Below are 70,921 nucleotides of genomic sequence, written 5' to 3' on the forward strand. Positions count from 1 at the left end.
AATAAATCTGTTATAAAATTTTTGAAAATTATATTTATTTGATTTAAAAGATAATGTTTATAGTGTAAAATTATATATATATATTAGAATATTTTTATTACAAAAAAAAAAAAGAATATTCATACTAGTTACCTTCACACTATGATATATGTGTACATTTATGAGTTTTTTGAGGTAACCAGTTACCTATGCTACTAAAATAATAAATTCTTTTTCATTTTTTGATAAAGTATTCTTATTTTTCTTCAATATATATATATTAGTTTTAGCAATTGCTTTAAGATCATATCAGGTGTATTTTTTTCTTCAAATTTGTTTTTTTTTTCATATCTGAGATAAGTAACCTTTACCATCACCTTCTGATATATGTATAATTTTAGATTTTTAGGTAATTGGTTACCATTTTTTATGGTAATAGGTTGCCTCTCTCACGGTAGTTGGTTACCCCTCATGATAGTATGTTATTTAATCTAGCTCTAGACAAAAAAAATCTGGAAACGTGAAAGGTAATCAATCAAGTAATCAGTTACCTTACTCGGTCTTGGAAAAAAAACGTGCATTAAAAGTCTAAAAAGAAAGAGAAATAAACTGATACAATAAATAATAAAAACAATTTATATTACAAAAAAAAAATTGTGAAACAATCACAATAAAATTTAATATAAAAATGATTATATCATATAAATAAAATCAGTTAAGCTAAAAAATAATAATTAAAGTACAAAAATACCATTCAAATATAACAAAACTTGATTAAAAATAAAACTATGGCACAAACAAGTTTTTGTACAAAAAAAATAGGAAAATATACAAATAAAATTAAGAATTCTTAAAAAAAAAACTACAAAATAAGTTTTTTTTAAAAAAAAAGTCATATTTTTGTAAACTTGTTAAAAAATGTCATATAAAATGTAATTTCCTCTAAACATGGAAGTTTTATTTTATTTTATGGATACTATAAAAAAATATATGGTATTTCCAGGTTTTTTAGTATAATCTAAATTTAAATACTAAAATAATAATAATAATAAGTGATAACTATAAGGATAAGTATTTGTAAAAAAAAAAATTCCATATGATTAGCATTTGGGGATTTTGGCTTAATGCATATGGAAGAGGTTAAAGCAACATCTTTTTATTAAAAAAATTGAGAGCATTCTTTCTTTTAAGAATAATACTAAGTTAAATATTTTCTCTATTGTGTGTTAGTTATGCTTGTGTTGTGTTTAGTTTTTATATGTTTGTTAGGTATTTTTTTGTCTCATTTTAGATTCATCACTCGATGACAAACAATGACTTAAGTTTGGAAGTTTGATTATTCTACGAAATAAATATATTTATTACACTTTTAAGCTTAATTTTTTATGAAAAATAGTAATGATTTGTATTATTAATTGTTTAATTTCAAGTTAATTCCAATCTTTCTTACAAGTGAAATCAAAGCTTGATAATTAATATTAAAAAAATAATTAAAATACCATAATTTTGTGTTGAAGGTTCCAATGCAAGTAGAAATTTAATGGTTGAAATTGTAGAATTGCTACAAAATTGTTGCAACAACCTAGAAAAATGAATAAAAAGAGAAGTACAAGCAACTCTCATAGACTCAATAACTCTAGACAAATACATGAAAATGAACTTGGACATTCCAAACACTACACCATATTTTCAAGATTTTTTTCCCCATATAATACAAAATATGTTATGTTGAACTCCCGAGTCCACCATAACACTCCTCAAGTCGAGCATTGTCCACCAGCACATATACTTTAGAGAGTGCGTAATTGATTATGTTTTGTTCTTCTTTAATGCTAACAACACATCTCCCGATACATAACTAAAAAGAAAATAGTGTCAAACAACTCACACAGAAAGAAGATTGATATACCACCATAAAATGGACAACAGTATCGTCATAAAGGGGATAAATTAATCTATATATAATATAATATAATGTATCTTATATATACTTAATTAGGATTAGGGTAATTTGAAACCCCAACTTTGGCAAAGAATGCAGACCACCCAAGGGTGATGGGGCTTTTTTCACTTTGTTGTTGGGTAATATTACTTGCCCATATTTCCAGTTTTACCCCAGTCTCAATCAAGTTTCTATACTAATATATAAAAGAGAACCAACTTTAGTTTTCCTTTTCACATTTTTTTGTTATAATACAACATAATTTATATCATTTTAGTAGGGTTATATAAGTAGTTTCAGTGTTTGTTTTTTACTACTAGACTTTTTTTTTTGGTAAGCTTTTGGTACTTTATTTTTTGTTTATCCCACACGATCATATATAATCTTGATGTTTATTATATGGATTTTTTGGCAAAATGATCTATTTTTTAAAGTTATTTTGCACTTTAATTTAGTTTTAATAATTCTTTGCAAAATGACTTCTTATAATTTACACAGCTAAATAAAAATTAAGATAGGTGGTCGAAAAATTTAGACAACTGATCGAATTTTAGACAAATGTCATTTTGCAAAAAATTATCAAAAGTAAACCAGAGTACAAAACCACCTTAAAAAAAACTATTTTCACCAATTTCTCTTATTATATATATATAAAACTAATTAACACATACATCAAATCTTCTACAATTTGTCACATAATTTAGTGTTAGAGAATAATAAGATTCAATGAAAATATGAAACCAACAATACAATTCAATAACAAGAATACAATATGACTAGAGATTTTAAATGGAAATTACAACTCAAAACACAAAGTACAAGTAAATAGAGAAGAAGGGATTACAACACAAGACAATAATGATACAAGTAAGGAACTTGAAAAATAATAGTTTAATTAATTAATTTTTGTTTAAGTTTATGTATGTTCTAGTTTTTAAATTTGACAGTTACAACAAAAGATTATATATTTAATATAATATTAAGTTTAATTAAATTTTATTTAAGTTATAAAATGTATGATTTTATTATTTTTAAATAATTACTATTGTAAAATATTTAAAAAAAATCCTATTTTAATTTATTTAATTAATTTTATTTAAGTTTAAGTCATTTTTACAATTTACTGTTAAATATAAAAATATTCCGTTAAAGTTGACTGAAAAAAAATAAAAAAATGTTAAAATAAAAAAATTTCGTTATCTACACACTTTTTATATAGAAGAGATGTTTAAATCTCAAATTTGTGTTAAGAAAAAATCTGTGAGGGAAAATAATTGAGAAAAAAAGGGAAAATATTTTCTTAAAATGTTATGATAAATTTTTTAATTTTTTTAATATATTTACAATTTTTTAATTTTATAAAATTTTAACACTTACCTTTTCTGAAAGTATATTCTCTCTCTCTCTCTCTTTTTTTTTTTTTTTTTAATATACTAAACAAAAGATGATAAAATCTTTTTTTTTTTTAAGAAAGAAAATTATCATTAAAAGGCTCAAAGCCATAAACAAGGCCACACCATGGTCACAGAAAGCTTTGTCAATGAATGGGAAATAACATTTGAGATTAATAACTTATTTTTAAAAAAATTAGTTTTACTGAGGGATTTATTTAAAAGTGAGTGAGAAGATAAAAGAAAAATATATTTGACTAATGTCTTATATGTTACTATAAGACATTGCATTAATTTTATTTAGAGAACTATTTATATTGAAAGACGACACGAGGTTACAATTTAACCTTATTAATGCCTCGAAAAATTAGACAATAAAAGTTAAAAAATAAAACAACGAAAGCCCGCAAACTTAGTCACATTCAAAACTCCGAAAGACACGAGATTTCATCATGAAAATCAAATAAGATTCATAAATTATCAAGACACACTTTATATAAATATGTATATATATTTGACGGGTTACAAAACACTCCATTAATTACTAATATCTTTTACTTAGAAAAAGATGAAATGTGTGTAGTGTTAAAACTAAAGATAAGAGTTTCATAATATTAAATTTACATGTATAATTACACTAAAATAATGTTTGGTATGTCTCATAACAATAATGTAAATTAACTGCTCACTTTTCATATCCACAGCATGATTCATGAAATTATTTTTGGATTCTTCAAGAGATTTTCATGAAAGTTTCATGTGATCATATTCTATTCTTGGCCTCTCTCCCATCTATTTTTCATAACAATTTTTGTTTTTTTTTTGGCTACTTTCTTCCAAAGTTATACTCATTCTACTACTTTGGCTAAATTATTGGCTTTCCTTAATGATAAACAAAATCTTGCGTAAACGGTTGAAAACAAGAAAGGTTCAACAACCTCACCACATATATATATATATATATATACATATATTTGGCCAAATGACCAATTTTATTAGACTACTTCACTTGTGGAAAATTTTGTCTCAAACTCAACTTAATTTCATGAGGTTGTTGTCCAAACTTGGTTAGCTACTAAACCCAAATCTAGTTTACCTAACCCTAATCACATCTATTATATATATATAGAAAGAAAAAAAAAAGATTCTGCTTTTGAGATTTTACTTTCACCACTTTTATAATGAAAAGTGATAGTAGCATACTTTCTTTCCAATGAGCTAGGCTCTTTATTATTTTGGTAACTTTCAATATTTTTGTAGACTTTGGGTGAGGGGAATTAGAACTTAGAAATATTTGTTAATATGGAGAAAAAGTGTGGTATCATCAAACTATGATTATGAGTTTATGACTAGGTAAATTTTAAAATGTTATTATATAGAATATTGGGTTTATACTTTTTTGGACCTAAGCATGGCAAAATGAGACGGTGAGGCGGGGCATCTTTGCCCCGGTAAAAACGGGGCAGAATTCGGGGCGGGGCAACCTTGCCTCGCTTCGATTTTTTTTTTTCTATACTCTAATTCAATTCTCTCATACTACTTATATACATAGAACGTAAAATTGACATTTTATACGTGATTTAGAATATTTTTAATTCTATATAGACTAAAAAGAATTATAAATATTGAAAAATATGTTTTATATAATTCATCCTTATTCTTGTATTTATTTTGTAAATTTTAAAATAAAAAAACAAAATATAATATTTGATGATGTAGTTAATACAAAGTGTAAAATATAAATATTACAATAAAAAATAATATTTAGGCTTAGGGAAAATTCTAAAATTATAATTTAATGTTTATACAAAAAAAAGTTAAATGAGGCAAATGGGGCGGGGCAGACCCACCCCGATTAAGCTGGGGCGGGGCGACCTGCCCCACTCTAAGAAACTAATCGGGGCGGGGCAAAATGTTTGCGGGGTGGGGCAAACCCGCCCTATTTACATGCCTATTTGGACCCTGTGTTGGACCCTGTGTTTTGACAAATTACTTTTTGGACCCTGTGTTTTGTAAAATGGTTAAAATAGAACACTAAACTCAATTTTGATGAAGAAAAAATTGAATATAACAACACAGTTTTTAAGCAGAATGATTTTATTTTTGTTCTAAATTGTTAGTTTGGTAAATTATTTGTGATTTTAGTTGAGAAAATATTGACCAAAATCGAGTTTAGGATTCTATTTTAACAATTTTACAAAACACATGGTCCAAAAAGTAATTTGTCAAAATACAAAGTCCAAATAAGTAATGAGACAAAACACATGATCGAAAAAGTATAAACCCTCGAATATTGTTGTATTGAGTATTGATTTAAATAGGATTTATACTAATAAATTGTGTTGGATATTATTGGTGCCTTTTAACATTTCTCTAATAAGTAATATATGTGCACATATTTTTATACCGAAACATTACATATAATTAGTGGGACTTATCTAAATAAACATGATTAGTTAAAAAAAATTCGAGACAAAAGTATGTATAATATTTAGGTGTGAAAATTATATGGAACATGTCATTACTCTACTCTAATTATATTATTCTCGTTGAACAAAAATATTCTGTTGCCATTAATTTGTCTCACTTTTGTTTCTCCAATAAATAGCCGCCACGTGTTTTTTTTTTTTTAAAGTATGTCAGTATAATGTGTCTTATATTATATTTAAATTCAATTTAAAATAAATAAAATATTTAAAAAATATTTAAATTCAATTTTAATAGTGTTTAAATATTTTCTTACAAAATAAATAAAATGGGATGACATCAAAACAGTATGATTCCGAACAAAAAATCTTTATTATCATCACCACCTTACAAAAGCTGATTGTATTATATATGTTTTCACACATAGATAATATTATATATTAATTTTTTTTATGTAATAAAATCAAATGGGATGATATTATAGTTCTATATTATCACTATAGTTAGGGCAAGTTTAACTATGAATATTAAAATAATATTGAACTAACATCAAATTGAAGTAATTTTAACATTATATTTTTTTTCCAATCCAACTACAGCATTAAAAATTATACCAAAAAATATATCATATATTATTATATTCCCCACAAATACACATTATATTATTTTATAAATTATTTAATTGTCAGTAATGAATAGTGTCACATCAATAATGTCGTGACACTGTTCATTCCCACTATTTTGTCGTATCATTTGCAGTCTCATTGGACTCATATATGATGGATGATTAACATCAAATTGGTGTTTTGCAGTCCCTTGGACTTGGCCTTACAAAATCTAATAATTTTGCATTATACATGTTATTACATTTACATAGTACTATTGATAATGTATATAAAGTTTTTCTCATTCTATTTTGTTATATTATATGTATATAGTGGAGTACTTCAGTTCATCCAATAGGGTATTTCGGTATCTAAATAATTTGTTTTCCAAATTTTTTTGCTAACAGCGTATATTGTAATTATTTAGACATCCTGCAAATTTTCAAGAAATTTCGAATAGTTTACAGTACTGAAAACAAGGTTGTTGCACGCATGTTTATTTTTTTGTATGCGAATGTAAAATTCAACTGTTTTAACATTTTTTTCGGCATTGTAAACTATTCAGAATTTATTGAAAATTTGTAGGGTGTCTTAAATAGCTACAATATATACCGTCATAAAAAAAAATTATTTAAGTGTCGAAATAGCCAAATAAGTACACCAATGTAGTGCCCTGTGTATATATACTAATAAAAAATTAATATATAATACAACTAGTTTTTGTAAGGGTTTATATTTTTGTAGATAACGTGTTTTATTTCATTACCTGTTTGGATTCTGTATTTTGACAAATTATTTTTTGAACCCTGTGTTTTGTACAATAGTTCAAGTATGCCTCTAAACTTGATTTTGATAAACAAATAATTGAATATAACAACACAGTTCTTAAGCATAATGACTGTATTTTTATTCTGAGTTGTTAGTTTGATAAATTATTTGTAATTTTAGTTCAAAAAACTTTGATCAAAATCGAATTTATGAGTCTATTTAAACTATTTTAGAATATACAAGGTCCAAAAAGTGATTTGTCAAAAAACAGGGTTCAAACAAATAATGAGAAAAAATACATGGCCTAAAAATGTATAAATCATTTTTGTGACGTAGTGATAGTATTGAGCTTTTTTTATTTTATTTTTTTCTGAAATATTGTAGAGTTTGATGCCATCCCATTTGCAAAAAAAAAAATATATGTACATATAATATTTTATTAAAAAGTTATTTAAATAATTAATAACTTTATTTATACTATATATGTAAGAGTTGTTTGTTTATTTAAAAGAGCTAGTATATTGATTAAGGAAGCTATGCTTAGAAAACTGAGTCGGCTAAGTGGGGAAAAGAGAAGGACACGTGGCGATCATTTATTGAAGGGACAGAGATGTGACCGATAAACGGGGACAGAGGATTTTCCTTCATTTTCACTAGCTTCATGGATTATCTGATTATAGGCTCATTTATTGGTGGTGGTATATGAGATTTATTAAATGAACCAATAGAACTTAGTGCACTTTTTATTATTATTATTATTATTATATTTTTTTTTTTGTGGAAACCCAAGTTTCGTACTCGATAAAAGGGAATAATTAATACAAAGGTAGGACACACATAATAAATTGATTGGAAAATAATGGATTCTCTCCTATGTTAAGGTGCCTAATCACATGATATGTTTTTTTTTTCTTTTGATGATTAGTCATCTCAATATTAATTATTAAATTAATAAAAATTAGTGAAAATAATTATTTTTTAAAGTAATTTTGTTCATTTATTTAATTTTAATAATTTTTTGTAAAATTACATATGTTTAAAAATTTGATCGGTAAACTAAATTTTTCGATTAGCTATTTGAATTGTTAGATATTATTTTGCAAAGAATTATCAAAATTACGGTACAATGTAAAATGACATAAAATTATAAGATATTTCACCAAGGGATACTTAAACCAAATTATATAAATCCTAATATTGAATTGCACCAATAATAATATCCTACTTTTATATCGTTGTAGAATAAGACTATTTCACAATTTTAAGGAATATATATATATATAGGGGAAGGGAGCACTTCGGTGTAGCCACTAGGGTATTTTGATACCTAAATAATTTTTTTATGATGGTGTACATTGTAGTCATTTAAGATATCCACTAAATTTTCAAGAAATTCCGAATAATTTATACTGTCGAAAACAAGGTTGTTGCACGCATGTCTTTTTTTTTTGGATGCCCGTGTAAAATTCAACAATTTGAACTTTGTTTCCAGCACGATAAACTATTTGAAATTTCTTAAAAAATTTACGGAGTGTCTTAAATGACAATAATGTACACTATCATAAAAAAATTATTTAAGTACTGAAATAGTCGAATAGCTCCATCGAGGTGGTACCTTATATATATTGGGGAATTCTCCAATAAAGGCTTCACTTTAAGCTCTACTGGTAGGACTCTCATTGTTCTCGATCCGTGAACAGTTTTCGACGCACTTTTTTTTATGATCGTGTATATTGTAACTATTTAGAGTATCCTGTAAATTTTCATAAAACTTCGAATAGTTTACAGTACCGAAAATTAAGTTCAAACATGTTGTTGCACACGTGACTAACTTTTTTTTATGCGAGTGGAAAGCAACATGTTTGAACTTAGTTTTCGGTATTGTAAACTATTCGGAATTTTCTGAAAATTTGCAGGATACTCTAAATAGTTACAATATACACGGTCTTAAAAAAAATCACACCGAAAACTGTTCACGAGTTGAGAAACACAGAGAATCCCACCAGTAGGACTTAAAGTGGAGCCCCTATAGGAGAATTGTGCTGTATATTTAAAAAATATATGAGATCTCTTATTTTAACAAAAATACCACTTGCTCCTAATCCTTACAAAAATATGAATTTGGATGACAAACTTTTTTTTTTCAAATAAAAACACTTTGCTATCTTAACCCACGCTCATGTCATGTTTGGTTAGAAAATTTGCTCATGAGGCCCACTTTTTCGAGGATAAATACTGAGCAGACCCAAATAAATTGGTGAGAATCGAAATGGAAATGAAATGGGAGACGGAGACGGAGACCGAGTAATCCCAATGGCTATTCTTTCACTTTCTCCCAAACCCAAAAAATCCCTTCTCTGATCTGCCATCGTCGCCGGTCGTCGACCTCCATCATCATCATCGTCTCCGGTCATCTATTTCCATCGTCGTCTCCGGTCATCTCTTTCTCTGGTATTCTTCACTATCTTCTCCCAATCTAGGTTTCGAACTTTACTTTTGGTAATGATTTCTATAGCTACTCTGTTAATTTTTTTTTCTGAAACTTGTTTTCCTTTTCCAGATTTAAAAAAAAAATTATGTATATATATATTATGGAGTGATTGTTTGTTTGGGATTGAAAGCTGATTGTTTCGATTCTTAGCTTGTTTTTTCTTTTTCTTTTGCATTTGATTTGATTGTGTGTTCTGCATAACTTTGAAAAGAACACCAGCATAATTATATAATATATATATTTATATATAATATATAAGAATAAGATATGAACCAGACCCACAGCTTAGTATAATACAAATATTTATTTTGATTCAGACGTTTTAACTTAAAGCCACCATCACTTTCTAAAGAATACAATTTATATGTGATGATCTAGGAAATGATCTAGAAAGTGACAGCAGCTGAATGAATAACTGGAAATAGTTTGTTGTTGTTGTTGCAGTAATTTTATTGCTTTTCAGAAAAATCTCATACTGTGATCTTGATGTGAAATTCTTTGCTGGTTGGTTAAACTAAAGTGTATCAAGAAGAATTTGATGTGTGTAAAACTTATAATTTTCACTTCAAAAGCTCCAAAACTATGGCATGTATATCCTGATTTTGGTGTTTAATGGTATTGTTGGGAGGGATTAAGATACAACAATATATATGTTGGTGTATACATATATGTATACATTTTTTTATTATTTATTTATAGTTTTTTTAAAAAATTATCTTACAACGTTAGTTTGCTAATTTTAATCACATTTATTTAATTTTATTGCTAATTTAGAAAGTGGGTATATAATATTTTCTTGATTTGGCCGTTTTTTATTACAACAAATATATATTTAAAATCAATTAAAAAAAATAATAGACTTGATATTTAATAATTATATTAATTAGTTAATTTAGAAATAGATACTTTTTACATGTTTGAGGAAAACGTAATGTGCTATATAGCATAGATATATGTGGCCATAATAAGTAATAAAAACTCTAAGAAATATAAATTAAAAAAAATAGATTTATTTTTAAGTAATTACATTGTAAACCATTCATGTGGTGCCATGTGTTATTTGATTAGTCAACTTTAACTCTCATACTTCTAGTAAATTTAACATTTGGGGTACCTTTGCCAAAAAGATCAATTTGGGTAATTAAGTGTTAGTAATTTGTAAATTTAAGTATGCCCTTCGAAATATATAATATTATTTATTTATTTAAAATTTATATAAAAATTAAAAAAACATAATAAAAATTTCCTTTTACCAAGAATATATATAAATATTATAATTATATGTACATTGTTAATACTATGTTGTTGTCTCATTAATTGAATTGGTTGGTGGTGTTTATTGATTTGCTTGCTTTTGGATTAAATTAATTTTTCATAATAGATATATATATTGAAAAAATAAATGTATAGTTTAATTAATGTTTAAACTTATTTTTAGAAAAAAAATCATTTAGTTCCGTCTGTATAGTTATGTACCAAATACAATATTATTTATTCAGTATTTATTCTGATAGTTTACCAAACACAGTTCAGGGTCGAGCTTGAGTGGAAAGGGCCTATACAAAATTTATTACTTTTAAAAAATTTTATATATAAAATGATATTTTTCAAAATTTTTGGAACTTTTTTTACAGGTAAAAAAATAGTATTTTTTCAAAAAAATTAGACACGGCTCACCGTGCCCCCAATTCGCTGCACTCAACTCCACCATTAAAACCCCCAATTCTCACAATATTTATTGTGCGACCAATCAACACTTAGCACGTGGCATAACTATGTAGCATGGCACGTATTAGAACCTTTCAAAAAACAAAAATAAAGAGCGAAATCTTTTTTTATTAATTAGAGAGAATTATAAGACACTTTTTTGCATGTATAAATACGGAAAGAGAATGAAAATGAAAGTTGAACAATTCAGTCTGAGGAGAGGGAGAGAGAGCTGATGATCTCAAGCTTCGATGTACAGATTATTCGACAACTGGAGAATTTCATCGGCGGTGTACAAAATCTATTATTCGATGATGATCAAACATTAGAATGGTAAAAACCCTAAAGTTCAGAAAAATTGAGCTGAATCTGGGAAGATGAAGATGAAGATGAAGACGAAGACGAGGACGAAGAGTCAGAAACCTCAATTGGTAAGGTACCAAGACTTGCCCGAGTATTTAAAGGACAATGAGTATATTTTGGACCATTATAGGTGCGAATGGCCATTGAAGGACATGTTCTTCAGCCTCTTTTCTTGGCACAACGAGACATTGAACGTTTGGACGTAAGTGTAGATCAATCTATATAAATATATAGTTTATTGATGACTTTTATTTTTTCATATTTGATTTGTTTGCTCTGGACACAGACATTTGTTAGGGTTTTTGATTTTTATGGGATTAATGACGGTGAGCTTCACGGGAAAGACGAAGCTAGGAGGTGTGCTTGGAAATTTCTCTAGGTATTTTGAGATTTAAGAAGATTGTACTTGATTAGAGTTCTTCCATTGCTATATTATTTCTATTTTTGGAGTTTTGACAAAACAACTTAATCTTTCTTCTCCAGTGATAGAACTTCGGTTTTAGTACCGTGGACGATGGTAATGACGGAATTCAACTTTTCAAACGAAAATATTCCGGTGCGTTTTTTCGTTTTTAATTTTAATTATAATAATTTTTAGGAAAATTATTATTTTAGTCTCTCATTTAAGGTCATCAATTTTAATGACAGTTTTTAAAAACTTAATAAAATAAGTTTGTATTATTTTGAGAAATTTACATTTATACTGTGGGTTACGTGGGTATTATATTTTTACGGCCTATGGAATCTTGCACTTATGATTTGAGAGCCAGTCTTACTTTAATGCCCACATTTTTTGGACTTTCTTGCCCTTTATATAGTTTTCCATTACACCATGAAGTGCCATGGATTCGAACAAAACTTCCTTGTTGTAAGATTTATATAGGCTTATTTGTGTTTATGGTCCCTAAATTATACATGTTTTGACGAAGGATTTATATATTTTTGGATTTTGTATTTTTTTTAATTATTTGTTTATACTTTGTGTTCTAAAAAATTAAATTTTTTTTACTCAAATATATTCTTAAATTTAATTTCGATAAATAAAAAAATTGAATATAACAATATAGATTTTAAGCAGAATGATTTTATTTTTGTTCTGAATTGTTAATTTTGTGAATTATTTGTGATTTCAGCTGAGAAAATTTTAACCAAAAACGAGTTTAGGATTCTATTTGAATCATTTTACAAAACATAGGATCCAAAAAGTAATTTGTCAAAATACAGGGTTCAAACAGTTAATGAGATAAAATATAGGGTCCAAAAATGTATAAACCCTTTGGTAAATTAGTCCCCTAATTTTTTTTGACAAATTGATCCCCGAACTTTGATTTTTTGCGTAGTTAATCTTCAACCGTTAATTCACTAACGGTGGAGGACTAACACTAAAAAAAAATCAAAGTTAGTAGACTAATTTGCCAAAAAAAAATTGGGAACCAAATTGCATTAGTTAAAAAACTAAAATTATATTAATTTTTAATAATAAACAGGGTGTTATAATTTAATAAAATTATAGAGTATTGACATAATGTTTTTTTTGATAGGGTGAAAGTTGAGAGGTCTGCTTAATCAAAAAGTTTCGTCACTATTAATATTTTAAAATCTTTTTGGCATGATTTGAACAGTGGTGATTATGCCAATTGTTCAAACAAGGCTGCTCAGCTGTCAGATCTGACGGTTTTTTAGGATATTTTTTTTTCCACTGAAGACTCACGGAGTCAAAAAGAAATGCTCATTGGTAATGATATGGCTCTATCCAGTATATTTGTTGTCGTGGAAATCTTTTCTAATTATTCTATTATTAATATTCCTTGAGCTCAAGTTATTGGAGAATCATTTTAATTCTAATTATTTTTGCTATGGTGACGTAAAAGAGTGTATTTTAACACGAAGTTGCACATAAATTTCCTAGCTATTAACATTGTGGTTGAGACATTTTACATCATCATAGTATCATACCAAGTTGAAACGAAAGCTCATTGCAATTGATTTGTTGATTTGTTGTGTGGTGCAGGACTCAGATTTGAGACAAATCCCAAACCTTTCAACTCCAACTGATCTCCACCACTACCAGGAACCATATAGCTCAGACCCCATTCCCATATGGCCTTGGTTCATCTTTTTAGCAGGGTCAATGGCCTGCTTAATCTGCAGCTCTCTCTCCCACCTCCTAGCCTCCCACTCCAAACGCTTCAGCTTCTTCTTCTGGCGCCTTGACTACGCCGGAATCTCAATCATGATAGTCTCTTCCTTCTTCGCCCCAATCTACTACGGCTTCTCCTGCCACCCCATCGCAAGACTCCTCTATCTCAGCTCCATTTCGGTCCTTGGAGTCGTGGCCATCGTCACGCTCCTCTCCCCTGCTCTTTCCACTCCCCAATTCCGCACCTTCAGAGCCACTCTTTTCCTCGCAATGGGGTTCTCGGGAGTGATTCCGGCAGTGCACACCGTCGTCCTCCATTGGGGTTCTCGGCATATAATGGTGGCCCTTTCATACGAGTTGGCAATGGCCCTTTTCTATGGCTTGGGAGCTGCCTTCTATGTTAGTCGGGTGCCTGAGAAATGGAAGCCAGGTAAGTTCGATATAGCTGGCCATAGTCATCAGATTTTCCATGTCTTTGTCGTTTTAGGAGCCTTGGCTCATAGCATGGCCACATTAGTTGTCTTGGATTTTCGCCGTGGATCACCCACCTGCCTCCCACTAAATACTTAGCCCTCCTAAGCTTTACTATATATATATATATGTAATCTATAATTATAGTATTGTTTTAGTATTTAGTAGTTGAGACTGAGAGAGGTCAAGCTTCTTGCTCAAAGTGGCTTCCAAGGCCGTCCTTGAAGAGTTTTGAGCCTTAGAAAAATTGGGGATTAGGGACTTTTTTGTAAAAAAATTCTAAAAAATTACGGTATTTTAAAAGAAAATGTTAAAAAAATGGGCATTTCGGCTAAGGGGCCCTAGGCGTTGGTCTAGCCAGCCTTAGGCTAGGGCCAGCCCTGGACACCTCCTCAACTAATATATATTAGGCAGAACAAAAAAGAAAAAGAAAAAAATCTAGACGTGTTCTCCAATTATTGTATCTTTCATTTATTAATGAAATATTTATAAATTATAAATCCCCATGCTGTGTCTTTCTTGTTACTAGGGTAATTGACTTATTTCTACTCTTGTTTGTTACTTGGTCTCATTTCTGGAACTTTAGTAATTTATTCATCGACATGATAAAAAAGATAAAATTGTGATAGTGATTGTTCATAAAGGACTGCGTTTGATTGTTTCAACAACGTTTGCGTCACATAAATGGTATAAGACATGCTTTTGTATTGACAAGTAATTAATTGAGGTTTTATATGTGAAAGAGGAAAGAAAAAAAAGTGAGGCCTTTAGAATGAAAATTGAAATTTTATTGCAGTAGTAGTAGGAGACCTTCCAAGCTGTCAAACAACATTTCTAAGAGTTTGATATGCTATGGAAAACACTAAACCTGAAAAAGGTTATTTTGAATTCTCACATGACAATAACAAATTAGATCATAAACAAGAACAAATAAGAAGATAGAATTAGAAAGTAGTCACTAAAGACCCACGTCAAAAATGACTTATTCTTATTTTTAATTGAAGAACATAAATGCAAAAATATAATGGAAAGAATAAACTAAAGCTGATGCACAAAATACGTTTTTTTTTAAGCAGATTTGTTCCCCTTTACCTGAATGATGTTAGGATACAACAATTATCATGCAAGACGAAAGTACACTCAAGACAAAAGAGAAAAAGAGACTAAGACTATTGTGTGTGATACTCTGAATCTGTGTGTCTTAGAATGAGAGGAGAAGCCTCATTTTATATGCTTCATGAATAGTTTAAAATGTGTGAAATCAAGTGTATTAATGCCCAAGTATCCCACAAATATGAGATCTTAATTTATAAAAATCAATTAGAATTAATCACACTTATTCGGGTACTATCAGCAATTATCTAAAGTGGTTTTATAAAAAACAGTCAGAATTAATCATACAATATTCTGATGTCTAAATTTTAACCAAAATAATTTGCTAAAATTAATCAAAATAAATCAGCGAGGGCTTGTAAGCACCAAGCCAAGGTGTTGAGTGAGTCTACTCAACTTTGGACCCGTGTGGAGCAGCCAAGGTACTATACCAATTAAGCTGTGGTGACTTGTTTTACTTATTTATTTTTTTCACAGGAAGTAGTCTAAATTGAATCAATTAGAATGAAACAACTAAAAAAAAATCAACTGGGTATTGTCAAGTAACTTTCAAAACTAAACCAAAGCATAAGAGTTTATCAATTACATGAAATTTTACTGTCTACACACATGATATTTGATTAATATTTGACATTTCATCATGATTATTACACTATATATATAAATATATATATATTTAATCTCAGATAATCTACAGAACTAACTAACTATCATCTGTAGTTATGGCTCATCAAATTAATCCAAAGTTCTAGTGTTGTTTGAAATTTGCTTCAATTCATCTACTCTTCCTCTATCTCTTGTAGGAATCTAGATCCAATATTATCCATAACTTGCCTAGTACATTATCACAGTACTCCTCATACACAACCTGAACACAAAGCTCACAATGAAGGAACAGATAATGGTTTTTTAGTGAAGCATTGCCTTAGGTCATCTCCAACCCATAACACCATATATGGTGTTCCACCAAAACTAAGAGCATCTGCAATGTAACAGCAAAATATTGTATTTGTTGTAGATATCTCTCCAAGGTAACATTATAATCTACTGCATTTTGCTGTGTTTGCTACAGTACACAGCATATATGCCGTGTACTGCAGCACACGGTATTAATTTTTTTTTCCTTTTATTATTTTATTATATATATAATTTAGAATTTAGTTTATTATGTGGAGATTAAATTGTATATACCACAAATTATTTTTTTAATTATAATTTAAATAAAACATTATTAAATATTTGTATTTTTTTTTAATATTACACAATACAAAAATTAAAAATTTAAAGACACATTAAAAAAAATCAAAATTGAACACATTAAACATCACATTCTCATTATAATCAATAGTACACATTCTTAACATTCACAATCACATTACAATTTTTTTTAATATTAATCATAGTAATGCATACGAAACATACTCAAAATTATACAATAAAACATTATAAACTTAAATCATAGTCAATGTTACATAATAAAACTATTACAAACTTAAACATACATTGAAAAATTAAAATTAAACATGCCAAAATCAAACGGAAAGCAATAACATAGAAATAATTATTTATATAGTATTATTGTCATGTAATTAATGAGTAGTTTTATTTAAAACATTAATTATATATAATAATTGTGATGATTTTGATAAATTAATATAATAATAAAAATAATATTCAATTTATTTAAAAAAATAATATAATAATAAAGAATTTTTTTTTTTTTTTGTAATTTTTAGTGTTGTGGTTGGAGTGAAAATAGTTTTTGACACCAAATTTAATGTTGGTGTGACACCAAATTTGGTGTCAAGGTTGGAGATGCTCTAAAACTAAGAAATCTTAGCACTATATTTTTTTACATTCCAACTACAATACCAAAAAGTATATTATTTATTATTTTATTATTTTATCTTATATATAAAATAATATACATATATATTATTAAATACTAATATAAAAAGCAAAATAATCCTGTCTTTTTTTTGCCATTGCTACAATACTCTACCATATTTGGTGGGGTATTGTAACTTGACAGCATAATGATAGTATAAATGAAGTTGGGTTGGATTTGATTTTGTACCTTTTTAACACTATATTTGTTGTTTTGCAGGTCCGATTGGGGCTGCCCTTAGGGTAACATTCTCCCGAGTAGCACTTTACGAGGCAAAGAAATCCTTGCGAGCTCGAAAACTTCGATGTCTTCTAGGAATGGTACCATTGTGTCCAGCTTCTTCACATTGTTGGCCTCTTCTTCCATGGAAATGTAATGAATAATGAGGTTGTTCAGCTTCTTCAGATTGTTTCTAAAATGAAGACTATTTTTTTTTTACCATTTTCAGTTGCCACTGATCTAGTTCTTGGAAGCTATATTGATTTTCCCATGATTCCTTTATTTCAACACATACTACTTTATTTGACATCAATGACGGCCATAAAACAAATCTCTTGATAGCATTGTAATCTGAATTGAGATTATTACAATAAAACAACAACAAAAATCCCCATCTTGGTATGTCAAAGTAATTTCTAAAACTAAATCAATACATCAAAATTCACAAAATTCACTAAAACACTTTTATTGTCGTTAGTACCAAACAATTTTTCTTTGCACAAAGTACTTGTAATTTAAGGTAAATTAAAGTTAAAATTTAGAACAATAACTAATAAATTCAAAATAGTAAATGTTTCAAAATCTATATATTTCACTTTAATTGAAAGTATCATAATATAGTGATAATATAGATGTAAATTGGAGCAAAATTTAGTATCAAAACAATGTGGGATTTTGTATTTCTCTTTTATTTTAGTAAGAATTTGTGTTTATTTACTATTAAATATTAATTTAAAGTCGTTAGCTCGGGTGGTGTATTTGTCTCATATATGTTTTACCCTATATTTGGTAGAGGAAAAAAATGGGAGGAAATAAAGATTTGGACAAAAAGTGGAAAGAAGAAGAAAAAATATTTGTTTGGTTGAAAAGACAAGTGAGGAAAAAGAATGAGGTGTCCCACAAATTTCTTTCTCTCCAATTCTGGAGAGAAAAGTGGGGAGAAATGTTTTTATAATATGCATTTACGTAAATTACTTATTTGCCTTTGTATTAATTCAAAATAATTGATATAAAATTGTAATTTCACTTTTATAGCGACATATTGGCTTTTTAGACTTTTAAGTTATGCTTTTTTAGCCCGAAAGATGTCATGTGGAGCATGCTGGGATTTTGCCATAGTCAGTAGCTCTTCGTGGACTTCTGAGATTCTGTAGACGAGTCTGCTCATAGTTGTGTCTACCCTTGAGATTTCGTCACTGAGTTTGGTCACCTTGTGGCTTACGTGCGAGAGTTTTTTATCGATCTGTGCTAGAGTTTTGTTTTGAGCTAGCATGTTCTCCGTTTGCCAATTCAAGACGGCCTCTGCAGGCGAGATCTTTTTTAGGGATCCATCAGGCTCTCGAACTTTTGGATTTGTGATCTTTGGTTGGTGGGTTGTTGTACCATCTTCATCAGTAAACGGAGTAGGTAGTGGAAAATCGCGTTTGTGGGTATTTATCATGAAGTGGTGAGAGATTTCTGGGTTGGGCCTTTTCTGCTTGTAACATGGTAGGATCTTCTCTTGTTTTGGTTGAGGGAAGGTTTTATGGTGGTTGTCGTCTTCATCCCATCTGGTAGGTGGGGGAAGGGGTGAGGATGGTGGATCGAAGGAGTACTTGACTAAGTAATCAAATTTTCTAGAAGGTTGCCCAAGGGGAGCAATATTCGGGTGTCTTTCTGCCCATTTTTCTTTTAGGACTTTGCCAGCACTAGGCTTCTTGGGGATTCCTTCCAGATCGTCGATGTTAATGCAATCTGAGCAGTTGCATACGTCCCAATAAATATGCCCGGAGGATGACTTGTAGGCATAAATGGGGACCCCATCTTTGTTGAACGAGGTGATTTCTGCATTTGTCGGTATGACGGAGGACATCATGTAATCCATGAGGAAATTTAATCCATGACGGAGGAAAGTTAATTTCAATAGACCCATCTTTATTTGTAGAGTACGCTGGATCTGCCGAATGGATTGTAGGAGGTGGTCGGTGGATTCTTTCATAATTAGTAATCCATGAGGTCGGAAGGATTTTTTGTAGTTCCTCTATAGTGATTTGCCTGGGTATGTGGGTGCAGCTTTGCTGTTGATTTGTGTCAACAGTGATCATTAGTGCGTCTGAGCTTCCCGGAAGTGCAATGTCAATGGCATGGTTTTGGACTCGGTAAGCCATTTGGTAGTGTAGTGTAGCGCCAATAGATTCTGGATCTTGGTCTAAACCCACTATTTGCAGTTGAACCTTTAAAGCATCGAGAAGTCTTTTATCTTTCAAAGACATGCAGAAGTTTAGGTAGAATGTGACAATTACTGTACCCGCATTAAGCGTTGTTTCAAGAGTACCGATGGAGGCATGTTGAAACCTTCGCATTCGCGTATCCAGCAAGGTGATCCTAGCACAACACAGGTAAGCCTTTTCGTCCATGATGGGTGAGAGCGAGTCGAATAGCCCCGAAATGGATGTGTGTTAGCCCTTGGTCTATCCATTGTTGAGGGAATTCCGACGGGATCTCTAGTGTAACTAGCTGTTCTTGTTCGGTGGCAGGGAGGTTACATTGGTCAAACTTCGTTGATTGGATGTATTCTTTGACTGACTTTGGTTGTTGGCGAATGAGTGTTTTTATGGATCGAGTGAGAATGCCTTGTGGTTTTGAGAAGGCATGGTAAGGATTTATGAGAGGTAGGTCGGAAGGGACGATCTTATCATCATCGGAGATGTAAGAGAGTTCATACAATAGAGGCATGCCTTTTGTCCTCACCAGTAGGGACATTTGTGTTTTTAGGGACGTTTGTATTTTTAATATGTGAATAAATTATAATTAATTTTTTTATATGACAGTCTACATTGTAGTTATAGTATGCATTCTACTAATTTTTAAGAAATTCTAAATAATTTATGGTGCCGAAAGACTTCAAAATAATTTGTTTCACACGTGTATAAAACAACCTGTTTTCGAGTTTTCAATATATGGATAGATTACAATTCAAATTTTTTTTATATGGAGATGTACAATGTAATTATTTAGAATCCCCACAAATTTTTGGAAAATTGTAAATAATTTATAGTGCTGAAAATAAGAAATAGGTTGTTTTAAAGCTTGTTTTATACGTGCATGAAACATGTCATATTGAAGCTTCTTTTTAGTATCGTAATTATTCTGAATTTTTTAAAAACGGGTGGAAGTTCCTAAATAACTATAATGTTCACGACCATATAAAAAAATTGGATTATAATTTTTTCACAAGGCAAAAACAGATGCCCGTACTGGTGGGTGCAAAAGACATGCCCCACTGTAATGTCATATTTGTAAGCTCGTATTGTCCGACGACAAAGAAGAAGCCTCCACCTTATTCTCCTCTAAAGACAACAAAAGCTCGCCGAGGACCACAAGCAACCCATACTTGGTTTCTTTCCTCTTCTCCTTCTCTCTCTGTGGCTTTTCTTTGGTTCAATCTGTAAGTATTTCTTGCCTTGTTTCATTTGAAAATTTATTCATCTTGATTGAGTTTGGTTTGTGGTCAAATTTGTTTCTCTCTCTCTAGCTATTTCTCTAATCAGAGAAAGGATGTGTTGATTAATTGAGAAGGCGAGTAATGTGGCTGAGATTATTGTAGCAAATCAAGGAATTGAATCGTCGACCACGGTGGTTGAGGTTGTTGATGGTAATGCATGCCAGATTCTGGTTCTGATCATCTTAATATGGTATTAGTGAAGTGTTCTTTTTTCTGTTCTTTGATGATTTCTTGAAATTAGCACTGAAATTTTTCACTCCCAATCATTCTTATAATTTGTATTATATTTTAATATAATGTTTGATTGATTAAATAAATATTACAAAAAAGTAATTATTTAATATAAGTGGGAGAATGTTATATTATTTTATAAAATATAATGTTATATTAAATAATATGACAAAATATTTTGTTGTCACACATTGTAACATAGTATTGAGAGTTACAAAAATTAGACACGTGTGTATTCAAATGTAACATATTTTGGAATTACAAATAAGTTACAAATTTGTAACTCCAAAATATTACACAATAATATGTAAAATGAGAGTTACACATTTAATTTGAATTTCACAAAACCACAATGTGATATGGATGTTGGAGATATGATTTTAACTCTCATTATGTGTATGAAAATTACAAAATCATGTGCAAGGAGCATGAGATGTTTTGGAAATTTGTGAGAATTTGGGAGGTTGAAAAGCAGCAGTGGCCGGCCACTAACATCCTTGGCCGCGGCCTTGGGGATAGCGGCCACTTCACTCTATGGAGTATATCAGTATACTCTGTTTTACAATTTATTCAAAAACTCATAAGAAGAAGCATCAGTTGAACAACTACCAATTTGACAACTTCTTAGGGCATTTCCTCAAATGAAATCGAAAAGAAAGAAAGAAAAAAATCCTCTTCTTGGTGCAAAAACCAAATGATAACTCGTTATGTCTGCAAAGGATGACTTGTAAGGACCATAAATTAGTTGAAATTTAGTTTATAGAAAATCCAAAAACTATTTCTTTCCCCTACTGAGCCTCTGCATGTGGTAATTAATGCTTCCCCATGGCTTCCTGTTGTTGTTCTGCAAGAAAAACAAAACTCTCAAGCTTTAAAAATGGCTGTCCTAAAATGAAATTTCGCCATATATCAAAAGAAATCTAATACAAAGAGAACCAACCTGAGCATCCATACAAGTATTTAGAAGTTCCTTATTTTTTACACACTTCTCATCACTGTTGTGGTTAAGTGCCAAGCAGTTGAGAAATGTCATCATCTCCTTCATACATGGTTTGTGAAGAGAGCCAAATTTCTTGGGATTAATGCGAAGAGTACCAACTTTCCGACCCATTATTGTGTTCTTCTTCTAATCTAAACTCTACACATCCAAGTCCAAGCAGGCATTGTTCAATTCAACATCAAACAGAAATGAACAATACTTAGTCATTACTCCAAAATCACAAGATTTCCAATCAGATACAAAAGGTGAGAAAGTAAAGTATAACAATTTCATGGCAAATGGTTGTTGACAAACTAAAACTTGATCGTATCACAAAATTTCAGAATACAGAAAAACAAAAACCTGGATTAAAACTATTCATCTGGGCATAAGTGGTCTGAGATAAAATTGCCATTGTTAAATGATAATACAAGATTTCCATCAGATACAAAAGGTGAGAAAGTAAAATATAACAATTTCATGGCAAATGGTTGTTGACAAACCAACACTTGATCCTATCACCAAATTTCAGAATACAGGAAAACAAAAACCTGGATTAAAATTATTCATCTGGGCATAAGTGGTCTGAGATAAAATTGCAATTGTTAGATGATAATACAAGATTTCCAATCAGATACAAATGGTGAGAAAGTAAAATATAACAATTTCATGGCAAATGGTTGTTAACAAACCAAAACTTGATCCTATCACCAAATTTCAGAATACAGAAAAACAAAAACCTGGATTAAAATTATTCATCTGGGCATAAGTGGTCTGAGATCAAATTGCAATTGTTAAATGATACATATACATATGGTTTGTATGTACTAAGGTCAGCAACATTCTTTGGCTGAGAAATTGCAATGGATGCACACAATGGGTTAAGCAAAGGCAATTCATTTCAAACAATAGAAGCAATTCAAAAACATTTTTTTTTTCCTTGAGTCGGAGATTAACAATTATGAAAAGTAATTCTCAGTAAAGCTATTTTAGAAAAATCTGGATCTTTAAGGCAAATCAACAAAGCACAAGAACTAAGACTAAATCTGGATCTCAACTTCTCACTGATGTACCTGTCGGAGTCGGTGACGAAGGAGGGGAAGACCTCCTACTGTCTCGGCGCCTCGAGAGAGACCAGTTTTGCGTCGCTGAAAGAGGACAAAGATTTGGGGCTTTGGCGGGATATTAGGGTTTACTGAACTCAGCAGTATCACCACTTTTCTTATTTCAATTCCAAAAAAAAAAAGAAAATAGATTGTAGAGAAGATTTTCTATTTATAAATGATTTTTTTATAAAACCTCAAAAAAATGATTTTTTTTTATTTTTATTTTTAATTTTAATGGAATTGAAAAAAGATTTGAGATAAGGGTAAAAATTTTGTAATAAAAAAAATAAATGATTTTTTATTTTAATGTTATAGGTGTTAATTTTGTATTAATTAAATTTAGAGTTTAATTTTTTATCTATTTTAGAAATAGTTTTTTTGTATTGCTTATTTTTGTGTAATAGTTGCGTAAACTTAGGTATGGATGCTGCTATTATTTTATAATTTTATGTTATCTAACGATAACAACTAACTACAGGTACCTAGATGCAACTAAAAATTGACGGAATGTATTTATACCGCTAAAATTAAAAATTAGTTATTTAAGTACAACACTTGCATAAATTTACATATTTATGTCACCAATATCTCAAATTTTATTTTCTTAAAGGTTTTACATACCAATTTCATTAGGCAAACATTATTTGTTATTGGATAGTTTAATATGTATATGTATATATATATATTTATTTGTTTTTATATTATAAGCTTCAAAAATAAAATAAGTTATTGACTAAGATTTTTTTTTATTTATGCAACAAATAAAATTATCTAAGAAAATAATAGTAATTTTGTAGTATTTTGCATTCTTGTGTATTTGAAAATCTATTGTACAAGTGGGTTTCACTTAAACACATAATCGAAAAAGTTAAACCCCAATATTCACTTTTCTAAGTTGAAGAAATTCAACTCAATACCAAATATTGAAAAGTATTCACATTCTCGTTCTTGTCTCAAGATTCTATAATACAAACAATCTTTTATACAAATAATATTAGTAGCATTTGTGTGTACACTTTTTTTTGTCTATTTCCACTAATTTCTCTAAAATCAAAAGAAATTGAGATGAAACTAACCCACATGAACTCTTACTTAAAATAAAAATGGTATGTAATGAAGCAAAATAAGTTGATATGGTCATGCAATGCCTTCTTGACATTAAAGCCATTGACTCATGTATTGGTTAATAGTAAGTGCCCTTTATATAAATATATCTCTTCTATATAATAAATGTGTAGATAACGGAAATTTTTTGTTTTAACAGTTTTTTATTTTTTTTCCGTTAACTTTAACAGAATATTCTTATATTTAACATAATATTCATTTATTTAATGGTAGATTGTAAACATGACTTAAATCTAAATAAAATTAAATAAATAAATAATTAAACAAATTGAAATATGATATTTTTGAGATATTTTACAATAATGATTATTTAAAAATAATAAAACCATATATTTTATAACTAATAAAATTTAATTAAACTTAAATTTAACATTATATTAAACATATAATATATAATCTTTTGTTGTCACTGCTAAATTAAAAAACTAGAACAAATATAAACTTAAACAAAAATTAATTAATTAATTAAAAGATGATATTTTAAAGATATTTTATGATAATTTAAATATTTAAATTATATTTATTTAAAAATAATAAAGGCATACATAATTTTTTTATCTTATAAATTTGTATGATACTTTATTTTTTATCAAGTGATTGGAGCTCTTTTTCTTTATCAAATTCATCAAAGGACATTGTGATATACATTAGAAACTAAAAATAGTTGACGCATGTATACTACTGTCTACACTATGACTTTTTCTATTCTTATTTTATTCCTATTATTAATTTCTTTTTAAATATTATTGTATTTTATATATATATCACGTAGACATGTAAATATATATCTATGTCAACATTGTGTTTAGATGTCATATATGTAGAAATTATTGATATAAATATTTATATATACTATAGAATTATAATTCATTTTATTATATATATACTTTAAAAAAAATATTGAACTAGTTTTTATTAAAATTATAGACAATGTTTACAATTTTAAAATTAAGCAAACGCGTTGGTTGTATCTAGTATATATATATAACCTATATAAGAAATGGATACTAGTGATGAAGCCATGGATTAGTCAAATTAAATGAACATGTAGTAAATTTGTATTCTAGTTAGAAAAACAAGATCCTCATTCTTGTTGAAATGGATACATATTACAATCTCCAAAACATAGAAATAGGTAATGTAATCTATACAAATAATAATACCCTAATTTACAGAAATACATTCTTAACCCCCCACCATAAGCTGTCCCATACAAAATCCATGTTTGAGTTTTATCAACTGTTCTATGTCTGAGGTAATTTAAAGTATAGCTGGAAAGAAAGAATCAAACAAGCTGTTCTCCAATTTTTTCCAGCAATTAGTTTATTGAAGCCGGAGATTATTTCAGTATTAGTACTTGGTTTCACAAAGAACCCTTTAGAAGATTGATCAATTTGTAGATATTTGATCAGATCAGTATCAAACCTGCAAAGTATGAACTACACATGTTCATGAACATATTTGCACTGCGAAAGACGCTGTTCGACATCATGCCAGCCTGCAGAGAAGAGGGTACTTTAGATTAAATTATGTCACACCATTTATATTTCAAAAAAATGAAGTTTTCTACCTGGAAAGTTATGATAATCAGGTTCTATTCCATTGCCATTTATGTCTTTATGATTTGGTGTGACATACTTCCCAACAGTGACAACTACACCAGATCCATCGTGAAGTTCAAATACTGATTGAATCAAACCCTATAAAAAAGCAATGAGCAGAACTTCAGAATCAAATAAAAATGACCCATGTTCTAAGTATGGGATGCTGCAAGTGCACTCCATTGACGCAAGACCTTCAAACTAAGGGGCGAACCCCAAACATAACTAGAATTTTCATTCTAATCTCAACCATGAAAGCGTATGTTTATACCCATCGTGAACAAAAATTACCACCCCAAAGTTTCAAAATGGAAACAGAAGCATCTGTAACAGTTATATGAAAACAACGATGAAGCAGTAGAAAAACTCTGTGCTAGAAGGAATGAATGATCAACAATTGGACCTTGCCGAATGTCTTTTCACCCACAAGAACAGCTCTGCAGTTGTCATGCAATGCGGAAGCAACCTGCAAAAAGACCACGACTACTTGAAATACTACACATAGACGCCACGCAATGTAGCTTTGTCAGTAAATCAAGCTGCTTACAATTTCACTAGCACTGGCAGTATTCTTGTTCACTAATACCTGCATTACAATTGAGGTGCAAGATTTGTCATAAACTAAAAAGGTAAAATCTGCAAAGGAATGCTTCCTAATTAGTTAGCGCAGAAGAGTTACGAAATCAATGCTGTAAAAATTATATGCTTCAGATATATATTGAGGTTGCAAAGAAGTTAAAAAGGTTCTCCCATTGATTTTTTTTTTTTGTTTTCTTAAATAACAACAAGAGACAAGGTTGGTTTCTTAGATGTTTATGCATACAATTAGAGGAGCTTCAGTCAACGGCTCCGTGTCAGCAACAGCAGTTTGTTGGTACTGGGGATCCTTTCCAACAGTATAGATTACCTGTTATGAGCATCATAGAAAAATAAACATTGACAGAGTTAGTGTACTTTGAACAAGAGGCCTTTCACAATTAACATAATAAAAAGAGATGCTTATCTTGTCCAAACTATTATGGAATTCAATTAATTTCAACGTTATCATTGACAAGAAACAAGCAAGCATTGTGCGTTGGAAAAAAAAGGGGGGAGTTACAGAATTGAATTAGAGAAGTTACTCGTTGAATGAAAGACCCAACAAATCTGGAAAACAAAAAACAAAGTTTGTTTCATTGTGATCATTGCTTATTTGTTTAATTTTGCTTGCATACATTGAAGTAATCAAGAACAGAAGTTTGCCAACATTACAATTTACAAGTAAACAATCTGCTTATGACTAATAAATGAATGACCTCAGTGCGAAAGCCTCTTAAGTTACAAGCCAAGTACCAGGTCCACCAACAGATAAAATGAATCACAATTAATTATAAATTTTATCAAGCTTCAAGTTAATGAAGGCAACCACACCAATATGCTTTTACAAAAAGGATAAAATCATGTTATTATTACATGCTGCCTTCCGCATCCATATAGAATGTACAGATTGTCAAAATGCAAGGATCCATATCCTTTTACAATTGAGAGTTGTAATGGGGAAGAGTAAACCTTTAAACAATGAGTCTTTAGTAGAAGCATATTTGTCAATTATCATTACTACAAGGCTTCTTATATTATATCAGTTCATGATAAAGAACTTAAGACGAGGCAAGCATTCTGGATGTAGGGAGAAAACATAGCATATTATTGTCTGTACATGAGAAGCAGAAACAGAACTAATGTATCTTAAAGTTTTAAATATCCTACATCAAACTTACAGTATCGCCTTGATTGAGAAAGAGCTTGGCAATTTCTATTCCAGCCTGAAATATTCCAAGATATAGAATCAGACACACTAAATTACACATTCAATTGTAAAAACGTACAACATTATCATGCATATGTAATTGAGTTCCATGCATTATTTTTCCCAGAGATGATCCAAATTCGTCATAAAATTTAAGTAAATGGTGTCTCTTATGTCATTAATTAATCATGCATATCAAAAAGGAACAGATAAAATCCATCTAAGACTCTTAGTTAATCTTTCTCAATGTTGCAAAAAGTCAATACAAACTTCTTCAATAAAGGAATTACTGAGCTTTTAAACCCGAGGTTCAGGAAAAGTTAATCATAACAAGTGGGTTTATCATACAAACCTGTACAAGTCCACCAAGATTATCTCTAAGATCCAAAATGAAATACGATGCACCCATCTTTTGAAGTCGTTTCATGGCTGCAAATGCAATAGACCATTACTTTAATCTAAACATAAATGAAACTGACACCAATAACTCTAGATCCAGCATAATTATTAGAACGATGAAGATTCCTCTTCTTAATTTCATTGAGATAAAATAGCAAAGCATAAGCACCCAAGCAAAAATCTACTAAATATTCAAACAAACAAATAAGCAGTAAAAAATATATATTTCAATACAGAATCTGCCAAAAAGTGCTCGTTTGGCTCTTCTATATTTGCAAGTGACATTAAGTGAAGTTTGAGATGATGATTTGAATAATAAGATGCGAGAAGTGCAGATATTGTAATGAATAACTAAGAAAAAATAGGTGGCAAGGGTTTTCTTTTTTAACTTTTTCGAGTATTGGAACATCTCATGTTATTCCTGATAGCCCTTGGGAGAGGGGAAGCCAATAATGAAGGGCTCCTTAATTTTAGCTGACAACTATTTAATGTAAGATAAAGTATAGAAGTTCAAATTTACCAGCAACAGAGTTTTTTTCCCCCACACAGGGTACAAGTTCATAAGTTACATTATTGTCATTTAAGAGCATACATACTATGCTATTAATTTGGTCCTTCCATCTACAAAGAAGTCTAGATACCAGAACATGGTTAGGGAAAAGAAAAAAAAATCTCAGAAGGTAGCAGAGCAGTAAGTCAAACAATTCAACATTTTAGAAAAAAAATATACAAGAATCATTCAGTTGTGTTACCAATGGCCAAATCTTTTCTTGCCAATGCATTAAACTCTTTTAAGCGCATGTACCCAACTGATGTGCTGCCATTTTCCATTTGTTCAATCCGATAAAACACTGGAGTCCGAGCAACAACTTGTCTTTCAATTGCTACAGATTGAATAGGCCCACAATTCCCATGCTTCACCTAAATCAAGAAGGATTATTCAAAAGGAGCAACAAAAAGATAACACAACAATACTCTGAAACAAGATTAATTTAGAATGAAAACTCTCTTCTTTTGGCACATAAAGCAAAGAATCGCACCAAATAGAATCAAAACCTTGAGGGTTACAGATGTCTCATTAGGACCTTGTATAGAAGATAACACTTCAAATGCTGATTTTCCTGCCACATCCATTCCATTAACAGCTAATACTTCATCCCCCTACCAACAAAAAGAAATAGAGGAGCAACCTCTTAGATAAACTAATTTATACAAACACACACAAACAAATAATACTTGCACAATATGGCATTGGAATTAGCATAATTTTGATAAGTCATTAAATCCAACACGTTTGTAAATTGAGAAAGTGCTAGTCTAGTCAGGAAAATATAAATCCATCTATCTATAAATATATTGAAGTGGAAGGGGATTTGAAAGGGAAAAATAAAGAAGAAGACAAATAGCTGTTTTGTCAAAAGCATCTCGATTGTAAAATTTATGCATGATTTCACCACATACTAATGAGAATTCCAAATTTAACCTATTAGAATAACCAAATATAAACATTCTCCAACTCAATCAAACCAAATCAAAGTGTTGTAAAACAGAGCTTAAACGCTAAATCATAAGAATAAAAGTCATAAACGGTAATTGAAAGTGAAAGCACAAAGAGGAAAGAAAAAAAAAAGGGAACGCATCCACATTTTTTTATTCTTGTTTTACATTTACCTGTCTCACGCCAGCTAAGTGGGCAGGACCATCCAATACGAGTCCTAGCACCCTCAATTTCGTGCCACCATTTTCATCCGGGAGTTCCTTGATGTTCACCCCAATACCACTCACGTCATACCTTGCCATTTTGGAGAACTTACAACAACAACAAAATAAAGATATGTTATGAAAAGACGAACACCATAAAGCTTGTAAATGAAAATGGCAGCTGGTTTATGAAATGAATACGAATAACCAGCAATGTTGTTATAAACAAACCAATAAAAAGAACAGAAAGATAAGAATAATAATCGATACCTGATCAGGTGATAGAAATCGTGTGTAAGGATCACCCAAGCTAGCCAACATACGCTTAATTACATCATGAGCTTTTGACCTTGACTGGATTGAAGAACTCCTAATATCTTCCTTCTTCCTCTGAAACAAAAGAAACCAACCACACAAAACTTGGGCAAGTCAAACAAAACAAAACCCAATACACTAAACATTCCAAATGTGAGATTACAAGCTTATCTTCCAAAGCAAGAGATAAAGTATGGATTTACCTGCCAAGTTTCAGGGGACCATCGATGCTGGCGACTGGTATCGAGAAAGCTGTCATTAACGATTTCCCAAGCTTCCTCGACAATGCCCTCATTGGTGACGAAGGCCTCTTCCGGTTCAGAGCCCAAATCTTCGACCAAGTCAAGTTCTCGGCAATACTCGGAAGGAGAAGATGATTGAAGCGGAGGAGATGATTCAAGAGCAAGAAAAGGAGAAGGAGAAGAGGCGATTAGGGTGACGGAGAGAGCACCGGAGAGAAGGCCCACTAGGGTTTTGCGAGGATTGAAATTGGGGATTAAAAATGGGAACTTTGAGGAATGAGAGTGAAATGGAATTGAGGTATCGCAGCAGAGTAACCTCATCTCATCTTAGCGGGTCTTTCAATTTTTGAGGTTTAAATATGGCCATATCATTCTATATATATATTATTATTTTTTAATTATAAAATAATATTAAATTTAGAAAAAATGAAATTTAAATTGAATAATTTTTTACATATAATTTTATGTAAAACATTAATATTTAAGGAGTATTCTATGGGAGGAGGGGCTTCAAAAAGAGTAGAGTGGACTCTCTTTTGTATTTCTAACCTGTGAATAAATTTTTGTGCGATTTTTTTTATGATCGTGTATAATGTAGTTATTTAGAGCATCCGACAAATTTTTAAAAAATTCCGAATAATTTACAGTGTCAAAAACTAGGTTCAAACATGTTATTTTCCACGCGCATAAAAAAATTAGTCCCGCGTGCAGCAACCTGTTTTTAAACTACTTTTCGGCACTGTAAATTATTCAGAATTTTCTGAAAATTTGCATGATGCTCTAAATAACTACAATATACACGCCGAAAATATTTACGAGTCGGAAATACAAAAGAACATTATTGGTGAGCTCTTTTTGAAGCCCCTACCATAAAATACTCAAATATTTAATACATTAATAATAAAAGAAATTATAAATAGTATAAATTACAATTAATGGAAAAAAGGTAAGGCTTTATTTATTTTTATTTTCTTGTTATTATAAAATATTAGAAATAGTTAAGGAAAAACAAAATTGGGGTGACATGATTGACTAAGAAATTTTGAAAACTTTGAGTAGTGTGAATCTTAATCTTAAAATGTGCTTGAGCTTCCATATTTTGTGGAAAATAAGATCTTATGAAATATTTTGATAAAGATGTCATAACTTTGTCATTAGAGTTTATGATAATTGCAGCAATGCCTATAACTTGTGAGATAGATGTAATGATTTGTTCTTGAAATACCAAATTAGATTAATCTTGACAATTTTTCCATCATAATAAAATTGTAATTAATGAATCTGGACTTGAGATCCCTATATTTGAGTCTAATCGGCCTTAACTTAGAGTTGGCCCTATCTATAATATAATTTAAAGATCTTTAAAGTAAAATAACATATGATTCAGATCTTCAGTAATAAATCTCTCAATTATACTTTCCATATATATGGCACATTATATATTTGTCACAAGACATTCTATTTATAACTTGAAATTAGAAATACATCAAACTAAACAAGCTAACTTACATTATGTGAAAATGGCATATTCCATGGGTTCCCATGATAATGAGCACAAAGAAAATTGTGTGTGTTAGGAGTTGATATCTTATCCATTAGCTACAAGTAAGGCATAATGATCTTTCTCCCTATAAAGGGCAATAGCCTATTTTTTGCAGTATGATGGCTTGTCTTCATAGGGATAGAGACTTGAATAGAGAGCAAAAAATGTGAGATTTTTCATAGTTAAAGAAAAATCTTGAATCCAATCAATGCACTATTGTCAATTGTCATGAAAGGAAGATCAAATCTCATATGAGAATTCATAACATAATCAATTATTCTCTTATGAGAACTCATATATATATATATATATATGTGAATTATTCTATAGGAGCTTCACTTTAAGCCCTACCGGTGGGGTTCTCAGTGTTCTCGACCTTTGAACAGTTTTTTGTGCGAATTTTTTTTATGACTGTGTATATTGTAGCTATTTAGAGCATCAGCGCGATTTTCAGAAAATTTCAAAAAGTTTACGGTACTGAAAACTTGGTTCAAATATGTTGCATACGTGACTAATTTTTTTTATGCCCGTGGAAATCAACACGTTTGAACATAATTTTCGGTGCTGTAAACTATTCGGAATTTTCTAAAAATTTGCAGGATACTCTAAATGGTTACAATATACACGGTCATAAAAAAAATCGCGCCGAAAACTATTCACAGGTCAAAAAACACTGAGAGCCTTACCAATAAACTTAAAGTAAAGCCCCTATAAAATAATTGTACTCCATATATATATATCATCGATGTATATAATTCATATCCTCTTTCTCTCTTGCATTTCTTATCAAACATAATCAATTATATAAATATATAATTAATGAGCATTCTAATACTTTGATAAATTATTATTTAACAATATGATTGGTGATGACTCACATTCACATTCGTTGTGATTCTTCTTTTCATAGCATATCTTGCTTTTGTTGTCATCATTATCGAAAGTTTATTCAAAATATCTATCAAACTGTGAGTTCTGACAATTATGCTTTTCTTTTTTTTGGTGCGTAGATTGAGTATTATAATATTATATTTATTAAAATAAGAAGAAAAAAAACATGAGTGAATTAATTTAGTAATAATTTAAATCATGAAGGAAAAAAATTGAGTTTAATTATACTTTTTAAACATGGCCTAAGAATTTTTAATAAAAATATAAAATTTGAATTCTAAATTACTCAATAATTAAACATGGTTCTCCTATCCTAAACACTTGAACAGGAAACGTTGGCTTGAAATTAATTAGATGTGAAGATCAAATATTTTCTAATTGAGAATATTGTGGTTTATAATCTTCTTATTTTGCTGAAAGTTTCCAAACACCTCAAAATTATTGGCAATTTTCTACTTAATTTGTTATCCTTTTTCTTTTTCAAAATTTATTATTTTCTTAATTGTTTGGATGCTTATGCCTCTACTTCACTCAAATCCATAAGAGGGAACTTCACTCCTTTTACACTAGATTTGGTATTATGAGATATTTTTCTTTTATGTGCAATTTAAGTACAATTGCATGTTAATACTTGTACTTTCTCATAATTTAATTATGTGATTAGTAATGTATTTGATTTTATGAGTTAAAAAGCACTATTTTTCTTAAGCATGATTGAGAATAGATGTTGTGAATATGAATTTCCCTAATATCTGGTCAAAGTTAAAAAATAATTATATTTTTACTAACAGGTTATTTAAAAAGAAAATGAAAAATTAGAAGAAGATAAAGTGTGGACAGGAATAGGCATGTCAAATTGGGGCGGTGAGGCGCCCTGACCCGAAACAGGGTAGAATTCGGGGCAGGGCTGCCCCGCCCCACTATTAATTCAAGTGGGGTGGGATTGTCCTGCCCTGAATTTTTTTTTTTCTATACTCAAACTCAATATAAAAAAAAAAGATTATTTTGAGATATATACAACTATTATATATTTCTTAACATTTTTATTTATAGATGTCTTAGTGTTGGTTCTAAAATAGTGAGATTTCTTTATATGTATTTATGGTACCATTTTATAATAATATTATTTTTTTCTATTTAGTCAAGAAAAATATATTACAAATATTCAGGTTGAGATAATATATATTTGAATCTTTTTTTATTGAAATGGGACCATATAATGTATACTGTATATACTATATAGAATTTTATTTCTTACTTTTAATTTAATTTAATTATAATTCAAATTTTCTTAAAAAAAAAGTTAAACAAGTCAAAGTAGACCCGTCCTGATTCAGCCGGGCGGGTCAAGTCGACCCACCCCATTTACATGCATAGACAAAAGCGAACTTAAGATCTAATCTAACTATAAAGAGGGCATACATGTAATATAAAAAAAAACTAGGACACAAGTGAAATTTTAAAATTTTAATAAATAAATAAAATTTTAGAAGAAAAATATGTATACAAATCACAAAAATTATTCTTTTAGAGGGGGCAAAGTGTGAGTAGGTGATCTCACTGTCAATATTAAAAAAATATATTTCCATTTCATTAAAGTTATCAAATGGACAAAAAGTATGATGTAAAATAAAGTAATACAATAACACTTAATGAAAGAATATATGAGGTGTTTAATTTGTAAGAGAATGTTGTACAAGTACAACCTTAAGCCATGGTGCAGCCATTGTGGAAACTCAACTACTTTACAAAAGGAAATAAATAAAGAATAAAAACCAACAAAAACATTAGTCATGAATACTTAAGTTTGTTGTTACAATCTTTTTTTTTTCCTTCTTTTTAATTTTTTTTTCCTATATTAAAAAATTCTATACCTTATTTGATCAGACTCTATTGTATATACTAACAACAAAAATTAAAGCAATAAAAAATGTTGATATATAATACTAGTTTGGTATTTATTATTTAAATTATTCCTCTCTTATGTTGTTGATCCCTTTTTCTTTTAAATTTATGAGAAGATTGTTGTTTGGTTTGGTTCCTTAATCTCATATTAAAGGTTAAAAAGCATGACTTAGGCTAATTTGAACTCAAAGCATAAAATCAGAGAATCCAATACATATATATATATATGCCTTTATAAACCATGTTGGATTTAATATTATATTATTGTACTTCATTTTAATTCTAATAAAACAACCAAGTATTAATTTATTTTTCTTTTTTTTTTCTTTTTTTTTTCCAAATTATTGTGATGAAATTATTGACAATAGGGATTTTTTAGATATATATAATGTCCTTAACAAAATATGGGGACAAATCCTCTCATATATTATTTTTTGTTTTATATGTGTTTGGATTTAAATTTTATGTTTTTTTATGATAATATATATATAAAAAAAAATTAAATAGAATTTGTCTGGTCTAAACCCTACACATAAACACATTGGCAGATCCTATGAAGTGAGAGCCTGCTCCCTCACAGGCTTTTTAACTTTTAAATTTGTTTATATTTTTTTTTACATTTTTTTTTATTCTTTCATAATATTCTTCACTAACTACCTGGTACTTCTAGAGTGCACCCCTTTAAAATAGATATATTAGGGCACCCTTTTTTGTTTTCTTGATACGGGATGATTTTTGAAGAATTTTTTTTATAATTATGTATATTACAATTATTTAGAGTTGAATTTTTAAATAATTTAAAGTTTTGAAAATAATGTCGAATAGTTTGTTATATGCGTGACTGTTTTTTTTATGCACGTAGAAGATAACCTGATTGAAATTTGAACCATATTTTTTATATTGTAAATTATTCGATTTTTTTTGAATAATTTGCAAGGAGCTCTAAATCACTACAATGTACACGATCATAAAAAATTATGCCGAAAATCATTTCAGTACCAAAAATAGGAAAAGGGTGCACCGATACTCCCAAAAACATCGAGTGCACTCTAGAATTTTCCCTAACTATACATTTTTATAGGGCTGAGCATTGGGCGGGTTGGTCGGGTTACAAGGCATTTTTACCCGTCCAATGTCATAATCGGGTTAGAAAAAGTGACCCGTAACTTGCCCAATTAAGAATTTTTTTTTTTAACCCGTCCAATAATTTGGGCGGGTTAATCAGGTTAACCCGCCCAAACCAAAATAGTATTTTTTTTTAAACAAATGTGGTATTTTTTTTTTTAACATTTTTGTAATTTTTTTTCTTTTAAATACTAGTACTAATAGTGTGAAGTTTATATTTTTAAGCTTAAAACAATATTTTAAATTTATAGTAAAAAATTAAAACAAAACTTAATTAATTTATATATTTATTTGAATCTATAAAAAATAATAAATTCTTAATTGGGTGGGTTGGGTTATATTGGGCGGTTTAAATTTTGGTCGGTTTATTCGGGTTGCGTTTTTTGGCGGGTTTTTTGGGTTGGTTTGGGCGGTTTATTCGGGTTGTAAAATTTTTTCCACAACCCTACATTTTTATACATGTCAGAATTTCTTATAACTAAAATAAACTCATTATGAAGTGCATGCTCACTATTAGTTTATTATAAATACATATATTTCACTTAATCAAATATAAATGTATCATTCTCCAAAGTATAAATAAATATATAAATAAAGCTAAAATTTTGGGTGTAAGATCCAACATGTGCACATTACGCAAGCAAGTTTGATCAGAAAGTGATATTCTTCCTTTATTGATAAGTAAATTGTTACTATTTCAGGTTACTGAAAAAACTTTTATGGTTTCACTCATACATATGTACACTCAGCTACTTAGATGCATTTCTATTTTTTTACCTACAAGGAATCATCTTCTTTTACTGTTTGGTAGTTGTCAAAGTATTAAAAGCTTAAGGAAATTTTATTTAGAGATACTTACGGTGAAAGTACCCAAGTTATTACGTTGGTAGCGCTTAAGTACCCAAGTTATTTTTTTAGCGACAAAAGTACATTATGTCCATATTTTGGTACAGTTTGTTAAAGTTGTCAATACTCACCGTTAAGTTCGATTGTGACACGTAGACGAAAGTACCTAATTAAATGGATATTTGCGGTGAAAGTAAGCAATTTAAGAAATGTTTACGACAAAAATACTTAAGTTACAAGTAAATTTCACGACATGTAGGTGGACTTAACGGCGAAATAAATAGTTGCACTAAACTGTACCAAAATATGGACAGAATGTATTTTCGCCGCCAAAAAAATTACTGAGGTACTCAAGTACTACAAATACAATAATTTAAGTATTTTCGTGGTAAATGTCTCTTTTATTTATTTGTTAATAAAAAAACCTAATGGGACAGACAATATTCTTGAGTACTACAAACTCAGAGATTTAGCCACCATCTTCACCTTTTTGATTCAGTACCATAATAAAAACAGAGAAAGAGGATCAAACCCTATATTTTTTTTTTTTAAAATAAGTAGCAAAATAATATAATTGATTGATTACATTCCCAAACAAACAGATGACTGTTTAGCATATGCCTTTTCATGCAATGCTTTTTCCTCTTGCTTGCACTTCCAAACTATCTAATTCCTCCTTTCTCAAGTTTTCTCATATTCTCAGCTTCTTCTTCTCCTCTTCTCTATCTCTCTCTAACATCCAAGAAAGCTATGATTCCTTATGATTTTATTATATTAATAATTGGGGGTTTGTAACTTAAATATTTAAAAATAAAACAAAAAAAACTCCTCATTGAAATAACACCCCCCCATTGGTGCTTCTCTTATTTAGTATATTGTCTTAGCTTCTCCATCATCTATCCAAACTCTCTCTCCCACCAAGAAAATCAAGAAAGGAACTAAAATCTCAGCACTAAGTTATTGAGGAAGAAACCATCTTCAAGAGATGGGCGGTTGCGGCAGAAGCAGTGGCGGTGTCGTTTTCCCTATATTTTTCTTCTCTTTTTTCTTCTTATTCTTCTTCTTCTTCACTTCAGGTGATTTTGCAGTTGCATTATTAGTTTTTCTTACAAAGATTTTGGTTCTTGCTTTGAGTTTTTTAATCTTTGTTTTTTTTTTTCAATATAGTTTTTATAGTTTTCACTCTTTTGGTTCCATGTCTTGGATGGAAAATAAATGTTTCATCTTTTTAAGCTAAATTAAGAGGTGTCATCACAATTTGGAAGTTCATAATAGGATAAACATATTATGAATTTTTACAATGTTTGAATTTCTATATCTATCCATATATATATGTATAGAAGTTTATAGAGAAAACAAAGGAAAAAGAACCAAGTATAGGCAGCATAACGATAAATTCATGCAAAAGGATTTTATACACTATTATGATTGTAGCATATGTTATATATATATATATGTATACTCTAATATAGTCATGCATGCATGTATAGAATTATTGGTTGTTCATTTCAAGTGTTCTAGTTCCATTCATTTGTGGTCTTACCAACTTTTCTTTCCATTATCAATCTAAAGAGAACTAACTAGTCATCATAATTATTTGGTTTCTTCAGGTTTAAGTTTGGAAGAGAAACCTCACTTGAAAGCAATCCAGAGAAATGAAATTAAAGGGAATCAAGAAAACGAGATACCTTTCTCAACTTCAGGGTTCACTGAAGAGTTGGACTCCATTCCTGTTGTCAACCCAACTCCAACATTTACTCCTACACCTTCCTTCAATCAGCCTTCCCAGACACCACCAACACTGACACAGCCAACCCTGGCAACGCCAACCACCACAGCGCCAACCACCACAACGCCAACCACCACAACACCGACTACAACACCGACCACAACGCCGACCACAACTCCGACCACAACACCAACATCATCATCAGGTGGCAACTGGTGTGTTGCGAGCCAATCAGCTTCAGAGACTGCTATACAGGTAGCTCTCGATTATGCTTGTGGCTATGGAGGTGCAGACTGTTCAGCAATTCAACCAGGTGGAAGCTGTTATAACCCGAACACTCTCCGTGACCATGCTTCTTACGCCTTTAACGATTACTACGCGAAGAATCCCGCCCCTACTAGCTGTGTCTTCGGAGGAGCAGCTCAAATTTCCAACACTGACCCAAGTAAGGCTTTATCCTGAAAACTTAACTCATCAACCAGATAAGTCAATCAAAATCATCTGTCCAGAACATGAATTCAAAACTCACCCTAGTAAGTTTAGTGATTGCTAGAAGTGAGTTAAACTTAAAATTACTTATAAAGACAGCATAGGCTTTACATGGCATACTATGAAAAAAGAAAGTTGTCTATAAGTATGTTGTTAGCCACCTTTTAGAGTTCTAAACTTTACAGAACTTTTGATAGATTTCCTACTTTTCAACATCCCACCACTATACGATCTCAGATCTCGAAACTTTTTGCACACTCAATATCTAGAACTAGAAAGATATGGTTTAGATTAATCTCTAAACAACTAAATGTGCTTCTCATTGCAGGTAACGGCAACTGTCACTACACATCAGCTAAAGCATCATCCAGGTAAACTTTCTAAACTTCTTTTAGAATATATTTCCCTTGTCCAAATATAGACATAGGAAAATCAAATTAAGTTCTTGGTTGCAAATGCAGCATGCCTCCACCAGCCCCAATGAATCCGAGTCCAATGAATCCGAGCCCAATGAATCCAAGTCCAATGGTTCCAACTAGCATGGACGCACCTGCCATGGATACACCACCAGGATCATCTATCTTCGGTACAGAGCCAGTAGCATCTCCCAACTCAGCCATCTCAGTTTCATACTCCAGAACACTTTTATTCATCACCACCGGTCTCTTTGGCGCGACCATTGCAGCAACCTATCAGTAAACAGAATAAAACCATGTCCAAGGTATTTTCTGCAAGGAGGAGGCAGTTATTACGCTTGCCGCCACCAACGCCAGAAGAAATTCAAGGAGGCAAAGAGAATCTTGAGCTATAGTATTCTCTCGAGGCCCCATTCTTAGCATTTGAGTTATTGTTATACTTTATATATGCATACCTGTTAGTAGACTAAGAAGCAATAGGGAGAAAACAGAAGAGGAAAGAAATTTAGGTTCTTGTACTTGTAGGCACATCGTTGTTCTCTCTATAGCAACAGAACAAATAAATTATTATACAATCTCATCAGGTACTTCAAACCCAATTTCACACTGAACAAGCACTAAACATTGACTGGCTAATTTATTATTAACATAAAACTGAGCAAAAACTCAAAGAATTAACATAATTGAAAGGACCTATTTCTGGAAGTACAGGAATCATAAACTTTCCTTCTAAAGCAAATTTTTAATGTCTTCTAAATTCACAATTGAATAAGGCATTTCACAACTAACTAGAGATAACAATTTTAAGAAAATGATGACCAACACAGTCTCTCACATAATGAAATTAGCTTGGCTCAAGGGATTTGCTGTCTTAACATAATGGCAGAGTTAATTAATATATTTTTAAGATCACAAGATGGAATTATACAGCCATCTAGATATTATCGGTAAAAAAAGTGGCACGATTTTATAACCGAAATGAAATTAAAAAACTCGTATCACTTATCTGTTAACTTTTTAAAATTTTTTCTTAAATATACCTAGTATTCAACATGAATTCTGGTGGACAGTAAATCTTAGACTGAGACACTGAAAATGGTAGCACAATGCACTAGTTAATTTATTGGCTTATATAAAAAAAAAGTACAAGATATTGTAAGTTGACATTTATTATGCACAACAGCAGTTATCTCTTATTGCATTGCTGAAAAAGTTATTCACACACCTAATCTAACAAGTAAAAAACAAAAACAAAAAAAATCTATGACAGCACTCACATACTTATTTAAAACAGCTTGCTATTATCACCCTTTGCGGATTACAAAAGATTATATTAGCAGCAACAATGACACAGCAGTGATACAAATGATGCCAATGGTGGCAACAATTGAACCTTGGTCAAATGATTTCTGCAAGCTTCCCGTACGGGTAAAATGCTGGAAAGCCAAATATCCCGCAATCACCAATGATATTATAGCCCCTTCTTGTGTTCCCCTGCCAATGAAGAAAATGAGAATGAGAATGGGAATGATAAATAAAATAAACAATGCAAACTAAAAGTATGGTGAACTGGTATGTTACCTAAGCCTCATAACTTGATGAGGAGCCACAATCACCAACAATAACGCCAGAAATGGCAGCTCAAGCTCACCTAAAAGTATGACAAGTCCAATACAAGATTATCGAGAAGGAAAGTAAAATTCAGAGCTATTGAGAAGGAAAGTAAAATTCAGAGCAAGCTACACAAAATGCAAGTATATAGAAAAAGTAAATAAAGAGAACTTACCAGGAATAGAGAAAAAGAGGCGAACAATTAGAGCTAAGAATGCAGCCCAAATACCATACTCACCCCTGTAGTAGAATTAACCGAAATTTAATAGGCATAAATCCATTGAAAATTGGCTCAGTACTTGTTGGTGCTTTACGGTATAGCATTTTAGAGAGAATATCTGAAAGACTTACTTAATCCATGAGATGATACTTGCTGGTGCTTGAATGGCAAACAATGGAATGAGAAAAGATTTATGAATACCAGTTCCCTTAGCAACCATTAATATCCTGGCATAGTGATTGGACATTCATCAATGCATATTTTACTAATCGAATATTTCTTGAAAAAGAGACTACAGTGTTCATTCAATAATATCAGTAAAAAATAATATTGCAAAGGAACTATCCAATAACCATTAGTGATTGCAAAAATGAATGAGCAAAAAAGTTGATTAATCTAATCTTAAAGAGCATGGCTCTTAAGGCATGTTTACTAATCCATAACTAAAAAAACTTAAAAGAGAAAGGGTTTGGAAAGGAAGAGGAAGTAATAAAAAATTGTCATATTTTCAAATCTTTATGTGTGATATAAGCTTTTTGTTTCAAATAAGTAAGCAAGCACAAGAAAAGATAAGAAAGGAAAACACTTTTCTAATTTTCATTCCCATTACGGTAATGATCAGAAAACAAGGCCTTAATTTTACAAGAATAGGATAGTTTATACTATCTCAACCCATTATTTGATAGTTTTAGGCCATACAAGATTCAGAATTCTAACTTGAGGCATCTAACGCAGATATTCAAAGAAGATAAACAGTACATTTCCAAGACAAATCACTAGCTAAGTAAGTACATTTAATTAAGGTTTCTACTATTTTTATCAAATTCCTCAATAAATCAAACTGAAAAATAATCATTTTTAGAAACTTAGCTGAAAAGTAATAAACTCAGAAGACAAAGATATCGAGCTGACACGTGCCATTGTATATACGTATGCATACATATACATCATAGAGAGAGAAAGAGAGAGAGAGAGAGAAGATTACACAGAAAAAACTGTGGAGATCCATTGGAGGTTGCGAACAGAGAGTGGCGCAGCATAACACACAGCACCGGATCTCCTCCCATTCTTCTTCCTGTCCATCAACGCCATTCCCTCGTATCCAAACGACAATCTGAACCAAACCAAAAAAAAAAATAACAATTGATGCGAATCGAGAGAACAGAGAGGTTCAAAATTTCAGATACCAACCTGAGAGGATTATACAGCCTGAGCGAGCTCGAGCTCGAGCTGGAATTCAAGTTCAAACTCTGAGCTTTAGGAACGAAATTGACTCGCTTGGCCGGCTGCTGCTGCTGCTTCTGCTGAGTTCGAAGTGAGAAGAAGCCATAGCTCTGGCTTTTGTAGAGAGAGAAAGTAGTCTGAGCTGACGGTTTACACGAGAGAGAAAGCGACGCCATTTTTCAGTTTATTTTTTTGCAGCGATGGAAAACGAAAGCCACTATATAGATGAGTTAGGGCACACTAATCTTATCATGGGCAGTAGCTGTAGCTGATTCTTACCTCTGGACAAGACTCAGTGACCGTTCACTTGGCAGATTCTTATTGGTTGGAATACACACCTTATGTTGGGTAGCAGAAGTAGAGGATTATTGTCTGGCGTTGCTCTGCTTTGCGTGTGATTTAATTCCGGCTAATGCTCCACCTGACCTGTTCAGATCATCGGATCTCGAAATAAATAATTAAAATCTTGAAATAGCTGACGTGTACATATTTGCCACGTGTACGTACTGTAATAATGCCACTTGGAATGCTTTTTTTCCAATTATTTTGTTCTAGTTGTATAAAGTATAAAGGTTTATACTATTTTAGACATTGTGTTTTATCTCATTATCTATTTGGATTTTGTGTTTTGAGAAATTATTTTTTGGACCTTGTGTTTTTTAAAATAGTTCAAATAAACTCCTAAACCCAATTTTCATCAAAAATTTTTGAACTAAAATCACAAATAATTCATCAAACTAACAACTCAGAACAAAAATACAGTCATTCTGCCTAAGAACTATATAGCTATACTCAACTTTTTGTTTATCAAAATCAGGTTTAGGGGCTTATTTGAACCATTTTACAAAATACAAAGTCTAAAAAATAATTTGTCAAAACACAGAGTCCAAACAAGTAATAAGACAAAACACAAAGCCTAAAAGTGTATAAAACCAAACTATAAAGATTATTAGATTTGGTTTGGACCGTCCATTTTTAGTTAGTGCACAAAATGATTGTCCTACTTTTTTAGTCTTTGATTTTTTTTAATATTTTAGTATTAAATTTAAAATAATTAATTTTTTCTTAGAATGTATTGACACAAGTGTATCCAAAGATTAATGAATGCAACAAAATTGGAAATTTGAATTCAACTTTTGTATTTTTTTTTAAAAAAAGTAATACAACTTTTGTCTTAATTATAGATTTTTGCCATTAATATCTCTTTTGTTTTTTATTGTAAATTTTGTCTTGATCATTAACATACAACTTATCAAAAAAAAAGTCAATACCTTTAGCAAAGGTGGTTGGGTCTCATGGGTTTGTAGCCAAGAGTTCAAACGGATGATTTTCATAATTTTCATATTTATTATAAATTTATATAAATATACAGGACACTTTGAATAGTTACTAGTATAATGATTACTTTAATATTAATTATTAAATTAAGATTAATAGTTTATTTCATAATTATTAATTAATATTTTTAAAAATAAAATTTAATTATTTTAAATTTTTGAAAGGACTATTTAATATTAATTTTTCATTCTTGATTCATTCTTTTTATCCATTATATGAAAAAAAAATTGGAATTAATGAGAATAATTAAAGTGATTATTATTTTTCCAACTAATGTTTATTGTCTAATTAATCTGAAAAAATCAAAATTATTAATTTTATATATTTTATTTATTTATTTTTATCATCATTAAAAATTTATTTAGTGATTTATTATAATCATCTATGAATAATAACTATTGAAAAATCTTTCATAAATATATATATAATTTGTTTATTTTATGGTGGTATTATTTACTCTACTATTTTATAATAGTGTATCAAGTTTTACATGTAAGTTGTTCGACATTATTTTCCTTCGAGTAAAATATTAGAAAATGTACTGCGAGATTTAAAGAATAACATAATCAATTACGCGGTGTTTGATTTGTAATTGTAATTCATCTTATTGTAACGTGTAATATTCTAAAAAAAAAAATTATCCCAAAGAAAATAAAGCTGGTCATGCTAGTTTAGAAATGTCATAACAGTAATATATATATATGGGTGCACTTTTAATGGTTACTACCTATGGATAATTACTTCAATATTAACCATTTGATTAAGATCAATGGTCCATATTTATAGTTGTTAATTAATATTTCTAAAAATAAATTTTGATTTTTCAAATTTTTGGAAGGTTTACCTGAGAAAAAAAAACATATTTATTATGAAAATATAATATTGTAAACTTTTTATTTTTCAAATACATGTCAATTTTTAAATATAGGTAGTGTCTCTCATTGGTTGAACACAACATTTATTATGACAAAAGAAAAATAATTAAATTCGAAATTAATTCAGAAAAAAAATATTTACGTGTTAGTGACTTGCTATACCAAGTCACTATGTTATCAAATCATCATAATTATTAGTACCTATCTATGGGTAATAACCATTGAGAAGTCTTCTATATATATATATATTTTTTTTTTGGTGTTTTTATAGGCATCTATTTTTTTTTCTTCACACTTCTAAATGAACATTTATAAATTTTTTAAATTCTTTCCAAACACATTCTAAAAAAATTTAAAAACAAAATTATCCATTAGTAAATATTTAATTTTTATTTTTTTTCCACCTTCATAATATAATATTTTTTAAAAATAATCTATTGCTCTTAATAGAAAAAAAATATTAACATTTCTAAGAATAAAATCTAATCACATTTTTTTAACTCAACATAAACATAATAATTTAAAATTAAGAAAATTATATATTAGAATCAAAATCATTAGTAAAATTAAAATATTCAATTTTAATGTTTCACAAAATTAATAAAAAAATTATTTGAAATAATTAATTTATATAAGTGATATAAGTCTCTATTATTTTATAATATTTAGGTAGAAAAAATAGATTTTTTCTACAATTCTACAGATTCCCCTATCAAACTTTCATCTTTCATACCCTAAAAAAATGAAAAATAAAAAATAAATTCATCTTTCATACTAAAACGACTTGTCGTTTCGTTCTAAACGACAGCAAAAACCAAAAACTCCTGGAAGAGTTAAGAGACAACTCCAAAGAATGGCGGATACTGTCCCATGAAGAACAACTCCTCTCTCTCTCTCTCTCCAATTGTGTATAATGGAAGCCCAAATCAGTGTCTCTGAAACAGAGCTTCATCCTGAGACTATGGATTTCGATTCTCCAGGTTCTCACAAATTTTTGTTTCGCTTACTATTATGTATACTTCGCTTATCAACCCTAATCTTTAGGCATATTTTTAATTCAAAAAATGTATTTAACTCGGTTTTGAGATAAACATTTTGGGAAAAGTTTGATTTTTGAGCAGAACCAGCATCTGGGGTTGCTCAATCATTAAATTTGTTTAGCTTAGGGCATGGCTGAAACCTGTTTTCATATGGAATATATATATATATTTATATTTGTATATATGTAAAGCTATGTAATCATTCTAATGTTGTTATAATGTGTTTGAATTTGTTTTCAGCTACTTTTGATGAGCTCAATCTTCATGAAGTAATTAACAAAGGCTCATTAGACTTTGACGAATGGATTTCACTTATTAAAAAGATCGAGAAAGTGTATCCTGTAAGTTCATTATCAAAATTTTTATTTTTTTGGTTATAGAAGTTCAATGATTACAGTGAGAAGTTCAATCATTCAACTTTAATCTTGTAGTGAGTGTTAAAGCAGAAAATATACGGAATAACTTAATAAAGGTTGTGATTGGAACATTGCATTGGCATTTGGCATCAATTAAGTTAGATTTACTATAGGAAACATTTGACATCTTTGGTAAGAAAGAAAGAAGAACAACAGGGTTCGAATAGTTGTGTTTGTACTCTAACTAAATCCAATGGCCTCTGCTTTTACCCATTCAAACTTATAAATCATTCACTAGATTAGACTACTCCAGGTTCAATAACAAAGAGTGATTGATGTAAGCAGATTAGCACAATGCATCTTGGGATTTAGCAAGGAGTGACGGTAAGCTTTACCCAATTGGCCAGAAAAGGTTTCACAAGCTATGTGATCTTAGGCTTAGTTGTCGCCTTACTTATTATTGCATTATGCTGCCTATAGATTGGTGCTGAGTGGAGATGGTTTGTTCTGGGTGATCACTGCAGGATAATATCGAGAAGATTTGCTTAGTTTATGATTCCTTCTTGTCTGAGTTTCCTTTGTGCCATGGATACTGGAGAAGGTATGCTGATCATAAGGCCCGCTTGTGTGATGTAGACGAGGTTGTTGAAGTTTTTGAAAGAGCTGTGCAATCGGCAACATATTCTGTCGGTGTTTGGGTTGACTACTGTAACTTTAGTATGTTGGCTTTCGAGGATCCATCTGATATTCGCAGGTAACTCAATATTGAAAATAGAAAAGAACTTTGTATGGCTTGTTTGCATTGGTAGTAGTTTTTGATGGAGTTTTTAACTTCCACTGGTTTTAGTGGCAATAATAGTATGTTTCTGATTTTTGTGGAGAAAAATAAGGTCATAATATTAAATGTATGAATTTCATCCTTCATTAAACAATGTTAAATGGAACAAAGTTGTGTGAGTATCAAGTAAAATCTAGTTGCTTCCTTTTCCAAAACTGTTTTGTTTTCCTTCAGAGGTCACTTCTTCAGTCAAAGTATATATTCTTTATAAATTCAGGAAACTTGTTTCCAACGATCCACTATCACACCATGCATCCTTCCAAAACAATTTTGAACAGATTTTTGAGTTGGTAGATCCTACTGTCCTCTATATATGTTGGAGGACCGAATTTGTGCAAGGCACAGTTATTTTCTTGAATCACGGTGATGTCAGATGCCAATTTCACAAAATGAAAAGTGTTTATGGGCCATGGTATTTCTGCAACTGTTCTTCCTTCACTGAACATATACATGTGTGTGTGTGTCTATGAGCAGTTCTGTTAAATAATTTTTACTCAAGTAAATGTACCATATCGTCTAGTCTTGCTGTTTATTTCCTCAGATCCGCTTGCTTATTGAAGCATAATCATATCACAAAGTCAACTAATGTTTCTCAAAATTTTCTGCAGATTATTTAGAAGAGGCATGTCATATGTTGGTAAGGACTACTTATGCCATGCTTTATGGGACAAATACATTGAATTTGAGTTATCTCAGCAGCAATGGAGTTTGTTAGCCCAAATTTACATTGAAGCTCTTAGATTTCCTACTAAAAAGTTACATCGTTATTATGATAGGTATCATTTGTACTTTCTTGTTGTTTCTATATCATTGTTGAAACTTCCTACAGAGAATAATAATTTTAGTGCTTTTGTTTAAACAAATTCCCCAAGTGCAAGCAATTAAATCCCAGAACCTATAGCTTTCTAAAATATTTTTCCCATTTGACTTTATTATTTGGACTGTGAAAGATTTACCTGTTTCAAGATGCTTACCCTGTTTGTATGGTTGCATTATTATTTTCTTAATCAAAGATTTTGATTTGAAATAGTCTGGAGGAGGGGCACGTTTGTCGCATAATGTTTCCTATCTTTGCTGTTATTCTTATTCCTTTCCTTTTTTTTTTTTTTCCAGTTTTAAGAAGTTAGCTAACTTATGTACCAAGGAGTTGGGATGCGAAACTGTGGATTCATGGTCTGGATCTTCTGCTGAAGATGAAGTTCCTAAAAGTTATAGGGCAGATGCAATTTCCTCTGTTATCAAAGACCTATTGGAGCCATCTATCAGCTTGACCAGGTCAAAAGCACTACTTCAGAAATATCTATACATCGGAGAGCACTTATATCAGGAAGCATGTCAGGTGGAAGAAAAAATTAGCACTTTTGAGATGAATATAAGAAGGTCCTACTTCCATGTCAAGTTTCTTGATGTTGATCAATTAGAGAATTGGCATCACTATCTGGACTTTGTTGGGATGCAAAGGGATTTCGACTGGGTTGGTTTTATTTTGTTTATCATTTATGTGTTTATGAAACCTCCACTTGTCACATTCTGTAACTTCTTATGCAAATGTTATCATATGATATCTAAACCTTCTTTCTATTGTCACATAGGCTGTCAAACTTTATGAGAGATGTTTGATTCCCTGTGCCAATTACCCTGAGTTTTGGATGCGTTATGCGGAATTCATGGAAACAAAGGGAGGAAGAGAGATTGCAACCTACGCTCTCAACCGAGCAACACAAATTTTTCTTAAGGTGTGTCCCTTGACCAAGATTATGTTCTTCTAATTAAGGAACTAGCTTTTTCTACACAAATATTTCTATAATTTAGTATTGAGCATAAGTTTTTCTGATAAAAACCTGAGTGGCCTAAGCAAGACCATAACTTCTGAAGTGCAAGCCTCTTAAGTCCAGGATGAGAAACATTCTTTGTTTAATGAACTTCTTGGGAGATATATTTTCTGTAGTATTAACTTACAACTAAAATGAATGACCCTTATTAATCTTCCTAAATTATATTTATTTGTCACTTCAATGTGAGTAGAAAATAGTTAGGTGGTTTAAATTAGACTCATCGTTTTTGCTTCATGCAAAAAGGTTCATAAAGGTGTTTTTCCTACTAATTGACACTCATACAATGTGTCTTAAATTTGTATTGGTCAAGATTTTTGCATTTGTGAAATTCAAAAAGGTTTCGATTTCTCTAGAGTTCTCTTAGTCCACTAAGATTTTGTCATCTAACAAATTTTAGTTTCAGATTAATTATTGGACTTATCCTATTAAATAGATTTATCAGAGAATTAAAATATTGTTTTGATAAATGTATCTTGCTTCAAGTCCCATCAAGGACAACACGAGTAAGACACATTGACAAAAATCAAAATTCTGTGATGCTGAAGCTGAAGCTTGCCTGATTGCTGCTTTTTATAGGATGTCTTGACTCAATTGCTTTATACATGATTGGAGATGTTTATGCTCCTCCTCATATGTTCGTTGCAGAGAGTGCCAGCAATGCATCTTTTTAATGCCAGATTTAAAGAACGTGAAGGAGATATAATTGGGGCACGCACTGCACTTCTTCATTGTGACGGAGAGTCAGATTCTAATTTTGTAGAAAATGTAGTAAGGAAGGCTAACATGGAAAAGCGTCTGGTAAATCAATGTTTTCATCGTGTAAAAGAAATGTTGGTTTTCATGTACTCTAGATGCAAAATAGGGGCATTTATTTATTAATTTTGCAAAATTTTCAGGGAAATTTTGTAGCAGCTACTAATATGTATGAAGAAGCACTGGCAATGGCCGAACTGAAGAAAATGATGAATACTCTTCCTATTTTATATGTTCACTTTTCTAGACTTAAATACATGGTGGGTAAACCTTCTCTTCCCTTTTTCCTTTTTCTGTTTTTGGATTTTTATTGTATAATTATTCTCAGGATGTGTCTACTTTTGCTTATATTTGGTCCAGTGAGGCATTTTTTATTACACCTTTTTCTTTTTCCTCAGAGTTAAATTTTCTCTTCTAAGATTTTGTTGTAATTTTTTTCTTCTCTTAGCTGTACTGTTATAAGCTGGTGTTATGAAATTATGATTAAGTTTCAGAGGCATTATTGCATACAGATCACTGATAATGCAGATGCTGCAAGAGATATCTTAATAGAAGGCATCAAACGCTTGCCTAACTGCCGGTTACTTTTAGAGGTATTTATGTTCCTTGAGCGTCTATCTATTCCAAGCATTGGTTTTCAAAACTGACATTTACCTATGCTGAAAATATTGACTAGTTTTGGCACCAAAATACATGTCTTCTCCTACATGTTATTTAAAGATTAATCCACTAAAGCATTAGCAGAGTTTAAATAGTGCGTGTAAGTATAATTAACTTTGTGGTGATACTTAAAGTGCAGTTCCAGAGTTAGCCAGTTTTCATGGATATAAACCCTGTTTACATACAGCAACTATCCTTAGTAAAAATTACTTCCCAGAAAGAGAGCAGCTGCTATCAAAATTTAGCTTCCTCTCCAGTGGCTGCAGTAACAAAAACACCCAAGCTTGCCCTAATGATCAAACAACCTTAATGACTTCATGAATTGGTGGAACACTGTATAATTCTATTCAAAATTTGCTTTTATTTTGACCTTACCGTACCTTAAGATTCCTGACTGTTGATTCTGTAGGAGTTAATAAATTTTGCAACTCTGCATGGAGGGCAGCGTCACATACATGTGGTTGACTCTGTCATAGCTAATGTAATATCTCCAGGGTCAGATGTGTCTCAAGGTTGGAATGCCAAGGATGCAGAGCATGCTTCAAGCTTATATTTAAAGGTTAAAAATAAACAATCCCTTTTGAACTTATTGATACAGAAATACCTTAGCTAGCATCATTTCATTCTAGCAAAAAGCAATTTGTGTTTCATTTATTTTATTGCACCGTACCCTTATACTATATTATGATGTGTCCACAAGCAAAATTTCCTCGTCAGTGTGGGGGTTGTTTGTTAACACATGTTGGTTCTCTGCAGGTGACTCAAAATCCCCATTTCTGGTGGAAGTGTTTGTGCTCTCACTTTAGACTATCCTTCCCTGGACACTTTTTGTTTTTTTGACAAACCTTCCCTGGACACTTGATCAAACATGATCTGTTACTTTTTTCAGCCTATTTTTTTTTTTTACTTATTTTATTTTTAACATTTATTGAGCTCTTATCTAGTGCTAATGGTTAATGGTTATTGCATCAGTTTGTGGACAGTTGTGGAACTATTGATGAGGTTCGGAAGGCTTGGAATCGGCACGTACGGCTATTTCCAGACTCTTTCAGGACAGCCTTTTATGAGCAGTTAACTACACATGAAAAGTCATTGCAATTGGATAAAGAGGGAAGAGAGATTAACATTGTCACTAAGCATCAACAGCCACCTGGAGATTCCAATCCTGGCTCTCTGGTCCGGATGCCTTTACAAGACAAGGAAATGTCATTGTTAGAAAATAGTGGTACCAGTAAGTCTGACCAGGATTCCTCTAACCTGAATATATCAGAGCAGAAGCTTGTAGCACATGAGATTCATGATATTCAATTTAAGCAAACCCCCACTAGTAACCAATTTCCTCTTGAAGAAGCTGACAGAGGTTCGGGGGAGAAAGTGATGTTGCCAGCTCGTAAAGTTACTGAGCAATCCAAGAAAGATTCCCCAGAAACAAATGTATCCTCTGTAGAGTTAGTATCTTTTCCTAAGCAGCCAACAGAAGATGCTACTACTGAATTAAATGCGCCTTCATCAAGTTTAAAACAGGAAGTTGCTGAAGAAACCGATTCTTTACGAACTTTAAATGAATACTCAACTGGAAATGATCACAAGCAAGATTATGACCGTGAACCTCAGCGAGATATGCAGCCACTTTCACTAGAGAGTCTTTCCTTACACAATCAGGGAAAACCATCATCAGATTCAAAAAAAATTGTGTCTCCTGCGTTTGAAGCTCCTCAAGAAACCTGCATTTCTAATGAAATTATGGTAGAGAGCAATCAGCTAAATAATGATGAAGATCATCTTACGCACAGCCAAAGAAAGGCTGAAGATTATTCCCCTCAAATTGAAAATGAAGTAGTCAATCCATTATCTTCCAGGAGCCATCAAAACCCTACTTCAACAAAACCTAGATATCAGCAAAGTAGGCCTGCAAATAGTGGAGGAAACTGGCACCGAATAAATAATTATGGCAAAGTTCGTAGAGAATCAAAATTTGGATTTCGAGGGCATCTACAAAAATCACATCAACACAAGCAAGGTTCTACACAACACCACCCACGAGCTGAATTGAGCGGTCCAATTCCTATCAGTCAAGGTATCCCATCTCAAAGTGCATCGCCACAAACCCAGCAGATTCCGCAAGGAAGCCAATCTCAAATTCAATTTCAAACAATTCCTCCTCCTAATATACCGCCGCCGCCTCTTCCACCTGCTACCTGGCCTGTGCAAAATATGCCACAACCAAATTATGCATCTTCACCTCAACCGGTACAAGGTAGTGGAGAGCAGGAAATGCAAAACAGCCAAGCATATAATCAAATGTGGCAATATTATTACTATCAACAGCAAATGTTAATGCAACAACAGCCTCAGCAACAGCATTTGCATATGTCACAAGAGTATCAGCAACAATATACTCAGTGGCAACAGCAGCAATACCTGTATCAGCAGCAGCTTCAGCAGCATCCTCCTCCGCAGCAGCAGCTTCCGCAACAACCTCATCAGCTCTACATGCATCAAGTACCACAGCAACCACAGCAAGAACAAGCCAGACAAGACCAACAACAGCAGCAAAACACTCCATCAAATATTCAGGAGTGGAATCACAACAACTATCAACAGGTTTGTCATTGCAACCTAATTTTTATATTTTGATAAGCATTGCAATTTGCAACCTCAACACATTTGAATATAGGGAGCAATTCAAAATGGAAACTACTTTCCCAGGGCCATAGTCCTAAGATACCCTTATTGTGCTGGTCTTAACTGTTTCTTAGCTTACATCCCTTTTGTTCCATCTAAAAGCTAATGTTTTTTAGAGCAAAGTTTTACCTAAAGCTGATCTTGAGCTGCTCTCAAGTTGAATAATAATTAAAAAAAAACCCTTTCCATTGTGGATCCTTATGTCTGGTACGGTTCCATATGGAGGCCTACCTAGCAACTTGCTAGAGTTTTCTTCCCTCAAATATTTTAGTGTTATTAAAACAAATGAGTATTGTTTAAACGTCCACTGTTACCGGCTTACCGCTTTGTGGTCTTAGCTCAATAATAGTCAAAAGTATGTATAATCTGTGTTCATATCTTGAGTTAGCTTAGCAACTAACTATTTGTTCTTACTGGCAATAGGACATGTCTTTGGAACTTGATGGAAGTAATCAATCTGGGGCGGAACCAACAGCCACACATAATATAGCATCTCATGAGGTGAGTGAAACCAATCACTCTGATTCAGTTTCCAAAGGCTCTTTGTTTTCCCTTTTTCCTGTCTTCAATTTGGAACAACTTTGCAATATTATGCTTTTATGCAACACTTTTTCTTTTCTTGGCTTCATATAGGACCAAGCAATGCCACCACTACATACTTCTACTGCAAGAGAGACAAGTGAAAATGTTAAATCTCTAAATTCCAACGAGCAATCTCCGGCGAAACAATGAGGTATGTCAAGTCAATGTGGGTGTGGGATCACCATCCATTTTTTCTGCTCTTAACCTCTTAATGTCTGATGTAAGAAGGGATTCAAAAACTTATACAGAAAGGTGTTTTGGTAGAGAAGAAAAGATGGGCCTTGCTTGGTGGTGTTAACACCTTTGATTACTTTGTAATCTCATCACATATCAATGAAAGATGGTAGTTGCCTTCTTCCTTTTTCTTTTCCTTTTCTTAAACTTACAAAAGTGTCATAAATGAAAAAGAATGAGAATCTTACAACATTCCAATGTTACTCACTCTAACTTTTATGCCCAAAGAAAATGACACCCTCTTCTTATCCACTAAGTTAAAATGAAATCACAGCCATTAGACCATTTTTATTGCCCTTCATTTGAAATTTACACTAATTATTAAGATATATATTATGTGAAAATTATAATCCAATCATATGATGATTTCTAGTTTCAACTGTGGCGCAACAATTTTTATTTTATTTTATTAATTTTGTGCTTTGTTTTATTTAATTGTTAAGTGTTGTGAATTTTTTTTTATTTGTTAGAATTATTTGGTAGAAATTTTGTGAATTTAATTATTAATTGTTTATTTATTTATTAATTTATTTTTGTGAATAAATGAGTTTTGGTTGAATGTACTAAGGTGCATGGTAGGTAGTGATGGATGCACCTTAGTAATTGTGTGTGTGCATGTGCATGGTAGCATAGTGTGCATGCAATAGATTTTCCACACATTTTTTTTATTTCATTTTATTAGATTTATTTTTTTATTTAATTAGAAAAAAATAATAAAAAGAAGAGGAAAGGAAGAGAGGTGGACGGCAAGAGTGGGAAAGGAATAAGAGAAGATTTACCTTTTTAATATTAATCTAATTTCTTTTATTATTTGGCAATTTATAGTGATTGATTTATGATAGGAAAATGTGGTAATTTAGGGCAAGGATTAGGGAATTGGGTTTGGGAAAGTTCTCGTTCCCACTAAGGGTAACTAGGTTCGACCAAGGGTGATAAAAGGAGAGAGAAAGGAAGCCTCTTGGCTCGTTTGGGTGGCTGCCGAATTTTAGAGAGAGAAGGAGAAGGAAGAAGGCGAAGAAGGAGAAGGAGAAGGAGAATAAGGGAATTCAAAGTCTCTAAGGTATGGGTTCGGGTTATGATTTCTTTTCCTCCTCTTTTTGGTTCTAAGTTTAATGGAATCCATGGTAATGCTAGGTCCTAATCTCACAAGAGCATAGGGAGTGTGGTCTAGGGTTTCGGCCTATAAGGGTAAGAGTGTTTTGGTTCCTTATGTTGATCTATAAGAGATTTTGGCTTGTTTGGTCTAATGATTTGGTGATGATGATAAAGTGTTGGAGGCTAGCAAAAAAGATAGTGACCATAGAAAATGGTGTGAACCCTTATAGAAAACATAAATTATATAAATAATTATATATATTTATATAATTTACTTTTTATAAAGAATTTTTAACATTTTGAATAAATATATGGTCCAAAGGTTATTTTTTAAAAATAAAGGATAAAGCAAGTAATCGGCCCAAATATAGTATTTAAATAATCGATGTATCTATTTCTATTTTTAACATTTTGACAGTTATTAAGGTCCACAAGTTAATTTTAAAAAATAAAGGTTCCAATAGGTAATCGGCTAAAATACAAGGTTCAAAATGGTGTGAACCATTACAGAAAACATAATTTATATAAATGTGTATAATTTAATTTTTATAAAAAATTATGAACATTTTGAATAAATACATGGTCGATAAATTTTAAAAAGTAAAGGGTCAAAATAGGTAATCGACCAAAATACAATGCTCAAATAATCGATCTATTTATTCATGTTTTTAACATTTTGACAAAATACAATGTCTAAAAGTTAATTTAAAAAAATAAAGAGTTCAAATGGATAATCGACGAAAATAAGCCTTATGCAAAATATAAATTTTTTATACATAATTTTGACTATATATATATAACCACTCAAAGCTTATAACAACAATAATAATAATAAATAAAAATACATGTACAACAAACTTTTTTAACTTTATTTTTGAAAAATAATTCCTACCCCACAATTTCCAAAAAAATATTTAAAAATATATATTTTTTAATAATTACAAAAGAGTATGCACGGTTATGTTTTATAGTTCTTATATAATATAAGGATATTTGCGATAAAAGTATCTAAGTTATACAAAATGTTGCACTTGAGTACCCAAATTATTTTTTTGATGGCAAAAGTACCCAAATTTAACTTTTACTTGCATCGTTAGTACTCGTTGTTACCTTCTAACAACAAAGTTAACGGTACAAGTAAAAGTTAAACTTTGGTACTTTTACTGTAAAAAAAAATTTGGGCACTTAAGTGCAAATTTAGACAATTTGAGTACTTTAGCCGGAAATATCATTTTTTTTATTTACAAATTTGTGATCAATAACAAACCATTTAAAAAATATATCCAATTTATTATTTTTTTTATTTTAAAAGATATGATAAAACTGAATTTTTTATTTTAATTGTATTAAATTAATATTTTAGGATAAAAAACAATATGTCAAAACCTTTGTGTTAAAAAAATTGGTAAAAATGAATCAATTTTTATAAATAAAATAAAAAAAAAGTATTGGACATCATTCTTTTAATTTGAATGATTTGTTATTTCATTTGAGATTGTGAATTTATAAGCTTATAATAAAAATTAATAAAAAAAATGATAGCTGTGGCTAAACTACCAAAATTATACAAAATATTACACTTAAATATGCAAGGTTTTATTTTTTTTGGCGACAAAAATATAAGTTAACCGCAAACTTTATCGTTAAATGGTAACAATGGGTATTAATGGTGCAAGTAAAAGTTAAACTTAAGTACTTTTACTATAAAAAAAATAATTTTGGTACATAAATGCAATATTATGTATAACTTCGGTATTTTCACCATAGATATCCCTATAATATATAATTAATTAATATTTACATTAGTATACCTCATACATTTGATCAAAATTCACCTATAAATTTATTTCCACCAAATTTACTATGGATCTCAACCTCTTTTGGAACTTCTACCAAATTTAAAAAATTGGGTGCCACTAAAATGGATAATTATGATTAAAAAAAAAAGTAATAGTGTTACGTCTAATATTTGTATTAATTTCGAATTAAACACCAATAACGAATTAGTACATAAATTTCAATCAAACTTGTTTAATTAATAAACATAACTTGATTCGTTTAAAACGGACTAGGCATTTATTAACATTTTTCATAATTTAATTTAAATTAACATTTCATACTTGTATATTTCGATAATATAATCATATCAAACAAATCATAATTTGATACAAAAGCCATTTATTAAATTTAGATACACGTTAATCATGTCATACTCGTGTTTAAATTATTGACACACTTACAAACCTTAAAATCAATTATTGTATCATGTCATAATCGTGTCCACAAATTTATACGGCCAAATATGATTAAATTTTGGTGGAGTGACAAATTTTGAGTCCTGCTCCAGTTGAGTTTTACCAAAATTTAAGCAGCTAATATATGGCTAAGTACATATACATATACATATATGTATGAACATTAGAGCAAAAAGGGCTAAAGCAACTTATCAAAATGATTCTAATCAAAACAAAAGCTAAAACCCAGTTGTCTTTAATCATAAACACCAGTAATACATACACTAATTTAGCATCAAGTAACTCAAGATGGTGGTCAAGATTACAAAACAGAGATGATACTTGAAAGAAAGAAAGAAAAAGATGGCAGTAATAGTAAATACACAGCAACAATGGTCCAAAAAGAGATGAGATCATTACATGTAAACTGACTTCTTTCTTTATTTACTTGAGAATTCAGTAGTTAACCAATTTGTTTCTGAAAATTCCTCACTACATCAAAAAACTATACCTATACACATCTAATTCTAAGAATGGTAGCAGCAATAAAACTCTGCGTACCTACTAATGTGGCATTAGCAGAAGAGCTATTACTGGTCTCGGCACACGACCTGCAGACAATGCGCGCAAAATTGTAAATTTTAGATAATGTCAAGCAGGGATGGCAAATGGTACATCCCATAAGCCATCACCTGTCTCCCTTAATTGGTCAGGTATCAAGATATGAAATTCAAGTCATTTTTTTGTATTCATAATCAGAGCAAATAACACAACTCTTAGTTTTGACAATTTGGTCCATCAATGCATGTCTATCACCAGCTTTTAATCTCATAAAGAAACTACTTTCAGAATCACAGCATAGAGAATATTTATTCAAAGGCACACTTGTTTACAGAGCAGTAGTGCCATTGTTTTTTTTTTTTTCTTTCTCAAAAACTTGTTTCATCATATTGTGAATTATTTACCAACTTGAAATCGAATGAACAGGTAGCCCTGAGAGCAATCCTGATGTTTAAGTCGATTTTACCGATAGCCTTGAAACATCATCAAGGGACTAACTTAGCAGTGTAATGTCCTGCAACACAGTAGTATAGTGCATACAAGTATACACACACACACACACAGAATTAATAAACCAACATAGCAGACTAAAAATTCGATACACATTAATTCGTATCTCAACATGGGGATGGAAAAAGGGAAAGCGTGTTTTGATCGAAGCAAAATCATGTTTGCTCGGAATTTAGAATTCTAAGAGATGAAATGGGAAGAAAATTTCTGCGGAGATAGTAAACGAGGACTCTTAAAAGTGAGATAACAGCAAATTTAAAAAGAGAAATAAATTTTGCTGAACTGAAACCAAAAATCACACTCATGAATCTAGAAGTCAAAGGAAAAAATGCTTTGATACATAAACTAAGACAAATTACCTCACAGGTATACCTGCAAAAGAGAAGTAGATAACCCGATCTATGGTCAGAAGACTACACCAAACATCAACTCCCAGAATATCACCAAACTGGAATTTTCCTCAAAACAAACTTTCTCATGCACTACTAATTTAACTTCCCATAAAGAAGTGTGATTTCATTTAAGGCATAGCATAGTCATTTTATATCTTCTGTATTCTCATTTCCAAAACAGAAGGAAAACAAGAATAATAATTTCACTATAACAAAATAGGATTAAAATCCAACAAACAAGAACCACATCTTTGCAGCACTTGGTGCTACAAATATATAATATGCATGCATATAGTAATACAGTTATGCCAAATAGAGAAATACATAATGTAGGCTTGAGGAAAATTTTCCTACATTCAATGAAAACTAAGCTTTCCTTTTGCCCCCTTTATTGGCCTTATTTTCAACAATAAGATGTGATTTCAACCAAAAATTCAAGTGATATTTATCACTATCCCAATAACAATTATAGCACAGCCATGTTCTTTGCTAAAGTCAAAAAGAGAACTTGTAGCACATAAATGGTATGTACTTCTAAGTTCAATTAGACCATCAACATTTTAAGCATGATAACCAAAGTTCATCAATCTCAATGTGATTTCATAATGCTCTTTACATACATACATACATAACATACATATGTACATACCTTGTATGCAAGGGTAACTTGAGCTCATTAAATCATGGAAAGATCTTTCAAGAGGTTCACTGGTGTATTCAAGAAACTCTGAAGAAAATATAATGGACAACTATGTTCACTGAATCATCAGAAAACACAAGTAATCTAAAAGTAAAAATTAGAGTGATTTAAACCATAATTTGATGGAATAATAATAATAATAAGAAGAAGAAGAAAACAGCTACCTCACCTACAAAGTTCATGGTATGAACTAAAACCGCCATCCTCCAACATAGGAATGGAGATAGAGAATTTAGTTATAGAATTTCTGGTTGCATATAATATAAAAGTCTGCTTTGAACTATCTTACAACATTCTAATTTCTCTATTTTGTCTCTTTATATTCTTTCTTGCATCCTTTTTTTTTTTCTTTTTATTGTAACAAGCCATTTTCATGTATTCAGTGCTTAACTATCATATCCATTTATTGTTATCCTCAGTAATCCTATTATTATCTATACTATACATTCACTAAAAAGTGAATGTCTACAGGAACTATCAGCCTTAATGAGTATTTTTCAAGTTTCAGTAATTCTATCTGAAAAAAAATTCTACTGCCGCTTGCTGGTGGGAAGGTAAGATGTTTAGAATACCATAACCTAACTTGCTTTAAACCAAGATTAACATTTGAGAAATTCTTATGTGTAAGTAAATTCCAAGATATTTTAATTTGATTTTGACTTTTTGAACAATTATCTAACTATACTATTTCTTAAAATATAAGGTCTTTTCATTCCATATCCACTAAACTTCCTATGCTCTATTGTGAGATCAGACTTCACTAACTACAAAAGCATCAACTAAATATAATTGCATAACATATATGCATACATATATATTATATCATTTAAATAGAAACAAATTAAAATGGAAAAAATATGCAGGTAAATTAGATTAAAAATAGTAAAAAAGCAATTCTGCAAGAATTACATTTCACAATATAACAGTAATTCATGTACACCCCCCATAAACTGTACAGCTAAAAAAACAAGACAATCCCTAAAATTACCTTTGAACAACACTTAGAGAGAGGATTCCGGAGAGGTCCCAGCTGAGACGACAAGAGAAAGCAGCAATAGAGTAACTTAAAAGCAACGCAAATAATAGCTCATATAATTAATATCTAGAGAGCTCTAAGAAGAAGAAAAAAACTTATATTATGCTAGATTAGAGGCCAAATTTTGCTAAAAATAGGTAAGGGATAAGGAGCTGCTATACTCAAGAAAATGAGAATGGCAAGGGCTCTTATGCCTCATTACCAAATTTCTTGGCAATTATAGGGCGAACATCATCTGCATCTACAAGGGTCTCTAAGAAAGGAAGTAATGAAATTAGTGCACAGTCCGATGGATCATCAAACCAACTCTTTATGGGAATCCCATTATTCACTTGCAAGCGGAACACCTGAAAGGATTAAAAGAGACCAAGGCTTAGGAATTAAAGTACATGACATAGAGCAAAAAAAATTGTTTCCTTCCTCAATTTACCTCAATTCTACCAATAAAAGTTCCTTATAACTCCCCTGCCTCTCATTAGATTAATATTTGTTACCACTTCCTACAAATTCCTACAAATACCAAGGTTGGAAGAATAATAAATTACCGAGTAATACTAAGACATTAGCTCGTATCAATGTACGATACAGGATCCTGTTGCCTGCTCCTAGAAGCTCTTTTCACTAAAAGCACACTGACTTTGTAGCTCTAAAACAAGGCATGTTCTACTTATGATAAGCCTACAAAAATGCTGAATTCGTAGCTCTATCCTAAGGCACGTTTAACATCAAATGCACGGTGTAACTAATCTTGAAACCCCAGTAACCAAATATGAAAAGGATAGCGTAAAATGCAACTGAAATAAGGTTAGATGTGTAAATTAAAGAAGGAACCAAAGTTTGAAATTTTTTGCAAATTCATCATGAGATATACCTGAGGAGAATTATCAATTATAGCAACTTTTGCAAGATCAATATCTAAAACTGTCAAATCTTTAGTGTAACTGCCATCAGAGAAGATGCACGATTCACGATAAACACGCCGAGAGAGGATATTTCCATCTGGATCTAGAATATCAAGGAGCTGTTCTGCATATATGCTTTGGCTGGCAGTAAAAATAATAACTTCAAACATCTCAGCAACTCGCTCTAAGAATATTTTGAGGTGAGGCCGCTTTCTGACATACACAGTGTGCTCTTTCATGTTGAAAAAAACAGTGAAGGTGAAGTCTGCATCTTCACAAGGTTCCAATGTAGAATGGACAAGTGTTTCTGCATGTATGAAAATGGGAGGTTCAATATCAATCATATAGTCAAACAAATATTCCTTTATGGGAAAGTAAAAACAATATGAAAAGGGTGTTCCTCTTCATAAAATTAACACTTGTTAAAAAGAGGAAATAAAAACTGTCATATATGTATTTATAATTTTTAATATGTATTTTAATTTAAGCCATTAAATTAACTTCATGAACAATCACATGGACCAATCAATAGGCTTTGGATGGTAAATCCACGGCAAATTTAATTATCCTACTTTCAACTATTTCACCTTCAATGGTTCATGACCATGTAGGGACCTCTTGCAATATATAATAGATACCTTGAATTTGGTTAATTCAACAAAGAACCTAAAATTAACATCAAAATTACCTATATTTTTCAAGTAATATGTAAACTACTGAATTATGATAACACGGTGGAAGTAGTAAATCAATTGACAAACTGACTAGAAAATTATGACCATTTTAGAAATCAGAATAATAAATGTAATGACTTGATACAAGCAACTCAATCCACTTACCATCCAAATCAAGTACTAGAGTTATAAGCTTCCTTCTTGAAGTTTCCTTGGGCAATGAATTGGATTGGAAATTGGACACCACATCTGATAATTCAGGCAAATTTTTTATAAACATCTGTGGATCAAAACACTCAGCCTGATCTGAGTCAGAAGAGTTAACAGCAGACTCCTGGTCACACGATCTTATCTGATTGATTGCTAAGTACAAGCTAGAGTCATTTGGATCCATCATTGCTTGTTCATCTGATTTCTCATCACTGGCACTACTGCTTCTAATAGAGTCCTCTAGTAAAGGTAGAACACAAAATTGCTCAGCAACACCTAACAGCATGTTCGGCTCTGGATGCTCGTAATTAGCAAAGCAATTTGATTCGCTAGTATCATCGAATGCAGTTCCGCCAAAGGTAAAGTCTGACACGATCATGTCAGAAATGTAGAACTCTGACACATCACAATATTGATAGTCACCTGAACTTCTGTTATCATCGCTTTCATCAGCTTCTAACCAAGAAATGTCGGGATACTTGTCACTACATACTGCTGATAGATGAAAGAACAGCAAATCATATATAAGCTTTACACGAGAAGCATACAATAACATTTTTTTTATGTTTGATCAATTTTAAGCTAAAATATAGCTAGGACGAATATTTATTGTTGGACTGCATTTACTCTCTTTTTTCTTCTACAACCGCTTCTTACCAGCAGACAACTTAAAGAAATTGGTTAGTATTGAATGCTCAAACCTGCATCACTGTCCTTATTTGCTTCACTACGAACTTCAATGGACTCCAAAAAAGGAGAAAAAATAGTCTCCAGTCGTGGTGGTAAAGCATGGCTAGACTCCTGCAATAAACAGAAAAGAGTTGATACGTAAGTACAAAAGTAAATTAGAACAACCATTGATAAGAGAGAGAGAGAGAGAGAGAGAGAGAGAGAGAGAGAAATATAAACTTTTTTCTAGTTATTATGTTAAATAATGTGTCCAATTGTTCAGCTATATCATTCTTTATTTTAAATGAATAATTATTGTTGAATTAGAAGTGGTTCATAATAAAAAAACAGCAAAAATGAAATATTAGTCAAATCTGACTTGTCGAGAGTGTTTGAATTTTTTTTTTCCTTTTAATCTTACAGGGTGTTGTAATTCGGCAGGTGTTATTGTAATTTTGGCACAAGTGAGGTGGTTCAATGTAATTTTCTCTATATTTGAAAAGCTCATACAAAACAATTGTTTACTTAAATTGATCTCACATATGAAAATATATATATGTAATAATAGACCATGACTGCATGTCGTATAAAAAGTAAACACTTTTTCATTAAAAAATTTACCATTTGTCCCACGGTTGTAGAATCACAAGATTGATTCAGAGACTGAGATTTTTCATCATCTAGAAATTCCTGAGGGTCAACTGCTTCATCGCACGCAATGTCCTCAGTAGAGACTTGGATACTCGTACATACTGCAAGAAAAGTTCAATGCGACTTCAAATATGAATGTAAAATTGCATATGAATAAATGCTTAGAGCAAAATTGTTTCCTCAAAGACAACATGAAATATTTCACATGAACTGATATTCTCATATTCAAACAAGGAAGCTTGTATTCGCTTAAAAAGGCAATTGAAGTTTAACTGAGCTGGTATGTTTTCAAATGCGAAATAAGAACAGAAAAACCATACATAACCCTCATAAGATTATGAAACTGACTAGTTAATAAGTGAAACCGATAGTCTTTCGTCATCAGAAATAAAATCATCATGGAAGTCCAAGACTTTCACGAGTGATCATAGTATTAGCAATCAGCATGAAATATCAAAATCTTTAAAGGCAACCTGTAAAACCTCAGTACAGTCTACAACAAAAATGAAAAGCAACACAACCTTCTTCAAGTTCAGTAGCTTACCATCCTGACAACTTTGTAAGCAAGCATCGAGATCTGCGGTATGATCAGGAATTCTGACATGAGAGCATGCTTTTTTGGAAATTATGCTTGATTTTTGGCATACACGGAGACCATTTTTCTCTCTTAAACAGGCCGTGCTTGATTGGGTCTTCATTTTTAATGATGGCATTTGATCTATACGTGTGATATGTACAACTGACTTGATTAGGAAACATCAGCTGGGAAACAAACCCCTCTGGTCAAACCAAGCAGCACAAGAAATTGTCAGCAACAATCAAAAGAAACCCCCCAAAAAAATACAGACAAAAGAATGGATATCTGTGTCATTATGGTGTCAAGCATTTAGTCACTAAACTTACTCCAAAACAAAAAACAAAAAATTAAACTCTACGAGCTAAAGGCGATAATTTTATCACCTTAAAAAGCACAACATAATAGGAAAAACACTGAATACTCACTACTTTCTGACAAAAAAACAAAAAGGTAGCTTCAATTTTTAAGGTATTCCATTCACATCACTTCCTAAAATTATAAATTATTTAATTGATGATCTATTGATAGAACAGATTAAAGGTATCTTCATGAATCAGCTGTCCCTCAAAACAGAAGTCAAAGTATGGCTCATACTAAAGGACTAATTTGGGTTCAACAGAATCCTCAAACTTGATAAAAACAAAAATACAAAAAAGCAAAGAAGTATATTTCATTAAATGCTTGTTGAGCCTCCAATGAATGTTAACTATGTTGTCGTCTGTAATATATACAAGTATACACAAGCCAACACAAAACAAATGATTGGATTTTCCCTATTTCCAAGGGATTTAGATTATCTTCCTTCAACACGAAAAAAAACATCATATGGTTACTCTGGTTCGGCACAAGATCACACTTTTGATGCTAAGTACCGCCATGGTTACTACATAATTTGCTCCGAAAACCCCCCTTTATACTCCATAACCATCAATTTCAAAGCAAAAGTAGTGAAAGACACAAGTCAACACAACAAAACAACACCATACCCAATGATCCACTCACTATTGATCATGTGAATTTATGATGTTATGTATATTTTTGAAACAGGATACAATTTGGGTATCCAACATGACACTAAATTATAACTCGTAACAAGTAAAGAAAAAGAAAACACTTTTCTTTATCTTCTTTCCTTTGGATTAGCTCATAGGAGCCATTGGTACAAATAAACTAACCCACTTGGCAACACAGCATCAACCGAAAACAATGGAATAAAAGCAAAATCAACATGAGAACATGTGTACACTAATCGTCCGCAAAAATAGTAACAAAAATCTAAAATAAGAAACGCAAGGAGATAAAACCACAGACCCAATTGATGAAAAGATTAAAAACCCAAAACCCATAACCGAAAACATCAAATTATCCAAGGTAAACATGATAGAATTGAGGTCAACCCAATTGACTTAATTACCTGAGTAAACCCAATTAAGAGCTCATACACAAAAATAAAAAAAAGAAACTCAGAAAGAAGAAAAGGAAAAAGAAGAGAATCTGCATACCAGAGCAACAAACCAAGCATAATCAGAGAAAGTATAAACCCCAGACTTCAACCGCAGTAGCTCTCTATCAAGTCAAAACCAAAAAGGAAGAAGCTTTAAGAGATCAAAACAAGAAAGGTAATTTAGAGATAGGAAACAGTATATAATTGAATGAACAATACATAAGTGTATAGAGAGATACATACATACATATATACACAACATACATACCCGTGAATGGAGCAACTGGGTCTCTCTCTCTCTCTCTCTCTTGACTAAAGTTCCTATCTTTCTCTCTCTTAAACCTCCGAAGAAGGGTCAGGTAGAGGCAATGTCGGCTTGCATAGAATCAAACAGACGGCTGGGATGGGATCTTCAGAGACTGGATTCCACCTGTGAGAGGGAGCCACGTGGCCTGAGGAACCAGCTCATCATGACGCGTTGACACGTGCAGTTTCGCGGAAACTGAGAGAAGGCTTTTACACTGGTAGACCTCGGTCAGTGCTTCACTCTCCTTCTCTCGCGCGTGTTGACCACGTCCTCATTTTTTTATTATTTATTTTTCTCTTTCTCTTTTTTTTTTTAATATTTTTTTAGTCAAAACGAACAAAACCAATCTGTGGAAACTGTATTCATTTCACACCTGTTGCAAATAAAACAACAAGAACAAGAACAACATCAACACTTCGAATTTGATACAATGTTTTTTAGTACATTATAACACATAATAAATTAAGCCAAAACTTGCTCTCAAGCCCAATTCTCGTACAAGTCAGCCTCTTGTAAATGATTTTTCACCTGAAATATAAGCAAACAAGTATTTAGAGAAGTCTCAAAAGGTCGTTAGTGGTCCTAGGTTGAGCTTTGTTGGTTCCACACATCTTCTCTTTACGAGAAAGCCATGGTTCGATTCCACCCCAAGGCCTTTGGTGTGTAATATATTGGCATGTAATGAAGAACAAAAATTTGAGGTAGTTATAATAGTCTTGGGCCAAACTGATCCACCCATGTTAAAGATGGTTGTCTTGTGAAAACTAGACAGTAGAAAGTCAGGTTGGGTGGTTAGGCAACCTGCCTAATCAAAATTTGAGTTGTTATTTTGTAATTTTTGAAGAAAAAAAGTTATATTCTTACGTCGAAAAATTCCAGTTTGGTCACTTTGTTTTGTTCGAATACTTGATTAGCTCGTGTGTTTTGTTAAATGATAACTCGAATAATATGTTTTATAAAGTGGATCAAACGGACTATTAGTTTTGTAAAATAGATCGAAATAGTACTTTGGATCTGATTTTGGTTAAAATATTTTTCAATAAGACCAAAATACTCTCATATTTTTTAATTAATGAATTAAATTATATAAAATAAATAATTATTAAATTAAAATAATAAAAATCATATTTTAATTAATTAAAAATTTAAACATTTTCTCAACGAGCTCAGATGTGATTTTGAGCAATGGATGGTAGAGCTGAGCATTGGTCAGTTTTGGCAGTTTTTTCATATTCTTAAATTCATAATTCGATTTTCGGTCCAGTTGGTGCGATCCAAAGACCGACCAACCAAACCTATTACAGAAAAAAATTGATCGTGTTGGACTACCATTTGGTGGTTAACCCGACCAAATCGAAGTTTTTTTTTAATTATCTTTTCATAATTTTTGAGAAAGTTTTAGTTAAAAAAAAACTACAAAATTTGGAATGTTGGAATCCATTTTTGTGCTTTTTTGAAACATAAATACATAGAACATAGTTATATTCAAAATTTTGAAAGTTTGAAACATAATTAAAAGTCCATAAGCATAACCTCAAATCACAGCACATTATCAAAAGTGCAATGTCTATTATCCAATCCAAGACACAACATAATTAAAACCAAAAGCCTACAACCACAAATCACAACACATGGTTAGAGTTTAAACTTAAATTCCAAAGTCCATAGTCTATTACAACACAAATTAAATCTAAGTCTTGGTCAACTACAACACAAATCAAGTTCAAAAGAGTAGATCGAAAACAAAGTCCAATCCAAAATCCAGCATTCATTTCATGGCCTGTATCAAGTAACCATGACCACCTGCTCCTAAGACAAAAGAAAAAATAAAATTGTAATTGTAACGCCCTAAACTCCAGGGACTGCTACGGTGTGCCTTATAAACAGTGCTAAACCCGCTAATCGAGTCATTTGGCCAAAATTGTGTAACTAAGTATGATTAGCAGTTTAGGGATTAAAAATTTTGGTTAAGGTGTAACGTTTCATTAGAACGTTTACTATATACATTGGGATCCCAAAAATATAATTTAAAGGTCTATTACAAGAAAATATTTACAATCAGCCGATCTAAGCGGCAAAACAGGGTTTAACCCTAGTTCCTCTCGTTACAGACCTCAGTCGTGGCGGTCGAGCAGCTGCATATGTACACATCGTCACCTAAGCTCTCCAACTCAAGGATGGTCCAGCTTTCTTTTTCCTTTACCTGCACCACATAGCACCCGTGAACCGAAGCCCAGCAAGAAAACTCAATATGCTCATGAACAGTCATATCATGATATCAAATCATATCTGGCATGCCTAGCAAACATAGCTCTATTTAAGCATGCAAATAAACTCAGATAATACTGGGGAATCAAGGATAAGAAATCCTGTCTTCCTGATTGGATGACTATCAAGTCAATCCTAATCAGATGAGTGATTTAACACTTGAGGAACTAGTAAACCATACTGAGTGACCGAAAATGTAATGCCCCGGATTCCCTAATATGGTTTAATGGCTGGATTAGTAGGCCGGGAGGGCCATAACTGTTTAATTATGCCATTAAATGAATTTATGCATGTTTATGAGAATTATATTATAATATAATGTTAAATGCATGCATGTGGGTCCACATTTGTTTACAGGGGTGCTTTGGTAATTTGGCTCGTTGAGGACATAATTGTATATTTGTTTGCATGTCAATGATATATTGTGAGGCCACATTATAATGTGGATTGGTTCGAATATTTCGGCATGAGACGATCATTAAGTATAATTTATTGGTTTGGTCATAATAGGCTTAAGCTTGGGGCTCGGGATGAGTCTCGGGGTGTTTTAGTGATTAGAGCGTTACCGGGAATTTTAGGGTAACGGGATATGAATTCTTGGTGTTTGAGAATGTTGAGATTAGCGGGAATTGGGAAGCGTTAATTATGATTAACGGGATAAGTGGAAAGTACCAATTTTACCCTTTGAATGATTTTGGAAACCTTAAGTGACCTAGGGGTATTTAGGTCATTTGGGTTTGGATTTATATGACTTTAGATGGCTGTAGAAAAAAACAGAGCAAAACAGGGTTTTACTTCTCCTTCCCGTACATCATTCTCCACCATTTCTTCTTTGGAGTTTTTTAGCTCAAAGTGAGGTTTCAAGCTAGGAAATCAAGGGGCTGGGTTTGTAGACTTGGTTCAGCCATTGAAGGAGGTTTAAACTCAGATTTGAGGTGAGTTCAGCCATAAGTTTCTGGTTTTTACTCTGTTTTAGTTTAAGATTTCAATTTGTGATTTCTTAGTGGTTAGTTGGAATTAATGGGAGTTAGGTTGATGTTTGACTTGGGTTTTGATGAGGGTTTGATATAGATGTTGTTTAGAGGTTAAATTGGGTGTTTGGAGGAGGTTTGGAATTGGTTTGAAGGTTTGGTTCCAAGGGAAAACGCAGGGGAAAAATCAACTGGTGCTTGCTGTTTTGCGTAATGAGCCGCGGCCTGGCTATGGTGTGTCGCGGCCTAAGTTGGCTTCTGGGGTAAAATTGCCTCTGTCAGGGAGGTGAGCCACAGCATGGCTCTGGTGAGCTGCGGTCCATCAGGGCAATTTTGGCCAGAATTGTGTTTTTAGCTTGGGGATTCAAGCCTTAGGCCTCGGGATCGATCCTACTACCCGGTTTAGTAGGATTCGATGTCTCGGAGGCTAGGTTTTGGTTTGGGAATCCTTTGCTTATTATTTTCATTGATGAATCCTATATTTTTGTTATGACCAGGTGACCGTCAAGGAAGTAAAAGATTGATCGTTCTCAGGGGTCGTTCTTATAATAATTTTCACTCGAACTAGAGGTAAGAAAACAGTGTATGAATACAGTTGCACCCTGTATATGTATATGACATGCATGGTTTGTTATTGAAGCATGTTGGTTGATATATGTGGACATGGATTGCATATTAAATGCTAGTGAATGTTGATTACTTGTTTATGGCACTGACTAGTCAGGGACACTAACCCAAGAGTCAGAAATGGCAGAGCATTATAAACGCCGGGCCAAATGAAGATTAGATCTAATCGATATCAGCATTGAATGACTCTATGGCATTAATGCTGGACCGACCCTAAAGTTGAAGAACTTGAAAGCGCTTGGCTAGTCTAAGACTGGTACTCAGAGCCAGGGCATAGGGCCCCGGTGACTGTTGTCACATGGCTAGGGAACGATGTTCCAAGGTTATGACTCTATGGTCATGAGGAAGGTTATGTTGGTGATCATTCACCATACACTTATCCTGATCAAACTTATGAAAGAACAACTTATCAGTTAAGCCCTGGTGACCCTATCGTCACATAGCTAAAGGGAGTTGTACCCACTTTTATGACTTTTGCTACTGTCACCTATCTGTTTTGGACGGATAGTCCTGGATGATTATTATGATCATTGTTGATATTATATCATGCTTTATTGTGTTTTCTTGCTGGGCCTTGGCTCATGGGTGCTATGTGGTGCAGGTAAAGGGAAAGAGAAGCTCACCCAACCTTGAGTGGAGAGCTTAGGCGGTGTTGTGTACATATTTGGCCACTTGACCACCACGGTCAGGGAGTTCTCAGAGGGACTAGGGGTTTACCCTATTTTTTCCGCTTAGGTCGGCGGGGATTGTAAATTTGAAACAATAGCGACCATTTTGTACTGTAAACAACTTGTAAACATTTTGAATGGCTCATGAACAGTTTATTTACTTAATGAAATATATTCTTTCCTTCTTATTGTTTTTTCACCTTAACCTGATAATTACACTTAGATCACGTTTTTAACCAAAGGACTCGGGTAGCGAGTCAAATTTCTGGTTCACTGTTCACCGTAACTGTTCTGGGGTAGCCAAGGCGTTACAGACAAGCAAGTCACTACGGGGCTCGATACCCAAAGCCATGCAAATGATGATTAGAATAATCATACAGAGCTTATAGCCCTGAACAGATGAGTGAATATCACTTTAAGGTTCTGTTAACCATACTAAATGACTGACAAGCAAGTCACTATGGGGCTCGGTGCCCATAGCCGTGTAACGAAACCATTACCTGGGCTTTCCTACAATGGCTCTAATCAGATGAGTGACTGATGGGTAGTCACTAGCTGATAACTCTACAAAATAGAGTTATTTTACCATATTTTATATGCTAATTGTTGCTTAGTTCTTGAGTTTTTAATTAACTTATTAATTTTTTATGTAATTTTTAATTTATTAGTCTTATTGTAGTTTTCTAGATTTTTATATGTTTTTATAGTTATTTTAGTGTGTTATGTTGTAATTGAATTAGTTATAATTAGTATTGTT

At 31.4% G+C, this 70,921-nt stretch overlaps 7 protein-coding genes across 17 annotated transcripts; 3 read left to right on the forward strand and 4 right to left on the reverse strand.

The window, feature by feature from the left end:
• The first annotated feature begins 9,348 nt into the window (after nt 1-9,348).
• On the forward strand, nt 9,349-14,788 carry LOC133799334 (heptahelical transmembrane protein 2-like). Its single transcript, XM_062237354.1, has 5 exons — nt 9,349-9,563; nt 11,570-11,875; nt 11,960-12,052; nt 12,157-12,229; nt 13,685-14,788. Exons 2-5 carry the CDS (start codon nt 11,688-11,690, stop codon nt 14,381-14,383), a joined length of 1,053 nt encoding a protein of 350 aa, XP_062093338.1. The 5' UTR covers nt 9,349-9,563; nt 11,570-11,687; the 3' UTR covers nt 14,384-14,788.
• A 6,737-nt stretch (nt 14,789-21,525) lies between these two features.
• Nucleotides 21,526-23,436, reverse strand: LOC133802528 (small ribosomal subunit protein mS37). 2 transcript variants are annotated; one of them, XM_062240854.1, is made up of 3 exons: nt 23,272-23,436; nt 22,160-22,350; nt 21,526-22,063 (listed from the first exon to the last, which is right to left on the reverse strand). In XM_062240854.1, exons 2-3 carry the CDS (start codon nt 22,328-22,330, stop codon nt 21,995-21,997), a joined length of 240 nt encoding a protein of 79 aa, XP_062096838.1. In that variant the 5' UTR covers nt 22,331-22,350; nt 23,272-23,436; the 3' UTR covers nt 21,526-21,994. The 2 variants fall into 2 exon arrangements, with proteins under 2 accessions (XP_062096838.1, XP_062096837.1); XM_062240853.1 differs by having other exon boundaries at nt 22,160-22,357.
• Nucleotides 23,437-25,455: 2,019 nt separating this feature from the next.
• On the reverse strand, nt 25,456-30,829 carry LOC133802529 (carboxyl-terminal-processing peptidase 1, chloroplastic). Of its 2 annotated transcripts, XM_062240855.1 has the most exons (12): nt 30,435-30,828; nt 30,187-30,306; nt 29,887-30,024; nt 29,272-29,376; nt 28,968-29,136; nt 28,169-28,245; nt 27,788-27,832; nt 26,854-26,937; nt 26,578-26,616; nt 26,434-26,496; nt 26,000-26,129; nt 25,456-25,927 (listed from the first exon to the last, which is right to left on the reverse strand). In XM_062240855.1, exons 1-12 carry the CDS (start codon nt 30,792-30,794, stop codon nt 25,869-25,871), a joined length of 1,389 nt encoding a protein of 462 aa, XP_062096839.1. In that variant the 5' UTR covers nt 30,795-30,828; the 3' UTR covers nt 25,456-25,868. The 2 variants fall into 2 exon arrangements, with proteins under 2 accessions (XP_062096839.1, XP_062096841.1); XM_062240857.1 differs by lacking the exon at nt 27,788-27,832 and having other exon boundaries at nt 30,435-30,829.
• A 6,132-nt stretch (nt 30,830-36,961) lies between these two features.
• Nucleotides 36,962-39,997, forward strand: LOC133802530 (uncharacterized). The gene is made up of 4 exons (XM_062240858.1): nt 36,962-37,859; nt 38,394-38,957; nt 39,330-39,372; nt 39,463-39,997. Exons 1-4 carry the CDS (start codon nt 37,769-37,771, stop codon nt 39,698-39,700), a joined length of 936 nt encoding a protein of 311 aa, XP_062096842.1. The 5' UTR covers nt 36,962-37,768; the 3' UTR covers nt 39,701-39,997.
• Nucleotides 39,998-40,513: 516 nt separating this feature from the next.
• Nucleotides 40,514-42,674, reverse strand: LOC133802531 (cold-regulated 413 inner membrane protein 1, chloroplastic-like). The gene is made up of 6 exons (XM_062240859.1): nt 42,440-42,674; nt 42,234-42,362; nt 41,380-41,475; nt 41,204-41,268; nt 40,999-41,068; nt 40,514-40,911 (listed from the first exon to the last, which is right to left on the reverse strand). Exons 1-6 carry the CDS (start codon nt 42,646-42,648, stop codon nt 40,746-40,748), a joined length of 735 nt encoding a protein of 244 aa, XP_062096843.1. The 5' UTR covers nt 42,649-42,674; the 3' UTR covers nt 40,514-40,745.
• Nucleotides 42,675-45,507: 2,833 nt separating this feature from the next.
• Nucleotides 45,508-53,789, forward strand: LOC133802198 (pre-mRNA-processing factor 39-2). Of its 2 annotated transcripts, none has more exons than XM_062240475.1 (13): nt 45,508-45,665; nt 45,966-46,066; nt 46,606-46,835; nt 47,528-47,695; nt 48,033-48,393; nt 48,512-48,655; nt 49,400-49,552; nt 49,651-49,767; nt 50,002-50,100; nt 50,577-50,726; nt 51,140-52,771; nt 53,276-53,353; nt 53,486-53,789. In XM_062240475.1, exons 1-13 carry the CDS (start codon nt 45,599-45,601, stop codon nt 53,582-53,584), a joined length of 3,399 nt encoding a protein of 1,132 aa, XP_062096459.1. In that variant the 5' UTR covers nt 45,508-45,598; the 3' UTR covers nt 53,585-53,789. The 2 variants fall into 2 exon arrangements, with proteins under 2 accessions (XP_062096459.1, XP_062096460.1); XM_062240476.1 differs by having other exon boundaries at nt 50,020-50,100.
• A 3,443-nt stretch (nt 53,790-57,232) lies between these two features.
• Nucleotides 57,233-65,689, reverse strand: LOC133800658 (phosphatase PSR1). Of its 8 annotated transcripts, XR_009876557.1 has the most exons (9): nt 65,382-65,531; nt 63,847-64,081; nt 63,273-63,403; nt 62,684-62,783; nt 61,938-62,477; nt 61,068-61,405; nt 60,149-60,543; nt 59,110-59,187; nt 57,233-57,608 (listed from the first exon to the last, which is right to left on the reverse strand). XR_009876557.1 is itself a non-coding variant. In XM_062238686.1 (8 exons), the coding sequence occupies exons 3-8, from the start codon at nt 64,013-64,015 to the stop codon at nt 60,385-60,387; spliced, it is 1,437 nt and encodes a 478-aa protein (XP_062094670.1). In that variant the 5' UTR covers nt 64,016-64,081; nt 65,382-65,445; nt 65,592-65,689; the 3' UTR covers nt 60,041-60,384. The 8 variants fall into 8 exon arrangements, 5 of the variants coding, with proteins under 5 accessions (XP_062094670.1, XP_062094672.1, XP_062094674.1 ...); XR_009876558.1 differs by lacking the exon at nt 59,110-59,187; XR_009876556.1 differs by having other exon boundaries at nt 57,233-59,187.
• Nucleotides 65,690-70,921: the final 5,232 nt, after the last annotated feature.

The sequence above is a fragment of the Humulus lupulus genome, chromosome 9 (assembly GCF_963169125.1).
Source record: "Humulus lupulus chromosome 9, drHumLupu1.1, whole genome shotgun sequence".
NCBI lineage: Eukaryota > Viridiplantae > Streptophyta > Magnoliopsida > Rosales > Cannabaceae > Humulus > Humulus lupulus.

Excerpts from the sequence above, each read along its gene's own strand:
- LOC133802198 (XM_062240475.1), top strand. The coding sequence starts at position 45,599 with ATGGAAGCCCAAATCAGTGTCTCTGAAACAGAGCTTCATCCTGAGACT. Across the intron at positions 49,553-49,650 it reads CTAACATGGAAAAGCGTCTG|GGAAATTTTGTAGCAGCTAC; the intron begins GTAAATCAATGT and ends CAAAATTTTCAG. Across the intron at positions 50,101-50,576 it reads ACTGCCGGTTACTTTTAGAG|GAGTTAATAAATTTTGCAAC; the intron begins GTATTTATGTTC and ends TTGATTCTGTAG.
- LOC133802528 (XM_062240854.1), bottom strand. The coding sequence starts at position 22,330 with ATGGGTCGGAAAGTTGGTACTCTTCGCATTAATCCCAAGAAATTTGGC. Across the intron at positions 22,064-22,159 it reads ATACTTGTATGGATGCTCAG|AACAACAACAGGAAGCCATG; the intron begins GTTGGTTCTCTT and ends TTTTTCTTGCAG.
- LOC133802529 (XM_062240855.1), bottom strand. The coding sequence starts at position 30,794 with ATGAGGTTACTCTGCTGCGATACCTCAATTCCATTTCACTCTCATTCC. Across the intron at positions 29,137-29,271 it reads AGACATCTGTAACCCTCAAG|GTGAAGCATGGGAATTGTGG; the intron begins GTTTTGATTCTA and ends TTCTTGATTTAG. Across the intron at positions 26,497-26,577 it reads CTGCCAGTGCTAGTGAAATT|GTTGCTTCCGCATTGCATGA; the intron begins GTAAGCAGCTTG and ends GTCTTTTTGCAG.
- LOC133802531 (XM_062240859.1), bottom strand. The coding sequence starts at position 42,648 with ATGGCGTCGCTTTCTCTCTCGTGTAAACCGTCAGCTCAGACTACTTTC. Across the intron at positions 42,363-42,439 it reads AGGCTGTATAATCCTCTCAG|ATTGTCGTTTGGATACGAGG; the intron begins GTTGGTATCTGA and ends GGTTTGGTTCAG. Across the intron at positions 40,912-40,998 it reads CATCAAGTTATGAGGCTTAG|GGGAACACAAGAAGGGGCTA; the intron begins GTAACATACCAG and ends CTTCATTGGCAG.
- LOC133799334 (XM_062237354.1), top strand. The coding sequence starts at position 11,688 with ATGAAGATGAAGATGAAGACGAAGACGAGGACGAAGAGTCAGAAACCT. Across the intron at positions 11,876-11,959 it reads GAGACATTGAACGTTTGGAC|ACATTTGTTAGGGTTTTTGA; the intron begins GTAAGTGTAGAT and ends CTCTGGACACAG. Across the intron at positions 12,053-12,156 it reads GTGCTTGGAAATTTCTCTAG|TGATAGAACTTCGGTTTTAG; the intron begins GTATTTTGAGAT and ends TTTCTTCTCCAG.
- LOC133800658 (XM_062238686.1), bottom strand. The coding sequence starts at position 64,015 with ATGCCATCATTAAAAATGAAGACCCAATCAAGCACGGCCTGTTTAAGA. Across the intron at positions 63,404-63,846 it reads CTTACAAAGTTGTCAGGATG|TATGTACGAGTATCCAAGTC; the intron begins GTAAGCTACTGA and ends CTTTTCTTGCAG. Across the intron at positions 62,478-62,683 it reads AAATAAGGACAGTGATGCAG|CAGTATGTAGTGACAAGTAT; the intron begins GTTTGAGCATTC and ends TTCATCTATCAG.
- LOC133802530 (XM_062240858.1), top strand. The coding sequence starts at position 37,769 with ATGGGCGGTTGCGGCAGAAGCAGTGGCGGTGTCGTTTTCCCTATATTT. Across the intron at positions 37,860-38,393 it reads CTTCTTCTTCTTCACTTCAG|GTTTAAGTTTGGAAGAGAAA; the intron begins GTGATTTTGCAG and ends TGGTTTCTTCAG. Across the intron at positions 39,373-39,462 it reads TCAGCTAAAGCATCATCCAG|CATGCCTCCACCAGCCCCAA; the intron begins GTAAACTTTCTA and ends TTGCAAATGCAG.